The sequence below is a fragment of the Zingiber officinale genome, chromosome 8A (assembly GCF_018446385.1).
Source record: "Zingiber officinale cultivar Zhangliang chromosome 8A, Zo_v1.1, whole genome shotgun sequence".
Lineage (NCBI taxonomy): Eukaryota > Viridiplantae > Streptophyta > Magnoliopsida > Zingiberales > Zingiberaceae > Zingiber > Zingiber officinale.
Window position 1 is genome coordinate 39,332,602 of NC_056000.1, and position 72,089 is coordinate 39,404,690.

General features: G+C 39.1%; 2 pseudogenes; both read right to left on the minus strand.

Annotated features, from left to right (window-relative positions):
• Positions 1–21,440: 21,440 nt before the first annotated feature.
• On the minus strand, positions 21,441–36,026 carry LOC122010706 (annotated as a pseudogene).
• A 20,154-nt stretch (positions 36,027–56,180) lies between these two features.
• Positions 56,181–59,114, minus strand: LOC122010708 (annotated as a pseudogene).
• Positions 59,115–72,089: the final 12,975 nt, after the last annotated feature.

Consider the following 72,089-nt stretch of genomic DNA (forward strand, 5'->3'; position numbering starts at 1 on the left):
ACATGAAAAAGATTAGAATTGATGTAATGGTATCAATTTTGAGGGATAAGTATTTTAAAACATTGGATTAAATATCCAGTCTTGTAAGGCAAAAACTTGTATAGAATGTAAATGCACTTATTACGTAGTGTAGGACTTTTAATATCTTTGTATGTAGTCTTTGTTGTATAATACGGTGGTATGTAGTATATGAGAATATTATAAAATGTCACTCGAATATTAATAATATTGCATAGTGATTAGTCAAATATAAGTCACAATATACAAAATGTGATGCTGATGCTTATCAGTGGAAAGACACAATGTATATAAGTTATAATGCACATCATTTCTATCTTCTCAAAACTGAAAACATGGTAACGGTTGGGATTGTTTAAAAAATCAAATAGGCTTGGACCAACAGTCGGTTTCAAGAGCACAACGTCACTAGGTTCCGTGCCAACTGCCACGGAGCTAGACCTTATTAGAAATGGGATATAAATACGTTTTGACACCAGATATACCATCTTCCCAATTAGAATTTCACGGGGAACATGATTTCAGGTAGATCCAAGTAGGGGAGGGCCATCAGTGGGTTTTGGTCAAAACCCACTGATGGACCTTGACCCCTCTAATTGGACTCATTTCAGTTCTAATGGTATTCTGGAGTTGCAAGGACTCCAAATCTGCTGGCAAATCATTATTTAAATATCTATAGGTGCTGGGAGAAAATTAAAATACAATCAGCCTCCGTTGGACCTGATATGCTTGGATATCAGGCCCAACGTGGGCCTGATATGAGTCGATATCAGGCCCAACGTGGGCCTGATATCCAAGCATATCAGGCCCAACATGGGCCTGATAAGAGACCATATCAGGCCTAAAGTGGCCTTGGTATGGTATCATTTCTTATAAATTTATAAGATCTCCCCCTTTCTATAAACTCAAAATGTGTTACCATGCTCCTTATGAAAAAATAAATGGCAACTGGCTCCCAGGGAGCCATACCTCCTAATCCATGGTGTATAAATTATGTTTGACACCATATATATCATCTCCCCACCAAGACCTTCACAGGGGACTTGATTTCATGTAAATCCAAGTAAGGGAGGGCCATCAGTGGGTTTTGGTCAAAACCCACTAATGGACCTAGACACCTCTAATTTGACCCATTTCAGTTCTAGTGGTATTCTGGAGTTGTAAGGACTCCAAATCTACTGGAAAATCATTATTTAAATATCTATAGGTGCTGGGAGAAAATTAAAATACAATTAGCCACCGTTGGGCCTGATATGCTTGGATATCAGGCCCAACGTGGGTCTGATATGAGTCGATATTAGGCCCAACGTGGGCCTGATATCCAAGCATATCAGGCCCAACGTGGGCCTGATATGAGACCATATCAGGCCCAAAGTGGCCTTGGTATGGTATCATTTCTTATAAATTTATAAGATCTCCCCCTTTCTATAAACTCAAAATGTGTTACCATGCTCCTTCTGAAAAAATAAATGGCAACTGGCACGGAGCCATACCTCCTAATCCATGGTGTATAAATTATGTTTGACACCATATATACCATCTCCCCACCAAGACCTTCACAGGGGACTTGATTTCATATAAATCCAAGTAGGGGAGGGTCATCAGTGGGTTTTGGTCAAAAACCACTGATAAACCTAGACACCTCTGATTGGACTCATTTCAGTTCTAATGGTATTCTGGAGTTGCAAGGACTCCAAATCTGCTGGCAAATCATTATTTAAATATCTATAGGTGCTGAGAGAAAATTAAAATACAATCAGCCTCCGTTGGGCCTTATATGCTTGGATATCAGGCCCAACGTGGGCCTGATATGAGTATTATTTAATAAAGCATTATTCTATCTCCCCCTAATATAAACTTCAAGCATTCTAACAGGGGCCTGATCAAAATAATAAAATAAGATCAATTTTAAAAGTCACCTTCCATAGGGTAGAAAAGAAAAGTTGTGCACTGTTCCGTGCCAACTGGCACGGAGCCATACCTCCTAATCCATGGTGTATAAATTATGTTTGACACCATATATACCATATCCCCACCAAGACCTTCACAGGGGACTTGATTTCATGTAAATCCAAGTAGGGGAGGGCCATCAGTGGGTTTTGGTCAAAACCCACTGATGGACCTATACACCTCTGATTAGACTCATTTCAGTTCTAGTGGTATTCTGGAGTTGCAAGGACTCCAAATCTGGTGGCAAATCATTATTTAAATATCTATAGGTGCTGGGAGAAAATTAAAATATAATCAGCCTCCGTTGGACCTGATATGCTTGGATATCAGGCCCAATGTGGGCCTGATATGAGTGCATATCAGGCCCAACGTGGGCCTGATATGAGTATCATTTAATAAAGCATTATTCTATCTCCCCATAATAAAAACTCCAAGCATTCTAACTGTTGGTTGCTACTCGGAAAGCCTAGAGGTTCCACTGTACAAAAATTTTGTACAAAAGGTCTGAACCTTTTCCTAGCTACCATGTGTTCTTTTAAATTAAATTTTGGATCGCCTACGGAACTTAACACGTTTGATCCAAAATTTAATCTATTTGTTCTTTTTAGGTATTGACTTGGATCTCTTGCGGAATTTAACACGTTCGACCCAAGTCACCTTAAGTTATTAATTCCATTAAATATTAATTTCCATAATTGGTTCCCAGTACTGACGTGGCAAGGCACATGGCCTTCTTGGATATGGGAGCAACCACCACCGACTAGACAAAACCTTTTATAGAAATCTAATATTTAATTTCCTAAAATAACTTTAGGTTAACCGAAAAGAACAATCAAATCACAAGAAAAAAATAAAACAAAAGAACACAACTTTGAAAAACATATTCGAAATACTAGAATCGTAAACCTCTTGTATTTGGTATTATTTCCATAAATAACTAGTATGATGCGGAAAAGGAAAAACTACTAGTTATACCTTCTAGAAAGACTTCTTGATCTTCTACCGTATTCCTCTTCTAACCTCGGACGTTGTGTGGGCAACGATCTTCTGAGATGAGAAACCACCAACCACCTTCTTCTCCTCCTAGCTAGGTTCGGCCACAAAGAAGCTTTACCAAGGATGAAGAACAAAACACCAACCAAGCTCCAAGAGATGCAAGCTTTCTCTCCTTCTTCTTCTTTTTCTCCAAGTAGTATCCGTCCACCGCAAGAGCTCCAAGGGGAGAGAGAGGTTCGGCCACCACAAGAGGAAGAGAGGGAGAGGATGATGATGGCCGGCCACACCAAGGAACAAAAGAGGGAGAGAAATAATAGAGGTTGTCTCTCATGAAGGCACCCTCACCCCTTCTTTTATATTCCTTAGCCTAGGTAAATTAGGAAATTTAATTACAATAAAATTTTCTTAATTTTCTTGACAAGATTTAATTGAGAAAAATAAAATAAAATTTTCCCAATTAAATTCTAATGGCCGGTCACATCATTAAATCAAATTAGACAAGTTTCGATCAACAATTAAAACTTCCTAATTTGTTTCCGGAAATTTTAAAATTAAAATTTCTCTTCAAAATCTCTTCATGGTTGATAAAAAGAAATTTCCATAATTTTAATTTTACAATATGTGAATAATTTTTAAAGAGAAAATAAAATATCTCACCAATCTACAAATAAGGAAAGAGATCTAATCTCTTTCTTTAATCTTTTGTAGATATTTTACAAGAGAGATAATTTAATTTTAATTCTCTTTAATAAATTATATCTTCCACATAATAAAAATTAAAATTAAAATTCTTTTTTAATTTAATTTGGCCGGCCCCTTTAGCTTGGGTTCAAGCTAGGGCCGGCCACCCATAATTTAAACTTAGGCCTTAGCTTGCTTCCAAGCTAGCTTGGCCGGCCCCTTTAGGTGGGTATGAAGGTGGGTATAGGTGGATATAGTACTCTATAAATAAGATGCTACGATAGGGATATCCTATAAAATAAACCACCTTTCTTTTATCAATAATAAGTCATTCCACTAGAGAACTATTATTGAACTACCGCACCAATCCCAAATTACATTTTTGGGCTCCTTCTTATTATGAGTGTGTTAGTCTCCCTGTGTTTAAGATATCGAATGTCCACTAATTAAGTGAGTTACTGACAACTCATTTAATTAATATCTTAGTCCAAGAGTAGTACCACTCAACCTTATTATCATGTCGGACTAAGTCCACCTGCAGGGTTTAACATGACAATCCTTATGAGCTCCTCTTGAGGACATTATCAACCTAATATCTCTAGGACACAGTTTCCTTCTATAATCAACAACACACACTATAAGTGATACCATTTCCCAACTTATCGGGCTTATTGATTCATCGAACTAAATCTCACTCATTGATAAATTAAAGAAATAAATATCAAATATATGTGCTTGTTATCATATTAGGATTAAGAGCACATACTTCTATAATAACCGAGGTCTTTGTTTCTTTATAAAGTCAGGATAAAAGAAACGACCTCAAATGGTCCTACTCAATACACTCTAAGTGTACTAGTATAATTATACAGTCAAGATAAACTGATATCTAATTACACTACGACCTTCTAATGGTTTGTTCCTTTCCATTTTGGTCGTGAGCTACTGTTTATAATTTATAAGGTACTGATAACATCATCTTCTGCATGTGACACCACATACTATGTTATCTACAGTATAAATTAATTGAACAACTACAACTAAATGTAGATAATTTGACCAAATGTGATTCTTTATTCATAATGAATGTTTGCAAAGCTTAGGCTTTCAAGATACACCCAACAATCTCCCACTTATACTAATGACTAAGTCGTCATATCTTCTACCATACATCCGATTCTCATTCCTCCACATGCCGATCGAAAGCTTCGCTTGTAAGGGCCTTAGTGAAAGGATCGCTAGGTTATCCACTGATGTAATCTTAGCGATGACAACTTCTCCTCGCCTCACAATATCTCGTATCAGGTGGTACGCTCTATATGTTTACTTGCCTTATGAGCTCGTGGTTCCTTCGAGTTTGCAGATCGCATCGCTATTATCACAATAAATTGTGATGATTTTGGGCAAACCAGAATCACATCTAAGTCCATTAGAAAGTTCCCGAGCCATACTTCTTTAGCCGCCTGTCACATACTCGCCCATGGTTGAGTCCAAACGCATTTCGCTTAACACCTCCATGAAATGGCTCCACCTCCTAAAGTAAACACATAGTCTGATGTAGACTTACTATCCTTATCGATTGGAAATCAAAATCCATGTAGAGTAAATCGTCTGCCTGTAAACTAGCATATAATCTCTAGTCCTTCTCGTACTTTAATATATGCTTTACCGCATCCAATGTCCTTGTCCGTGATTACTCGATATTCACGACCATGCCCACTAAAACAAATATCGTGTCTCGATATAGATTGCATACATAAGGCTTCCTACAGCCGAAGCATAAGGAACTACTTTCATGTCTTCTATCTCCTTTGATGTCTTTGGAGACATCTCTTTAGATAGAGATATTCCATGCCTAAAAGGTAAGAAACTTTTCTTGGAATCCTGCATGCTAAAACGAGCAAGGATTGTATCTATATATAAAGCTTGGGACAGACACAACATTCTTTTCTTGTGATCCCTTATAACTTTGATCCCAAGAATGTGTGCACACTCTCCTAAGTCCTTCATATCAAATTGTTTGGGCAACCATACTCTTACGTCTGATAATACCTTGACATTGTTGCCAATTAACAAAATATCATCTACGTATAGTACAAGAAATACTACCACGTTTCCGTTACACTTCTTATATACACAAGACTCATCCAGACTTTGAATAAATCCATATGACTGGATTACTTCATTAAACCGGATGTTCCAAGATCTTGAAGCTTGCTTCAGTACATAAATGGACCGATTGAGCTTGCACACTAGATGCTCTTTGCCTTTTTCAATGAACCCTTCTGGTTGCTTCATATGGATGTTTTCTTCAAGACTTCCATTAAGGAAAGCTGTCTTGACATCCATTTGCCAAATTTCATAATCCATATGAGCAGCAATGGATAAGAGTATCCGGATAGACTTAAGCATGACTACTGGTGAAAAGGTTTCCTCATAATCGATTCCCTCTTTCTAAGTATACCCTTTCGCAACAAGCCTAGTTTTGAAGGTTTCTACCTTCCCGTCTGTCCCTCTTTTCCTTTTGTAAATCCACTTACATCCAACGGCTTTTACACCATCAGGTGGTTCTACAAGCTCCTAGACCTTATTAGAGTACATAGACTCTATTTCTGAATTCATCGCCTTTTGCCAAGATACTGCATCTTTATCTTGGAGTGCTTCGTCATATGTCCGGGGATCAGGTTCATGTTTACTCGGGATCAAGTCGGAAGATTCTCCCAAAAACATGAATCTTTCAGGCTGCCTTACAACCCTCCCACTACAACGAGACACTGTTTGTGGTTGTGTATCATGTGTGACACGTGTTGCAGTCTCTTGTGGTACTTCATCTTGTACTGTTGGTACTAAAGTAGACGTGTCCTCTCTTAGTTCTTCTAAAACAACTTTACTACTGGGCTTGTGATACATTATATAGTCTTCTTCTAAAAACTAGGCATTGGTGCTAACAATGACCTTCTGGTCTTTAGGATTATAAAATAAACCACCTTTCGTTCCTTTGGGATATCCTACAAACACGCGAACTTCTGTACGGGATTCTAACTTATCAGCATCTAGTTTCAGCATATGTGCTGGACTACCCCAAATCCGAATATGTCTTAGACTGGGTTTTCGCCCATTCCACAATTCTATGGGAGTAGAAGAAACTGATTTAGAAGGTACTAAGTTCAGAACATACACTGCTTGAGCATATCCCCAAAACGATTTGTAATTCAATAACTCATCATCGATCTAACCATCTCTATAAGAGTCATATTCCTTCGCTCTGCCACACCATTCTTTGGGGTGTTCCAGTGCGCATAATTGGGATTGAATCCCGACTCGATAAGTAATTCCTAAACTCTCCTAAGAGGTATTCGCCACCACGATCGATCGTAGTGTCTTGATACTTTACCTAATCGCTTTCTCCACATCACCTTGTATTCTTTGAACTTATCAAAGCACTCGGACTTGCAGCATTAGGTAAATATATCCATATCATGAATAATCATCTATAAAAGAGACAAAATATTCAAACCACCTCTTGCCAGGATGGACATAGGACCACACAAATCGAATGAACTAATTCCAACACTTCTTGGCTCTATACCCCTTGGCCTCGAACGCCTCTTGGTCATTTTACCTTCCAAGCAAGAATCACAAGTTGGAAAATTTTCCAACTCTATTGAACTCAAAAGTCCATCACCTATAAGCCTCATCCTACTTAGGTTAATACGACCAAGCCTTAGATGCCAAAGATATGCTTGGTTCATTTCCAAAGTTCTTTTCTCTTATTAGAATTAGAAGATGAGTTATAAATTTTCATGTTTTGCTTTGTGGAAGAAATTGATTTAAAATATACAAATTGCCAACCAATGCACCGGAACAGATAATCACTTTATTTCTTTTAATAACTACATCACATCGAAGAAACTGAATATCTATCTAAAACAGCTTTAGAAACCAAATTAAATTTTCTAAACCGGGTACATAAAGACAATTTCTTAAAACCAAATTTCGTTTCTACTAAAAGATAAGTAGACGCCTCCCACTGCAATCGCCGCCACCTTAGTAGCATTGCCCATGTAGACTGTAATTTCTCCTTCAGATAGTCGTCGGCTGGAACCCCGCAAGGAATTACAGACATGATCAGCCGTATCTACACACCAGTGTTGGTAGATAACACCGCTAAACATGTTTCAACAACTAGAGCATGAGATATACCTTTGTTTTGGTTCCTACGAGGACGATCCGCCTTCCAATGTCCTGCCTGCTTGCAGATGAAGCTCTTCACTTCAGCTTTAAATCCCGTACTCTGAGATTTATTCACTTTCTTTGCTGAACCAACTTGTTTCTTCTTTTTCTTTCCTCTCGGTTTAGAAGTAGAACCATTTTCAGCATAGTGAATTTGAGAATTGTGACGAAATAATCCTTCTGCTGCTTGAAGTTCTGTCAGTAGTTCCGCTAATGAATAAATCCTCTTATTCATATTATAGTTCAGGCGGAACTGCTCAAAACTTCTAGATAGCGTTTGGAGGATCATATCGATCTGGGTTTCCCCATCAATTTCTCCTCCAAGGATCTGTATCTCGTTCAGATAAGCCATCATCCTTAGGATATGATCCCTTACAGGAGTACCCTCTTGCATGGTGGCTGTCATTATCTTTCTCATGGCTTCTTGCCTAGAAGCTCTATCCTGATGACCAAAGAGTTCCTTGAGATTGTTCATAATATCATAAAAAAAGGTAGATCCGCTACCTTAGCGGCCCCCTAGTGCCGGCCCCACGGATATGGAGGGAGGTTCATGCAGGTACACAGGCCATAGGCGCATGGCGGGGTAAACCCTAGCTCGTCAGTTCCTCAGAATCGACCCCTGACCATTACGCCAAAGATACCATGCGCCCACCGTCTGTGCTATGCCCTGGGGGCTTTGTTCATAATATCATAAGCTGTTGGTAAATCTTGATGCTGATGTTGCAATACATTTGACATTGAAGCCAAAATGTAACACCGCGCCATCTCATCAGCTTTTACCCATTTCCTATGATATTCAATCTCCTCTTGAGTAGATTCACCAGTAAGTGCTTCAGGGCAAGCCTCAGTCAGTACAAATTTATAGCCTTTAGTAGTAAGAACAATGTCCAGGTTTCTTTTCCAATCTATGTAATTTGGTCCAGTAAGTCTATTCTGTTGAAGTATGATGGACAGTGGGTTGAAAGTCATCCTAAGAATCACAAATAACTTTTGGTCAGAACTCTAAATTTAGAATAATATTGATTCCTCAAACAATATTATTTTAAATTAACCAACACCTCAAAACACCGTGAATTTTGTATGTCACGTTAGTGTGGACGTATACAAATTCAACATTTGTAAAAGGAGGGTTTTAACCCATTAATTATATTATCTTGTCAATCTAACTTTTTGACAAATAAAATTAATAGTTGGTGTCTTTTGGTCACACAAATAATAGCAGTGACTCCGATGGGGAGCATACTATTAGATGTGTCTAAGTGTATACCATTACTTGACACTAAGTCCATTAATAAGATTATGCCCCTTCCGTTGGGGAAGATCACACACTCTTAATTAACTTCCTATAGTCATTCAAAAATGGAAGTCTGTTCTAGTGATCCACAAACAAGCTCATCCGTTATGGAGGAAGGTACTCAGAGCTAACGCGCAAGCTTGTTTGCATCACTTACAAACCAATAATGGAGACCATGAGATTTATTTAAAAATTCCTCTCCCACTTAGTTATTTATAAACGAGGAATTTTAACTATGTTAGCCTACTAGTCATATATACTAACATGCACACACAGCACAATATAAAAGCAATAAATAGAAAATCTAATTTTCAACTATTATGGCTTTTATCTATAGTTGTCCTCCGTGTGTTGTCATCCCAAGCTGCTGCCATATTTGGCCACCGCCACCGGGTCTAGCTGTCGCATCCATCTTGCTCCTAGTTCCGCTGTGCCTCTGGTCCTCAGAAGGTTCCACCCTTTGCAAGATTTGATCCGCGACAGAAATAGAATTTTACATTTTTGACCCTATATTCCATAAAAGGAATGTACATGTATCTAGATCAAAAATAAAATCCTAATAAAACTAAATACACCTCCTGCTGTATTTTTAATACAATCATGCACACACATATAAATGCCCTTGACATGTCCAAGGGTCCAATCACACACATTATAACTAAAAGTCATAATAGTTGGATCCTGCATCCACAAAGTTAGCACATCCTACTATCAACCTACCTAAATTATGTATGACATGTGCATAATTAAACAAATACCAAATACACAGAGGCTAAACCCTAGCTCTGATACCAATTGTTGGTTGCTACTCGGAAAGCCTAGAGGTTCCACTATACAAAAATTTTGTACAAAATGTCTGAACCTTTTCCTAGCTACCATGTGTTCTTTTAAATTAAATTGTGGAACTTAACACGTTTGATCCAAAACTTAATCTATTTGTTCTTTTAGGTATTGACTTAGATCTCCTGAGGAACTTAACACGTTCGACCCAAATCACCTTAAGTTATTAATTCCATTAAATATTAATTTCCATAATTGGTTCCCAGTACTGACGTGGCGAGGCACATGACCTTATTGGATATGGGAGCAACCACCACCGACTAGACAAAACCTTTTATAGAAATCTAATATTTAATTTTCTAAAATAACTTTAGGTTAACCGAAAAGAACAATCAAATCACAAGGAAAAAATAAAACAAAAGAACACAACTTTGAAAAACATATTCGAAATACTAGAATCGTAAGCCTCATGTATTTGGTATTATTTCCATAAATAACTAGTATGATGCGGAAAAGGAAAAACTACTAGTTATACCTTCTAGAAAGACCTCTTGATCTTCTACCGTATTCCTCTTCTAACCTCGGACGTTGTGTGAGCAACGATCTTCCGAGATGAGAAACCACCAACCACCTTCTTCTCCTCCTAGCTAGGTTCGGCCACAAAGAAGCTTTATCAAGGATGAAGAACAAAACACCAACCAAGCTCCAAGAGATGCAAGGTTTCTCTCCTTCTTCTTCTTCTCCAAGTAGTATCCGGCCACCGCAAGAGCTCCAAGGGGAGAGAGAGGTTCGGCCACCACAAGAGGAAGAGAGGGAGAGGATGATGATGGCTGGCCACACCAAGGAACAAAAGAGGGAGAGAAATAATAGAGGTTGTCTCTCATGAAGGCACCCTCATCTTTTATATTCCTTAGTCTAGGAAAATTAGGAAATTTAATTACAATAAATTTTCCTTAATTTTCTTGACATGATTTAATTGAGAAAATAAAATAAAATTTCCCCAATTAAATTCTAATGGTCGGCCACATCATTAAATCAAATTAGACAAGTTTCAATCAACAATTAAAACTTCTTAATTTGTTTCCGAAAATTTTAAAATTAAAATTTCTCTTCAAAATCTCTTCATGGTTGATAAAAAGAAATTTCCATAATTTTAATTTTACAATATGTGACTAATTTTTAAAGAGAAAATAAAATATCTCACCAATCTACAAATAAGGAAAGAGATCTAATCTCTTTCTTTAATCTTTTGTAGATCTTTTACAAGAGAGATAATTTAATTTTAATTCTCTTTAATAAATTATATCTTCTACATAATAAAAATTAAAATTAAAATTCTTTTTTAATTTAATTTGGCTGGCCCCTCTAGCTTGCGTTAGCTTTGTTCCAAGCTAGCTTGGCCGGCCCCCCTTTAGGTGGGTATAGAAGGTGGGTATAGGTGGATATTGTACTCTATAAATAAGAGGCTACGATAGGAACCGAGAGGAGGAATTGATTTTGGTCTCCCGATAAAATTAAGCATCCCGTGTTCGCCCCGAACACACAACTTAATTTTATCAATAATAAGTCATTCCACTAGAGAACTATTATTGAACTACCGCACCAATCCCAAATTACATTTTTGGGCTCCTTCTTATTATGAGTGTGTTAGTCTCCCTGTGTTTAAGATATCGAATGTCCACTAATTAAGTGAGTTACTGACAACTCATTTAATTAATATCTTAGTCCAAGAGTAGTACCACTCAACCTTATTATCATGTCGGACTAAGTGTCCACAGGTTTAACATGACAATCCTTATGAGCTCCTCTTGAGGACATTATCAACCTAGTATCTCTAGGACACAGTTTCCTTCTATAATTAACAACACACACTATAAGTGATACCATTTCCTAACTTATCGGGCTTATTGATTCATCGAACTAAATCTCACCCATTGATAAATTAAAGAAATAAATATCAAATATATGTGCTTGTTATCATATTAGGATTAAGAGCACACACTTCCATAATAACCGAGGTCTTTGTTTCTTTATAAAGTCAGTATAAAAGAAACGACCTCAAATGGTCCTACTCAATACACTCTAAGTGTACTAGTATAATTATACAGTCAAGATTAACTGATACCTAATTACACTACGACCTTCTAATGGTTTGTTCCTTTCCATTTTAGTCGTGAGCTACTGTTTATAATTTATAAGGTACTGATAACATCATCTTCTGCATATGACACCACATACTATATTTTTTACAGTATAAATTAATTGAACAACTACAACTAAATGTAGACAATTTGACCAAATGTGATTCTTTATTCATAATGAATGTTTACAAAGCTTAGACTTTCAGTATACACTCTAACACTAATAGGGGCCTGATCAAAATAATAAAATAAGATAAATTTTAAAAGTCACCTTCCATAGGGTAGAAAAGAAAAGCTGTGCAATATTCCGTGCCAACTGGCACGGAGCCATACCTCCTAATCCATGGTGTATAAATTATGTTTGACACCATATATACCATCTCCCCACCAAGACCTTCACAGGGGACTTGATTTCATGTAAATCCAAGTAGGGGAGGGCCATCAGTGGGTTTTGATCAAAACCCACTGATGGACCTAGACACCTCTGATTGGACCTATTTCAGTTCTAGTGGTATTCTGGAGTTGCAAGGACTCCAAATCTGCTGGCAAATCATTATTTAAATATCTATAGGTGCTGGGAGAAATTTAAAATACAATCAGCCTCTGTTGGGCCTGATATGCTTGGGTATCAGGCCTAACGTGGGCCTGATATCCAAGCATATCAGGCCCAAAGTGGCCTTGGTATGGTATCCTTTCTTATATATTTATAAGATCTAACCCCTTTCTATAAACTCAAAATGTGCTACCATGCTCCTTATGAAAAAATAAATGGCAACTGGCATGGAGCCATACTTCCTAATCCATGGTGTATAAATTATGTTTGACACCATATATACTATCTCCCCACCAAGACCTTCACAGGAGACTTGATTTCATGTAAATCCAAGTAGGGGAGGGCCATCAGTGGATTTTGATCAAAATCCACTGATGGACCTATACACCTCTGATTGGACTCATTTCAGTTATAGTGGTATTCTGGTGTTCCAAGGACTCCAAATCTGGTGGCAAATCATTATTTAAATATCTATAGGTGCTGGGAGAAAATTAAAATACAATCATCATAGTTCGATATGCTGATATCAGTTCAACGGGCCCCTGATATGAGTGCATATCAGCCCAACGTGGGTCTGATATCAAATCCCCAAAGTGGCCTTGGTATGGTATCCTTTCTTATAAATTTATAAGATCTCCCCCTTTCTATAAACTCAAAATGTGTTACCATGCTCCTTATGAAAAAATAAATGGCAACTGGCAGGGAGCCATACCTCCTAATTCATGGTGTATAAATTATGTTTGACACCATATATACCATCTCCCCACCAAGACCTTCACAGGGGACTTGATTTCATGTAAATCCAAGTAGGGGAGGGCCATCAGTGGGTTTTGGTCAAAATCCACTGATGGACCTATACACCTCTGATTAGACCCATTTCAGTTCTAGTGGTATTCTGGAGTTCCAAGGACTCCAAATATGGTGGCAAATCATTATTTAAAAATCTATAGGTGTTGGGAGAAAATTAAAATACAATCAGCCTCCGTTGGGCCTGATATGCTTGGATATCAGGCCCAACGTGGGCCTGATATCCAAGCATATCAGGCCCAAAGTGGCCTTAGTATCGTATCCTTTCTTATAAATTTATAAGATCTCCCCTTTCTATAAACTCAAATGTGCTACCATGCTCCTTATGGAAAAATAAATGACAACTAGCACGGAGTCATACTTCCTAATCCATGGTGCATAAATTATGTTTGACACCATATATACTATCTCCCCATCAATACCTTCACAGGGGACTTGATTTCATGTAAATCCAAGTAGGGGAGGGCCATCAGTGGGTTTTGGTCAAAACCCACTGATGGACCTATACACCTCCGATTTGACCCATTTCAGCTCTAGTGGTATTATGGAGTTGCAAGGACTTCAAATCTGGTGGCAAATCATTATTTAAATATCTATAGGTGCTGGGAGAAAATTAAAATACAATCAGCCACCGTTGGGCCTGATATGCTTGGATATCAGGCCCAACGTGGGCCTGATATGGTCGATATGAGACCATATCAGGCCTAAAGTGCCCTTGGTATAGTATCCTTCTTATAAATTTATACTATCTCCCCCTTTCTATAAACTCAAAATGTGTTACCATGCTCCTTATGAAAAAATAAAAAAATAAAATAAAATTAGAAGGTGTTACCATAAGGTTTAAGTCTATAGCATAGCCACAAGTGGAATAAGTGGCCACTGACACGGAGCCATACGGAATAATACTATAGGTGCTGGGAAAAAGTTAAAATACAATTAGCCTCCGTTGGAACTACTATGCTTGGATATCAGGCCCAACGTGGGCCTGATATGAGTGCATATCAGGCCCAACGTGGGTCTGATATGAGTATCATGTAATAAAACATTATTCTATCTCCCCCTAATATAAACTCCAAACATTATAACGGGGGCCTGATAAAAAAAATTAAAATAAGATGATTTTTAAAATTCACCTTTCATAGGGTTGAAAAGAAAAGCAGTGCACTGTTCCGTGCCAACTGCCACGGAGCAATACCTTATTAGAAAAGGGATTTAAAGAAGGTATTTATTAACTATAAATTTAATTTACAATAAATTGATTCACCATAAATTTAATTTACACAAACAGTAAATCATTACTAGAATACAATATTACAATTGTTCACTATTTCTATAGTTTAAAGTTTTTGTCAGACATGATTTTATGTCCAACTCTAAATCTATAAGCTCTCATATCAGCTTGTACAAAGTCTGTAGATCTCCGGAACATCAAACTCTCTGCATAGCGCATTATAAAAAAAGCACAATTCAACCTACAAAACAAAAGCACAATCCATCATAAAAAAAGTCAAATCGAATTATTATGGAACATACACAAATACTTACGATTTGCTTTGTGTGGGGCCAATAACTTGCATCGTTTTATACTCTCTCCCGGAGAATGGTGCTAAACCTTTATGTCATCTGTGATAGTATGACCAGTTTAGCTCCTTAAAAAACAACACCTACAAATATCAAACCATAGTAATTAATACATAAACAATGATTATTGGATATAAGAAATTTGATACTTACAGTTTGATTAAAAACAGAAGTGTAATTTTCTGTGGTGCCAAGAGAGTTATAATGAATTATTTGACGTTCCTCCAGGTCCATGACCATTAGATGCCAATGATCATTTTGGTTATGTAGAGGACAAAAAATATATCTAATGTCCTTGTCGTCATCAGTTTTTGCAGTTTGTTTCAATGCATCCACGTGCATCATTCCGAACAAGTCCTATGCAAATAATAGAGCTATTATGGTGACTGCATCCAATATATATTGTAAACAATTTACAATGAGATAAGGGGCATACTGAGAATCCAACCCCACAAAATATGGATGGGTGGTATGGTGAGTTAGAGTGTTTGACTTCATTAGCAAGAATATTCCAATAAACATTTATGCAATCCCCATTGGTATATTACGTCCAATCAAATATTGTCATAAAAGATTGCATATCTAAAGAGAAATTATCATTTGCCCATATTGGTTGCACCGTCACCCTACACACAAGGATACAGTCAATGGTATTTAATAAATTAAAAATAAAAAAAATATCATTAAACTCCAATAATAATCCTTCGTTGACATGTGGGTAAAGTATTTAGGTTGGCAACTACGTTACCTTAACTGACTAAGCTTCAACAATGCATCGGCTATCACATCATCTTTACTCTTTTTAAAAAATGTCTTCGCTTGCTGAGATAATTAAAATAATACTATGACATTAAGGATTATAAAATAACAACTTACCTACTCTCGACCGTACCTTCAATATTTTAGTTTTGACCTTGTTAATTTCATGACATTGTGTTTCTAGCTGTGATGAACTTGTATTTTCTATCTTTGATGGTGCAGGAGAATCTAGTTCGACAGTAAGAACAAGCTGTTTGTCTTTTTTTTTTGGTGCATTGGGATATCAAACTTCTCTGGGTTCTCTTTCTTTTGGGACCTACCCGAAAATTAGTTGGAATTATAGGCAGATTAGGGTCTATGCCTTCTGATGCTCTTGGCTCCCCTGATATGCTTTGTATGACTTATTGGAGCTCTTTAATCTTATTTTCGGCATCGGCTATGATTTTATCTTTTACAATTAAAATTCTGTTATCCACGTCAGAATTTATAGTGTCAGCCTTGTTGGCACTCGTATCCCGTTCTTTACGCAGTTCACTTATTTGTTGATCCTTTTCTTTAAGCATAGCTTCCATATCAGCAATCACAATATCCTTTGCTACTACTAGACTATCCTTTTCTTCTATCACCGTTGCCAGGTTTTTATTAGCTTCCTCCAAATTTTGAGAAGTTTTATGTAATTGTTGCTTTAAACTCTCAATTTTGTTATCCTTTTCCTTGCACAAAATACAATCTACCGTATCGTCACACTGCAGTAGACCTTCTTCGGCTTGATGTAAAGATCCTTGGCCAATCAACTCAAGATATTCAGATGGCTTAGGCCGATTTGGTAGTAAATCCAACTCTGATTCTGACGGAATTAAATCTACTAAAATTTTATCTACAGTTACACGGTCTATCATTTTTTTTTACTATGTCAACATGATAGTTTGGCCACCTCCATCGTAGTATTCTTGGCAATTTTTCTGGATGGTCTGGATCAATAATGCTGATGTGCTCACACACTCATACCTACAAAATGATTATAAAAATAATTCATAATCTTTACAAATATCTTGATATATATGTAATCGGACTTACAGCTAAAATATTTGGAAATCCCTTTAGCAAGGGGGCCTTAGGCGTTGCATCAGCAACCTGTGGTTTTGGTCTTAATGTAAGCTCCAATCCAATGGAGTCTAATTGTTGAGCCATGAAACTGTATACTGCATTGCACCAGTTAAACCTAGCTAAGTTGTCAAAATCATCTACACAATCAATTAGGGAGAGCACAGGTATTCTGAGAACACTGCTACTCCCACAAAACAGAACAGTTGTAAAAAAATACAGGATATAAAGCTGACAGTACAGCTTGTCATTTGATCTCGACTTCCTAATCAGTTTCTCTAAATGTCTGGCAGAACAATCCGATTCTCGGAAAAACTCCATGTACAGTGCGCTTGAAGCCTCATTTAAATCGAGACGAACTATATCTCCATTGTCGGGTAGGCCAAGAATCAGTCTCACATCTACCTTTGTAAAATTGAGCTTCTTCCCATGGAAGATAAAGTTTTTTTCCTCATGATCCCAGTTATCAAACATATTTTGTACCTGAGCTCTTACAAAAGAACTATCAGGGAGGTCGAGGATCCACGAAAAAGGTGTGCCTCGAATCTTCTGTTCTTGTTCTGCAGTCGGGTTAACAGAAGAGATAAACTTTCTGAAGTGGCAAATGATACTTTTCTAGTTTATTCTTTTAGTTCTTCCTCTGTTGACATAACTTTGATAATTTGGTCGATCAGCACTCACACTTGTGGAGACTTCTTTTGTTGTCATTGCGAACCTAGCTACTGTATAACCACACCCAGAAAAACAACTCTTAGTTCCCGTAATAACGACTACGCTCTTATTCTAACACACCCACACAAACCCTAGGTTAACCGGTTATAGAAAGCATAACTAAATGAGCAACCGACCTACGTACGGAAATGATTCTAGAACGCCGGTGAAGGTAGAGTCAAGCCTCGACCGGAGCTGCGTAGAATGGCTTCGAGAAGAAGATGAAGACCGAAGCAGGAGAGTGTGCGCTTTTGCAGATTAAAACATGGGCCTGATATCTCATTATTTTATTTTATTTAATCGACTCGATTTATGTGTAAGATTATTTATTAATATTTTGAAATAATACTCTTTAATATCAGGCCCCACGTTGGGCCTGATATGCCTGAATATCAGGCCCCACGTGGGCCTGATATGAGGGCATATCAGGCCCAACGGAGGCTGATTGTATTTTAATTTTTTCCCAGCACCTATAGACATTTAAATAATGATTTGCCAGCAGATTTGGAGTCCTTGCAACTCCAGAATACCACTAGAGCTGAAATGGGTCCAATCAGAGGTGTCTAGGTCCATCAGTGGGTTTTGACTAAAACTCACTGATGGCCCTCCCCTACTTGGATTTACATGAAATCAAGTCCCCTGTGAAGGTCTTGGTGGGGAGATGGTATATATGGTGTCAAACATAATTTATACACCATGGATTAGGAAGTATGGCTCCGTGACAGTTGCCATTTATTTTTTCATAAGGAGCATGGTAGCACATTTTGAGTTTATAAAAAGGGGGAGATAGTATATGTTTATAAGAAAGGATACCATACCAAGGTCACTTTGGGCCTGATATTGTCTCATATCGGGCCCACGTTGGGCTTGATATACACTCATGTCAGGTCCAACGGAGGCTGATTGTATTTTAATTTTCTCTCAGCACCTATAAATATTTAAATAATTATATGCCACCAGATTTGCAGTCCTTGAAACTCCAGAATACCACTAGAACTGAAATGGGTCCAATCGGAGGTGTCTAGGTCCATCAGTGGGTTTTGACCAAAACCCACCGATGGCCCTCCCCTACTTGGATTTACATGAAATCAAATCCCCTGTGAAGGTCTTGGTGGAGAGATGTATGTATGGTGTAAAACATAATTTGTACACCATGGATTGGAAGGTATGACTTCGTGCCAGTTGGCACGGAACAGTGCACGGCTTATCTTTTCTACCCTATGGAAGGTGACTTTTAAAATTGATCTTATTTTATTATTTTGATCAGACCCCTGTTAGAATGCTTGGAGTTTATATTAGGGGGAGATAGAATAATGCTTTATTAAATGATACTCATATCAGGACCACGTTAGGCCTGATATGCCCTCATATCAGGCCCACGTTGGGCCTGATATCCAAGCATATCAAACTCAACGGAGGCTGATTGTATTTTAATTTTCTCCCAGCACCTATAGATATTTAAATAATGGTTTGCCAACAGATTTAGAGTACTTGCAACTCCAGAATACCAATAGAACTGAAATGGGTCCAATCAGAGGTGTATAGGTCCATTAGTGGGTTTTGACCAAAACCCACTTATGGCCCTCCCCTACTTGGATTTACATGAAATCAAGTCTCCTGTGAAGGTCTTGGTGGGGAGATGGTATATATGGTGTAAAACATAATTTATACACCATGGATTAGGAGGTATGGCTCCGTGCCAGTTGGCACGGAACAGTGCACAGCTTATCTTTTCTACCCTATGGAAGGTGACTTTTAAAATTGATCTTATTTTATTATTTTGATCAGGCCCCTGTTAGAATGCTTGGAGTTTATATTAGGGGGAGATAGAATAATGCTTTATTAAATGATACTCATATCAGCCCCACGTTGAGCCTGATATGCCCTCATAGCAGGCCCACGTTGGGCCTGATATCCAAGCATATCATGTCCAACGGAGGCTGATTGTATTTTAATTTTCTCCCAGCACCTATAGATATTTAAATAATGATTTGCCACCAGATTTGGAGTCCTTGCAAATCCAGAATATCACTAGAACTGAAATGGGTCCAATCAGAGGTGTCTAGGTCCTTCAGTGAGTTTTGACCAAAAGCCATTGATGGCCCTCCCCTACTTGGATTTACATGAAATCAAGTCCCCTGTGAAGGTCTTGGTGGAGAGATGGTATATATGGTGTCAAACATAATTTATACATCATTGTTTAGGAAGTATGGCTCCGTACCAGTTGCCACTTATTCCACTTATGGTCATGCTATAGACTTAAACCCTATGGTAGCACCTTCTAATTTTATTTTATTTTTTTATGTTTTCATAAGGAGCATGGTAGCACATTTTGAGTTTATAGAAAGGAGGAGATAGTATAAAATATATAAGATGGATACCATACCAAGGCCACTTTGGGCCTGATATGCTTGGATATCAGGCCCACGTTGGGCCTGATATCCAAGCATATCAGGTCCAACGGAGGCTGATTGTATTTTAATTTTCTCCCAGCACCTATAGATATTTGAATAATGATTTGCCACCAGATTTGGAGTCCTTGCAACTCCAAAATACCACTAGAACTGAAATGGGTCTAATCAATGGTGTCTAGGTCCATTAGTGGGTTTTGACCAAAACACACTAATGGCCCTCCCCTACTTGGATTTACATGAAATCAAGTCCTCTGTGAAGGTCTTGGTGGGGAGATAGTGTATATGGTGTCAAACATAATTTATACACCATGTGTAACGACCCGGCCCTTTTGGCCTCTTGGGCGGCCCTTATGTCGTCATCCCATTTGACGACCTCTCATGTAGTCGACCGACGACCCTTTGGTCGTGCCGTTACTCACTAGGACTTTCCACCCCTGGCAGTGGAATTTTGCCTTCCCCAGGATTGATCTCACTTGGTTACCAGGATTCATAAACTCTACTACTTAGCCTGGAGGTCTAGAGTTCGAATCCTGGGGAAGGCAAAATTCCACTGTCAGGGGTGGAAAGTCCAAGTGAGTAACGGCACGACCAAAGGGTCGTCGGTCGACGACATGAGAGGTCGTCAAATGGGCCGACGACATAAGGGCCGCCACAAGGGCCGCCCAAGAGGCCAAAAGGGCCGGGTCGTTACAATAAAAAGGCGCAACGACCCGCCTTCTACTAACTAAGCTGTAAGGCCGATCGTTACGTAATGCTATGCTAAATTACTATTGCGGAAATCTGGATTAATTAAAATTTCGCTAAACAGATTACTGTAAAATCTGAAATTAATATTCTAGGTGTACCCAGGAGTTGTACACATGTTAGGGAAGATTATCTATGCCTCCCAGATGTTCTGCTAGCTGTAATCAGGCGTTTCAATCGATCCGTGGATCGATTGGGCTGTCGAATCGGTCCAGTGACCAATCCAGCTTGATCCTGGCACGAAGGAAAACTCTGGATCGGTCGGCTGACCGATCCATAAGCTACGTTGCGTCTGTACGCGGCTGGATCGGTCTACCGACCGATCCAGGAGCACCCTGATTGGTCGGCTTGACCGATCCAGTGGCTCACTGATCGGTCGGCTTGACCGATCCAGTGGCTCACTGATCGGTCGGCTGACCGATCAGTGAGCTTCTGTACCCACTGTTCGTCGGTCGGCGACATGAGAGGTCGCCAAATGGGCCGACAACATAAGGGCGCCACAAGGGCCGCCCAAGAGGCCAAAGGGCCGAGTCGTTACAATAACCCAATTCTGATCGGTCTGTAGACCGATCTGGGTTTCTGATTTCGAAACAGAAGCCTGATTTTTAACATTGATTCGTGCCAAAATCGCATACATGAGTTCTAAACTGACTAGGAAACACTCTAACACCATAAAAGAAGGGTTCTAAGCATAATCTAAAGTATGGTTAACTAATTCATGATGATTAACACTAGAGTGCAAATAATAAAATACTGTAATGTTCTGATGCTTAAACAAAAAGCTTGCTAAAATTCCTTAGGATCTTTTATTCCAAGTTCCTGCCACACACACCATCTCTGCATTGCCCTCCAGCTTCCTCTGCTAGTCCATCTTTCCTTTACCTTTATCTGCAGTATAAGGAAAGTAGAATCTGTAAGCTTAAAGCTTAGTGAGAAACCATCTACCTCACAAAAACATGCATACGGTGCTAATAATGTTTTTAAAACATGCTATTTAAAACATATGCTGAACATGTCAAACATGGCATGACATACATACATAGAAGCAAAGCTGGTCATGACATACTAACATCTACAGCATGTATAACCAAAAACTGAAACATAGGGCTACCATATAACATCATAGGAAGAAACTGAGCTAAAAACATGAACTAAGCTGAACTGAGCTAATTTCTGATTTTAAACCATATTCACATAACTGATTGTGAGGTTTTGAAAACTATATACATAATAGTTCAAAACAATAATTATGCTGCTGTTTGGGCCCGACAACTGTACTTGCTGTGCGCGCATCCCTAACTAGACCCGGGTTTGCAAGTCCCGAATTTAGAAAGGTTACTAGGTTATCTGAACCTAGGGACCGACTGTGGGAGTCCAGCCCAATGGATATCTAATCCTGTACAGTGCCACTGAAAAGTAAAATACTGATATAGCTGTATTTTTGGCTGTTCTTGCTATTTCTACGTTATCTGAACCTAGAGCTAGGTTGTCTGAACCTAGAGCTAGGTTGTCTGAACCTAGAGACGGCTGTGGGAGCCCACCCATTGGGCATCTAGTCCCATGAAAACTGTAGTAAAGCTAATTAAGCTATTTTAAACGCTCCTATTGCATTTTCTGAGCTATTAAAATGCCTAAGTTGCATTTTTCTAAGCTAATCATTTAATCGAACACCTAGCGTGCTTTAACTCTCCCCTCTATTAGGGAGACTACCTCTAGGCACCCGACAACATTCTAAAACCTCCAACTGAAGGGGAAAAAAACGTGTCCGGCCCATCTAAAGGTACTCACTAAATCCCTAAACCTGTGAGGAGGGTTAAATACACCCCTTTGTGTCGAAAAATCTGCATATGACTAAACTAATGCATAGAAAATCAAACGGGAGCTACTTATACTACAGGTGAGGGGTTTCTTACCTCGTACGCTAATTTCCTTACAATTCTATTCGCTAGAATTCCGGTGGAGACGACTTCTCGACGATCTTCTCGCGTCTAAGCGTTCCCCTCGCGAAGGAGAGCGTCCTCGTGCCGGAGTCGTCGCCGGAATGTGCTCCTAGGGCCCTAGGGAGGAAACCCTAGGCTTCCTTGTGGTTGGCGCCGAGAGAAAGAGGGAGAAGAGAAGGGGCGGCGTGAGGGCTAGGGTGAGGAGAAATCACGATCCAAATCCCCTCCTCACTTATTAATTTTTTCCTATTTATATTAAAGAATTAATTCGCCCAACTCCAATATAAATTTTATTGGTTCCCTTTCCTTTCAGCACGGCCCTGCTGGGTTCAACTGGTTACTAGCATTATCCCTAAGCCATAGGTCTCGGGTTCAATCCCCGCTTAGGTCGTTTTCGTTTTCTATTTATTTTTGCTACTTCTGCTACTCTAAAAATTCCGGGAAAATATCTAAAAATTCCAGAAAAATCATAGAATATTTCTAAAATAGTTTTGAAAATTTTCGGGCGTTACAATCCCCCATACCTTATAAAAAGTTCGTCCTCGAACTTAGAATAACTCTAGGTACTTCTGTCTCATGCTGGCTTCTGTCTCCCATGTTGCCTCTTCTGATATAACTGAGCTGACTGGCCTCCATACTGTATCGGCTGTGGTGCAGGAAAGCTAGTCTTGTTCGTGAAGAAGAAGGACGGGAGCATGCGCCTGTGTATAGATTACAGAGCGTTGAACCAAGTTACCATCAAGAACAGGTATCCTCTTCCCAGAATTGATGACCTGTTCGATCAGCTAAAGGGAGCAGCAGTGTTCTCTAAGATAGACCTTAGATCAGGTTATCATCAGGTGAAGGTTAAAGAAGGGGATATACCCAAGACAACATTCAGGACCAGATACGGACACTACGAGTTCGTAGTCATGCCCTTCGGCGTGACAAATGCTCCAGCTACTTTCATGGACCTCATGAACAGGGTATTCAGGGAATATTTAGATAAGTTTGTTATCGTGTTCATCGATGACATCCTTATCTATTCCAGAACTCAGGAAGAACACGCAGAGCACCTGAGGACAGTATTGCAGACCCTTCAGCAGGCCAAGTTCACAAATGTGAATTTTGGTTAGATCAGTGTGTCCTTCCTGGGTCATATCATCTCAAGGGATGGTATCATGGTAGACCCCAGTAAGATAGAAGCTGTGAGCAACTGGAAAAGACCCAAGAACGCCAGCGAGGTCAGAAGCTTTCTGGGATTAGCAGGTTACTACAGGAAATTCATAGAGGACTTCTCTAGGATAGCCTCCCCACTGACAGCTCTTACCAGAAAGAACAGGAAGTTTCAGTGGACAGAGGACTGTGAGAACAGCTTCAGCGAGCTTAAAAGGAGATTGACCAGTGCTCCTATTCTAGCTTTACCAGAAAATACAGACAGCTTCGACATTTACAGTGATGCCTCCAAATTGGGACTAGGAGCAGTATTGATGCAAAATGGCAAGGTGATAGCCTATGCCTCCAGACAACTCAAGGACTATGAGAAGAATTACCCTACTCATGACCTTGAGCTTGCAGCAGTGGTGTTCGCTCTAAAACTTTGGAGACATTACTTGTATGGAGCTCAGTGTAGAGTGTATACAGATCATCAGAGTCTGAAGTACTTCTTCACTCAGAAGGATCTGAATATGCGACAGCGCAGATGGCTAGAACTGGTCAAAGACTACGACATAGATATCCTCTACCACCCAGGAAAAGCGAATAGGGTAGCAGACGCCCTCAGCAGAAAGTCCAGCGCTACCCTATTATCTCTAGCAGCCATGTCACCGCCCCTACAGAAGGAGATCTCAGATTTCGGTCTCGAACTCATAGTTGGACAGCTCTCTACTATGACACTAGCATCCACCCTACTTGATGATATTCAGACAGCTCAGGAGCAAGATCCTGAAATTCAGAGAATCAAGCAAGGGATAGCAGAATCAGGAGGTGGAGAGTTCAGAGTGTCCAATAGTGGGGTAGTGTACTTTGGCGACAGACTCTGTGTTCCAGATCAGGAGGAGCTACAGAGGAAGATTCTAGATGAGGCTCACAGGACTCCCCACGCGATGCATCCTGGCTCCACCAAAATGTATCAAGACTTGAAGAAACGCTTTTGGTGGCCTGGGATGAAAAGAGACATCGCCCGATATGTCAAGACCGCCCGACCGCCGAGGGTCAAGGCGTAACATCGTAGACCGGAGGAGTTCGCAACCTATCCGATCCCGAATGGAAGTGGGAGGATATTTCTATGGATTTCATAGTGGACTACCCAAAACCACGAATGGTTTTGATACCATCCGGTAATAGTCGATGATCGACTAAATCAGTCACTTAGCTATCGAATATCCTACTCCACGTGCAACTAGCATGCTTATATCTCAAGGAGATCGAAGACTACATGGAGTCTCACGAACCATTATTTCAGACAGAGACACATCACACTCCGGGAGTGTGTACAGTCAACTTTGGGCACGAATTTAAAATTCAAGATGCCTTTCCATCCTCGCATGTACGGATGTTGAGCGAGTAAACGGTGCATCAAGATATGCCCGGCACGTGCCCTAGATTTCAAGGAAGTTGGTGCAAATATCCGAGTCTAGCAGAATTTCAACAACAACTATCGCACCACTATCGGTATGACACCTTATGAGACTCTCTATGGGCGGAGGTGTAGATCTCCAATCTGCTGGTATGAGAGTGGTGAACAGAAGAACTAGAGCTTCAGACAGGATCTAGTAGCAGATACCACAGCCGCTATAAAGCAGATCCGCCAGAGGATAGAGACTGAGCCGTAAGAGCTATGATGATACACTACAGACTTAGAGTTTTCAATGGGGATTCTGTTCCTCGAGTAGCTCCACTGAAGGAGTAATGCTTGGGAAGAAGGCAAGCTAAGTCCCATATACGTGGGACCATACCTTATCATCGAAGAGTGGGCAAGGTAGCGTATGAGCTAGAGCTACCCCAGAAATGTCAATCGTCCACAACGATTTCATGTCTCTATGTCAAGAAGCATACCCCGATACCACCTGTGATTGAGCCCACAGATGCAGATCCGCGAAGACCTCAATGATGATAATACTTATTCGGATAATAGACCGAGCGGTTAAGAATTGCAGAACAAGGAAGTACCATTAGTCAAAGTCATTCGGCATCACACAGCAGAAGAGGCAACATGGGAGACCGAAGGATAGAAATACCCAGAGTTATTATAAGTTCGAGGACGAACTTTTTATAAGGTATGGGGGATTGTAACGCCCGAAAATTCTCAAAACTATTTTAGAAATATTCTATGATTTTTCTGAAATTTTTAGATATTTTTCTGAAATTTTTAGAGTAGCAGAAGTAGCAAAAATAAATAGAAACGCAAAATAGCTTAGGCGAACCCGAGACCTATGGCTTAGGGATAATGCTAGTAACCAGCCATGCTGAAAGGAAAGGGAACCAATAAAATTTATATTGGAGTTGGGCGAATTAATTCTTTAATATAAATAGGAAAAAATTAATAAGTGAGGAGGGGATTTGGATCGTGATTTCTCCTCACCCTAGCCCTCACGCCGCCCCTTCTCTTCTCCCTCTTTCTCTCGGCGCCAACCACAAGGAAGCCTAGGGTTTCCTCCCTAGGGCCCTAGGAGCACATTCCGGCGACGACTCCGGCATGAGGACGCTCTCCTTCGCGAGGGGAACGCTTAGACGCGAGAAGATCGTCGAGAAGTCGTCTCCACCGGAATTCTAGCGAATAGAATTGTAAGGAAATTAGCGTACGAGGTAAGAAACCCCTCACCTGCAGTATAAGTAGCTCCCGTTTGGTTTTCTATGCATTAGTTTAGTCATATGCAGATTTTTCGACACAAAGGGGTGTATTTAACCATCCTCACAGGTTTAGGGATTTAGTGAGTACCTTTAGATGGGCCGGACACGTCTTTTTCCCCTTCAGTTGGAGGTTTTAGAATGTTGTCGGGTGCCTAGAGGTAGTCTCCCTAATAGAGGGGAGAGTTAAAGCACGCTAGGTGTTCGATTAAATGATTAGCTTGGAAAAATGCAACTTAGGCATTTTAATAGCTCAGAAAATGCAATAGGAGCGTTTAAAATAGCTTAATTAGCTTTACTACAGTTTTCATGGGACTAGATGCCCAATGGGTGGGCTCCCACAACCGCCTCTAGGTTCAGACAACCTAGCTCTAGGTTCAGATAACCTAGAAATAGCAAGAACAGCAAAAAATACAGCTATATCAGTATTTTACTTTTCAGTGGCACTGTACAGGATTAGATATCCATTGGGCTGGACTCCCACAGTCGGTCCCTAGGTTCAGATAACCTAGTAACCTTTCTAAATTTGGGACTTGCAAACCCGGGTCTAGTTAGGGATGCGCGCACAGCAAGTACAGTTGCCGGGCCCAAGCAGCAGCATGATTATTATTTTGAACTATTATGTATATAGTTTTCAAAACCTCACAATCAGTTATGTGAATATGGTTTAAAATCAGAAATTAGCTCAGTTCAGCTTAGTTCATGTTTTTAGCTCAGTTTCTTCCTATGATGTTATATGGTAGCCCTATGTTTCAATTTTTGATTATACATGCTGTAGATGTTAGTATGCCATGACTAGCTTTGCTTCTTTGTATGTATGCCATGTCATGTTTGACATGTTCAGCATATGTTTTAAATAGCATGTTTTAAAAACATTATTAGCACCGTATGCATGTTTTTGTGAGGTAGATGGTTTCTTACTAAGCTTTAAGCTTACAGATTCTACTTTCCTTATACTGCAGATAAAGGTAAAGAAAAGATGGACTAGCAGAGGAAGCTGGAGGGCAATGCAGAGATGGTGTGTATGGCAGGAACTTGGAATAAAAGATCCTAAGGAATTTTAGCAAGCTTTGTTTAAGCATCAGAACATTACAGTATTTTATTATTTGCACTCTAGTGTTAATCACCATGAATTAGTTAACCATGCTTTAGATTATGCTTAGAACCCTTCTTTTATGGTGTTAGAGTGTTTCCTAGTCAGTTTAGAACTCATGTATGCGATTTTGGCACGAATCAGTGTTAAAAATCAGACTTCTGTTTCGAAATCAGAAACCCAGATCGGTCTACAGACCTATCAGAATTGGGTTGTGCCACTGGATCGGTCAGCTGACCGATCCAGTCGCGAACAGAAAGTTGGAGTCTGCTATGGATCGGTCAGCCGACCGATCTAGATGCGAACAGAAAGTTCGCGTCTGTTACCAGGATTCATAAACTCTACTACTTAGCCTGGAGGTCTAGAGTTCGAATCCTGGGGAAGGTAAAATTCCACTGCCAGGGGTGGAAAGTCCAAGTGAGTAACGGCACGACCAAAGGGTTGTCGGTCGACGACATGAGAGGTCGCCAAATGGGCCGACGACATAAGAGCCGCCACAAGGGCCGCCCAAGAGGCCAAAGGGCCGGGTCGTTACACCATGGATTAGGAAGTTTGGCTCCGTGCCAGTTGCCATTTATTTTTTCATAAGGAGCATGATAGCACATTTTGAGTTTATAGAAAGGGGGAAATCTTATAAATTTATAAGAAATGATACGATACCAAGGCCACTTTGGGCCTGATATGGTCTCAAATCAGGCCCACGTTGGGCCTGATATCGACTCATATCAGGCCCACGTTGGGCATAATATCCAAGCATATCAGACCCAACGGAGGCTGATTGTATTTTAATTTTCTCCCAGCACCTATAGATATTTAAATAATGATTTGCCACCAGATTTGGAGTCCTTGCAACTCTAGAATATCATTAGAACTGAAATGGCTCCAATCAGAGGTGTCTAGGTCCATCAGTGGGTTTTGACCAAAATCCACTGATGACCCTCCCCTACTTGGATTTACATGAAATCAAGTCCCCTGTGAAGGTCTTGGTGAGGAGATGATATATATGGTGTCAAACATAATTTATACAACATTGATTAGGAAATATGGCTCCGTGCCAGTTGCCACTTATTCCACTTATGACCATGCTATAGACTTAAAACCTATGGTAGCACCTTCTAAATTTATTTTATTTTTTTATTTTTTCATAAGAAGCATGGTAGCACATTTTGAGTTTATAGAAAGGAGGAGATAGTATAAAATATATAAGATGGATACCATACCAAGGCCACTTTGGGCCTGATATGCTTGGATATCAGGCCCACGTTGGGCATGATATCCAAGCATATCAGGCCCAACGGAGGCTGATTGTATTTTAATTTTCTCCCAGCACCAATAGATATTTGAATAATGATTTGCCACCAGATTTGGAGTCCTTGCAACTCCAGAATACCACTAGAACTGAAATGGGTCAAATCAGAGGTGTCTAAGTCCATCAGTGTGTTTTGACCAAAACCCACTGATGGCCCTCCCCTACTTGGATTTACATGAAATCAAGTCCTCTGTGAAGGTCTTGGTGGGGAGATAGTATATATGGTGTCAAACATAATTTATACACCATGGATTAGGAAGTATGGCTCCGTGCCAGTTGCCATTTATTTTTTCATAAGGAGCATGATAACACATTTTAAGTTTATAGAAAGGGGGAGATCTTATAAATTTATAAGAAAGGATGTCATACCAAGGCCACTTTGGGCCTGATATGGTCTCATATTAGACCCACGTTGGGCCTGATATGCTTGGATATCAGGCTCACGTTAGGCCTGATATCGACTCATATCAGGCTCACGTTGGGCCTGATATCCAAACATATCCGGCCCAACGGAGGCTGATTGTATTTTAATTTTCTCCCAGTACCTATAGATATTTAAATAATGATTTGCCACCAGATTTGGAGTCCTTGCAACTCCAGAATACCACTAGAACTGAAATGGGTCCAATCAGAGGTGTCTAGGTCCATCAGTGGGTTTTGACCAAAACCCACTGATGGCCCTCCCCTACTTGGATTTACATGAAATCAAGTCCCCTGTGAAGGTCTTGGTGGGGAGATGGTATATATGGTGTCAAACATAATTTATACACCATGGATTAGGAGGAATGGCTCCGTGCCAGTTGGCACGGAACAGTGCACAGCTTTTCTTTTCTACCCTATGGAAGGTGACTTTTAAAATTGATCTTATTTTATTTTTTTGATCAGGACCCTGTTAGAATGTTTGGAGTTTATATTAGGGGGAGATAGAATAATGCTTTATTAAATGATAGTCATATCAGGCCCACGTTAGGCCTGATATGCCCTCATATCGGGCCCACGTTGGGCCTGATATCCAAGCATATCAGGCCCAACGAAGGTTGATTTTATATTATTTTTTCCCAGCACCTATAGATATATAAATAATGATTTGCCAGCAGATTTGGAGTCCTTGCAACTCCAAAATACCACTATAGCTGAAATGGATCCAATCAGAGGTGTCAAGGTCCATCAGTGAGTTTTGACCAAAACCCACTGATGGCCTTCCCCTACTTGGATCTACATGAAATCAAGTCCCCTGTGAAGGTCTATCTGGGAAGATGGTATATCTGGTGTCAAAACATATTTATACCCCATTTCAATGACCGAGAACTGCTGTCCTATCTTATTTTGCAAGGATTACTACAATCCCTTTGTGCGAGTTTTAACACATCTATATTTCACTACATATTTACGTGACTTTGAAATTACGAACCCCTTCCTGTTGAATTGAAATGTATCGCATTTTTATTTGACACAATGGAGATATGGTGTGAAGTATTATTTCTGCCTTGCAGGTGATAGTTTACACTTCTCATACCTACCATAAAACTGTAACACAAACTAAATACTCCATAAAAGTATATAACAGAAACATCACTTTTAACAACTGTTTGTCTTACAAACCTATTTATGTACTTCATACAAAACATATGTCTCAACTCCTCCAATTTACAATTCAGTCAAGATCCAGGGGCTGGCGGCATTCTACAGGTCCTCCGATTATGGCCCAGTTGTTTGCACCTGCTGCATTTGATTTTTACCTTCTGATTATGTTTCGACTCGATCATTGCCTTCTTTCGCCTACCAGGCTGCACAAGGCTACGGGGACATAGCACTATAATGTTTTTGACTCCCCTAGGCCAAAATTCCTTGCTTCGACAGGGGTAAATACGATCCATGTATGTCGTTTTCCAATTATGTGAATGAAAATAATGCTCACAATATGGGAGTGTATCCATGTTCCGGTGAACTATGACGACATTTGCATGTGAGTAAGGCAATCTTGAAATTTGAAACTCCCCACAGTTACAATATTTCCTCTCCAAATCAACAATCTATGAAGCACCCCATGTCTCTACTTCCATTTCGGATTGAGAGTAGGGGTGGACTTTATATCGTCTAGCTTTCTCCCTCCTTGATTACATTTCTTTGGTAGCATGAGGTGTTAACGCTACATACCATTTCGACGCTTCCTCCCTCTGGTATTATCAATTAACATGTTTATGGAAAGTTCACGTGTATACTTGAACAAAGCATTTAAACTCTATACATAGTTAGTGGTTAGTATTGTATATCTTCTCCCACTAAAGTGTGCATTAGCTCATCTTTTAAGGTCAATGTTCTGAAGCCACTTATGAGCATCTGAATGTTTTTCAAGTATGAACTGAATCATATTGGAGTGTTGTGTTTGCTCGTGCTACTATCCAAAACAAGCCTAAAGATGACCTATTGCCAGTATCTGTTACCATGTTGCAAGACATGTGGTAGCAACAAAAAGCATTATGGGAGGTCGGGTAGCCTTTCCTAACTGTTGATATAATGCCATAATATCTATTTGATACTATGCTCATTGACTGTGCATGGGCAGCTAAGAATATCTTTGTATGATCCAAAAACCACTCTCATGCAGACGCACATTCAACTTCAGCAATTCCAAAGGTAACTAGGAGGACATTCCCATTACCATCGATCGCTGTAGCCATCAACAACACACCCGGATAAGATGTGTGGCATCAATTCTAATTAATTTACGCAGATAAGACCTGAATACTCTCCTACAAGCTCCAAAACCCCAAAAACATCATTGGAATTGATTATCCCCATTCCTGTGTAGTGCAACATAGGTTTCAAGATCTCAGACTCTTAACTCACGCAGATATAGTGGAAGATATCTATATGCTTGATCATAATCTCCAACAACTTTCTTCATCGCTTTCTCTCGAGCTATGTAAGCTTTTCTGTAGGATATGGTCACTCCGAACCTGGCTTTTATATCTGCTATAATCATACTTGGCTTGTATTGTTCATTAGCAAGAAATTGCTCTTCAACAAAAGAAGCTACAAAGGATGAAGAGCATGCTTGATGATCAGTACTTTCCCTAATGGTCCCACATTGGTGTTCCTTTATATATTTCGTAACAATGAACTCGACATCCCCCCTGGCAACTACTCTCCACTTACACGGTTGATTGAAGCAGACAGCTTTTACTTTATTTTTCCGAGTGTCAACTGGGTTATATCTCATATGTTTAACCATGGCCTTTCACAAGTTCATTCTTGAACTCTTGTCGAGACCGAAATATTCATCCTACAAAAAATTCATGCTAATCTGTTGCCTCTTCAATTGGCCTTTGGAGCAATCGAGAATTTAGAATATATGGATCATCAGCTATTGGGAACTCCTCCTCTAAGTCACTGTACTGCTCTTGAGATATTTCATATTGGTCAATCTGCATATCATCAGCAAAGAATTCTTGTGCATCTGTATTGCATTGCATTTCCTCTCCATTTCGGTTATAATACCCTTCCTCCTCACTCCAACTAGGCTCATAGTAATCAACAAGTGTTGCACACGGGTTCAGAACCTCATCTTCTTGAATACTAGCTTCTTCATTTAGATCAAATGTGAAATTACTGCTTGTATTTCTATTTGTGTTATGCACACAACTATACTGTGAAGATGATGGAATATTTGTTCTGGATACTTCTCCTACATTATCTGCATGCCCAATGCTAGAATTTGCATCAAGAGTATTCCATATCTCAGATAGAATTTCCTCAGTTATATGATCATCCCTGATAAATAAATTACAAACTATTTTAGTAAATTTGCAACTACATAATCTTTTTCTGTAGTTAAATTGTAATTTTGCTCAAACTAGGAAGGGTCTGATGTAAAAGCAAAGTTTTAACCACATAACACGTTATCGATATCAGACCCCTTTTGAAGCAGATACTTTTTCTAATAAACTAGGACCACCACTGACTAAACCCTAAACCATGAATAAACAATTTTTAGCCAAACTTAACTATCAACGTCAAAAACTAACATGACTTAAATCGATTAAGTCTTCTATTACATCATAATTCAGGTGTTGTTGAATATTATTCCCCACACAACCAAAATTAACTATAAAAACACTTTTTCCTGCCACCCTTCACACCAATAGTGTAATTTTTATTTACCTTCACTACCCTAATTTACAGAAAAAAAATCCATACATACATGTCTAAATCTTTAAATGTGTGCTTCTACTAATTTCCCTTTTAAAGGAAGTTTGTCCTTCTCGGCTGACCTTCTTAACTTAATTTGTCCTTGGTCTCCTCTAGCAACTCTTACGCAATTATGTCATAAACCTAACTGGTCTATTGCAATCCCGCCAACCACCACGAGCAGTAATGGCAAGCGCAGGATTCATATTTCTTTTTTCTTTCAAGTTTATAACACCAAGAGGGATGGAGGGAGAGAGACGGTGAGAAGACGTGCATCCAAACCACAAATTATTTTTCTATTCTAATTTCGGCTTGGATGCTTGGAAAAATGTGTTTGAAAAAGGCAGTTGTCAGATTAGCCAGAGGGGTAATCTAGGAATTGATTTTGGTAAACTCCGCCTTTTGGTAAATACAAAACCGTGATGCGCTTTTTGATAAATACATTAAACCTAGTACGCCTTTTAGTAAATTGTCGTTTCTTTTTTAGTTGTCACTGAATATATGTTGGAGGATCTGACGCACCATTGTCCCGAGGGCTAGGGCAACAAACTATTGATTCTTATGCATCTAGTGATATCTCGAATCACCAGTAACAATCTTCTTGTACCCAAACAACTCTGCCAATTCCCTAGGGTAAGGGTGAAAAGAGGTGCTAAAAAACTACCATGATACATGCAATCTAAATATTTCAAGCATGTCTGCAACAAAAATAAGACAAGCAATTATACAGCCAAAGACACTCTGAATTCATCAACAATATATGATTTTGAATTTCTGTTCCAATGAGTTTGTTGGCCAATACTAATGTGTATTTTTCCTTGTGTCTATTTCCTCAATGGTATTTGGAACAATCGGCTGATGTATGTTAGATCATGTTTCAATATCTCAGATAGATTAGGTTTTACTAAACTTTGTTCAGATATTGTGTTGGACATTCATACTCAATCTTTGAAGAGGTTACAAATAGATATAAATTTATTAGAGATGTAAACAACTACAAGAACTTTGAATACGGTGTTCAAAACTACATAGTTTCGAGGTAGCAATAACTAAGGTATAGGGTAATTCGTTCAAAATCAAGACAAACTTACAAACTTGGGGAGCCATTTTATGGCAAGACAAGGCCAAATTTTTACGTACCACAAGGAGAAGTTCAATGCATCTGATCTGTCTTAAACTATCCCACCTAAGAAAAGGCTTCTATGCTGCTATCTAGATCTTGTTCTGTTCCTCGAAACAGAACATTGTATGTATTGTATGACAACCATTTTCATCTACATAAAATACTCTACTCATTATCCTCAAAGACATTATTCATGGAGTTTAAAGAGAAACTCACTTTGTCAGTGCAGACGGGACCATGAGTTCTCGCACCAAATGCCCTGAGAAATGAGAATGCCCATCGTTGATCCTGTAGAACAAAACCTAAAATCAAGCGGACATTAGAAATTGCTCACCAACATCCCCCAATCCATGAATCCTTCACTGCTCGGATGGAACCCATTCATCCCCTTGAATGAAATTTTCTAGGGAGTAAAAGGCCACATGCTCCTCCGGTATCTGGAAGCGCCATTTCACCCTGGTTGCCGGATTCGCTCCTGGCCCCCGGCTTCCATACTCCCTATAGAACAGAGTGCTCAACGCAAAGTCTCCCTTCCATGGCAGCCACCCCTCGGGCATCACCATCTCCCCCATGTAGCAATTCACATACACCGTCCTCAAGTACTCCTTCCATGGTCGCCCAAGGTACTCCCGATGAGCCCCTGGCTTCCTCCTGTACGCGGCCAGGTAGTCCGCGCTCCCATTGATCGGACACCCATTGAACACGAATCCGGTGGCCTGCGCCGGATCGATTCGTCCATGGGCCGCCACTGGGTTGCTTCCGGCCTTCGCCGGGCCTTCCGCGCGCGGCACCACCTCGATGCTACAACGATCGAACACCGCGGCGGAATTCCCAAAGATGAAGTCCAACGTGCCTGAAATGCGGCATCTGCAGTAGAGCTGGAGGAGGGAGTGCGCGTACAGGGTGTTCTGATGTCCCCTGAACTCGACCAATTCGAGCACGGAGCGGTCACTATCGCAACGGAAGGCAACCGCCTGGTGGGAACTGGGGCCAGCCTTGTTCTCAAAGGTGAGGTCGCGGGCAGCAAAGCCGTCGCCTAGGACAGCAACGGAGGCGGAGTCGTAGGTGGCGACAGCGCCCTGGTTTGGCCGACGTTTCGCGAGCTGGAAATGACGGTTGCGCCCATCCCGTCGCCTACGAATACCAGGTTGGTCTTCTCGAAGGGAACTCGTACCGTCTCCTCGTAGACGCCGGCCTTGATGTGGAACACAAACCGATCCGATCCCAGATCAGGTGCGGCGTCGACCGCTTCCTGGACTGCTAGGTAGTCGCAGGATCCGGTCTTGCAAACGGTGGCATTGGGCGGGCGGGCGGGCGGTGGGGAAGATGGAAGCGGGGCGGAACTTCCGGATTGGGGGGCGGAGGCGGCGGGGGGATCGCTCCAGTAACCGTTGCTCTCCGTTTGCGGCGGCCCCCAGAGGGAGAGATCGGGGCCGCATCGCTGGAGGGCGGCGATCTTGGAAAGGGCATTGCTGGTGAGGGTGGTGAGGTCGAGTAGCGCGGCCATGGCATCGGCGACGCGGCGGGAGGAGTTGACGTACTTGAGGGCGGACCAGCAGTCTACTGGTAAAGTAGAGCAGCGCCTGTCCAGGCGTGCGCGTCGGTGGCGCGGCTGGCGGAGAGGGCATCGGAGGAGTCGGAGAGGCGGCGATGAGAGGGAGCGAGATGGCCAATGCAGTTTCTACCGGCAGAGGCACGAGCAGGAGTAGAGGAGGCGGCCTGGGAGCGGACGGAGGGGAGGGCATTGATGGGGCAAGCAAGGCTGCGCGAAGGAGGTCAAGGGAGGAGAGAGGAGAGCTGGAGGTCGGAGGTGTAGAAATTAAGGATAAGAAAAATCGATCGTATTATTGAATCCAAAGTACATAATATAAAGTCTTTATATAAGTTAATTAAGAAATTCTAAATTCTAAATATAAAAATTCTAAATTCTAAATATAAAAAGAAAAAAAAAAAATTATCGTGAAGTTATAAATAAATAAATATATATATATTCTAATATCTCTTTCAAACTCACGACAGTTAGAAGCATTGAGAGTTTGTCATATAAGAAATGAAAGCATGAAGTAGAATGTGATTTGGTAAACATATCAATAATTTTTAACTTTAAAGAAACAAAAGACAATGTGATGGTGTCAATCTGAAGATGGTAACGAGTAATGTGGCAATCAATTTCAATATGTTTCGTTCGATTATGAAAAATTGAATTTGCATGTAATTTGAATAGCACTCTGATTATTACAATATAACGAAGTACGTTGATGGAGACGGATACTCATCTCTGCAATCAACCAAAGCAACCAAACTATCTCACAAATAGTTGAGGTCATGACACGATACTCAGTTTCTATGGAAGATCTAGAAATAACATCTTGTTTCTTACTCTTTCAAGAAATGAGGGAATCAGCAAGAAAAACTCAGAAGCCAATGGTAGATTTACGATCCATAGGATCACCAGCCCAATCTGCATCAGAGTATACACGTAGTTTAAGAGATGAAGTAGAAGGAAATAAAAGACTTTGAAATTAAGTGCTCCGAAGATACTTAAGAATACGAAAAATAGCAGCCCAATGAATTGTAGTTAGTGCAGCGATCAATTGACTAACCATATGAACATCATATGCAATATCTAGACGAGTCACAGTGAGATAAACTAAGTTTCTAACAATAGTTCTATACAAACTAGGATCCGACAAATATGAGACATCAGATGGAGAATATCGAGCATTAGTCTCAATAGGAGTATCAACAACTCTATTATCAGTAAGACGAGCACACTCAATCAGATCAGATATATACTTTGACTGAGATAAAAGATAACCTTTTGGAGGAATAAGCAACCTCAATGCCTAGAAAGTAGCGCAGTATACCCGAGTCTCTCATAGCAAAACAACGAACCAACTCAAACTTTAGTGAAGCAATTCCATCAGAATCATCACTAGTAATAATCATGTCATCAACATATAATGATAAAAGAATACGATCTGCACTCGTATATCTAACAAACAATGTTGAATCATGGTTACTAGGATGAAAACCAAGCGAAGTAATCACTGTAGAGAATTTCTCAAACCAAGCATGAGGTGCTTATTTGAGACCATAAAGCACTTTACGAAGCCTGCAAACTTCACCAGGTTGATGTGAAATACCAGGAGGAAGTGTCATATAAACTTCTTCATAAAGATTACCATTTAGAAATGCATTCTTAACATTCATTTGAGATATTCTCTATCGACAAACAGAAGCAACAACAATCAGAGTACGAACAGTTGTCATTTTTGCAACATGAGCAAATGTTTCCTCACAATCCATGTCATACTCTTGAGAATAACTTTTAGCAACAAGACAAGCTTTGTATCGCTCGATAGATCCATCAGATTTAGTTTTGATCATATATACTCAACTAGAACCAATAGTGTGTTTTCCTGGTGGCAACGGAACCAAATCCCATGTATAACTCTGATGCAAAGCAGTTAGTTCCTCAGTCATAGTACTCTGCCAAAGTGTATTACAAACAGCTTCTCTATAGAATACATGCTCAGAAAGATAATGAATAGATGTAGCAAATAAAGCAAAAGAGTGAGAATAACAAGAGTAAACAAAATCTAATAGTTTAGTAGACTTACAAACACGAGTAGATTAACGACGGTGGAGAGAAGGATCATCCGTAACTTGAGGAGATGATTGGGTAGTGGCAGAAGGAGGAGCATGTGGAGCGGATATCTCAGAAACCAAAGTACCAGATTTAGTTGAGCTACCACTTCCTCAATGTCGGTATTGGAAGGATCAATACAAACTAGATCTGACTTTATCATATTATACGAATTAGCTGGAATAGAAAATAATGGAATATGCTCAAGAAATACAACATGACGAGGACATACAATTTTTGACTAACGGGATCAAAGCAACGATATCCTTTTTGAGTAACACCATAACCTAAAAAGATACAAAGAGCAGACAGAGAGACTAATTTATTATACTCAACATGTGGACGAAGGACAAAGTAAGTACAACAAAAAATACGCAAAGAGGAATAGAGAGGAGCATGCCCATACAATTTTTCAAAAGGTGACAAGTCACAATTGTGTGATGTTGGAATTCTATTAATCACGTGAAAAGCGGTAAGGATTGCTTCCCCAAAAAGGTATTAGGAACACTAGCAGACAATAAAAATAAACGAGTTATTTCAACAAGATGCTTATGTTTTCGTTCAGTCACACCATTCTGTTCAAGAGTATTTGTACAAGAGGTTTGATGAATAGTACTATCAGAAGCAAGTAATTGTGAAAAATGATTCAAAGTGTATTCACCACCCAAATCACAACAAAAACACTTTTTGACACTAAAATGTTGAGTTTTCATAAGAGCTCTGAAGTTGTTGAAAATGATAAGATAATCAAACCTGTGTTTCATAAGATAGACCCAAGTATAATGTAATGACCCAATTTTCCTTATTTTAAGTTCTAAAAGTCCTTAAAAATATTTGGAAATGCTTTTAAAATATTCTAGAGATTTTTAGAAATTTTTAGAGTATTTTTATGTAATTTTTGGAGGTCGTTTGGTATTTTTACTAAACGAAAGAAATTTCGACAAAAAAATATCCAAGCTGAGGTTTGAACCAAAAACCTCGGGTTAAGCAGAGATTCGTTTAACCAACAGACCAGTCACGGGTTTCTTAGTAAAAATAGTATTTAAGTTGTAATTGGAACCGAATTAAACCTAGTTATAAAGGGGTTAGGTTTTCCCTTTCTCGCCGAAAACTCGATCCTTCCTTCCCCTTCCTCGCGACGGCACTGTTCCCCCTTCTTCGAGCGATCCTTCTTGGGCGAAAAGGGGCGATGGCGCTAGGTCTTCACTCCGGCGGTCGGCGAGAGACTCTTTCCGAAGGAGCTTCACGAAATCGGGATCATCTCAGCATAGAGCGTCGTGAGCACGAAGGAGAAATCGAGATCTTCATCTCTCCAAAACCCTAGGATCTCTTCTCGGTTGTAAGTGCAAGAACAAGGTGTAAGTACTACTCACCTGTGGTAGGAGTTGCTCCGAATTTAGGGTTTCCGTTTCCCTTGCTTGCGGATTTTGCTTTGCCGAGTAGAAATTTTATGCTAGGGCTTTTCTTTCCTTGCTCTGGTTGTCAAGCCGAACAGTCATACCTGTTCGCACGAGAATTTTGAGTTTTGTGATTGATATGCTTCAATTATGATGATTCGAACAACCCTCTAATTCCAGCATGTAGTTCATGTATTTCAGCATGTAGTTCATGTATTTCCTTTAGCACTTCAGTGTTGTATCTTTGTACATCTATCTACTGCCCATAAATTCCAGCAAGCTTGTTTTCCCTTTTTGGGCCATGTAGATGGGCATAAACAACCCTTGATCTTTAGCATTTCAAGTTTAGGTAATCCTGGTTAATTAGTAGGCATGATCAACAGGTTATCTAAGTGGCAATATTAGTTTTTGGTGCTATCCTTGAATACGAACAACCCTATTTCTTTCCAGCATTACCATTCTGAATTCTCTGCTTATTTTTGGTGAGCATGAACAGCTTGTAGCTTATTTCGGGAATTTGAAAGGATAGTAAGGTTGCTTGAATTTTTGATTGTAGGTGTTGAGTCCTTCTCCTGTTGGACATGGCATGGGTAGTTAGGTTTATGGATTAAAGTAAGATTTCTTGTGAATTCATTTGGGTTTCCGAACAGTGCATGTTTCCATAAGGAATTAGTGTAGAGTTCTGATATAGCATGTTTAAAGATTTCAGTTTTACGTATTATCCAGATTGCAAACCAAAGTGAGTAAACAACTTCATTAATTAGTATGCAGTTTTTTTTGGATTTGCTTTGCTACCTCCATGAACATGAACCGCCATTAACTAGAGCATACACGGTTTAGCTTTCCTTACTACTTAATGAGCATGTACAATTTGGTGCACTAGTATGTTTGGATAGATCTTTTGTTGCTGTTTTAAGGGCAAGAACAACCTTTATCTAGTTGGAATGGGATTAGCATTTTCCTTGCAACTCAAAGGGCAAGAACAACCCTTTCTTTAATTAGAATGGATTTATCATTTTCCTTGCTACTCAAAAAGGCAAGAACAACCTTTATCTAAAGTATGTAATGTTAGTTTCTTGGTTTTCTTGATCATGAACAGTTTCCTTTGTTTTGATGTTTACAAGCATGAGAAATTCACAAGCAATATTAGTTCTTAATTCAGTTTCTAGTTTCTTGTTTTGATACATATGCATATATGTGTTAGTTAGCTTTTAATAGCTCTTTAATCTAAAGCATATAGTTAGTTGTTTTTGCTATTTTAATAAGATGAATAGCCATGTATTTTAGTGGAATGATTATGTGCCCTATTAAACCTTTTGAGGATTATGGGTAACTACAAGTAAGAAAAAGACCAAGGTCTAATTAGAAAAGATAACAAGTAAATTAAAGTAAGAGGCTAGTACACGACTTCCGAGGTTGTCGTTAAACAAATCCAGGTGACCAATTCCGAGGTCTTTGTAGGACCGTTGGATTCGATAGAGGGGGGGGGGGGTGAATATCGATTCGCAAAACAAGAGTTTAAGCGCAGCGGAAAAAGATAAAGTAGACACAAATATTTTTACTTCGTTCGGAGCCTGTGACGACTCCTACTCGAAGGCCCGTGGTCCTTGACCACTTTCGTTGGGCAATCACTAGCAGATCGAAATATGATTACAGAAAAAGTACAGGAGATGCTAGTAATAATAAAGCAATACCGACAAAGAAAAAAATTAAACAAAAACTGGAAGAGCACTTTTGTCGGAGCGTCGTTGACGTCGCACTTGAACGTCGAGCAGCAAGATCAGCAGAAGAGTTTCTTAAGAAGCTCCACCCGTGGGGCTTCTTTTATATGTTCCTCCGGGCGCCTAGATTCCGCCTGGAGTGTGACGTATGCTCAAATCAAGATGCTCCACGAGCGACGAGGTGTCTGGATAAAATTCGCCTTCCGGGCGCCCCTCTTTTTTTCCTGCAAAACAAGGTTAGTCCGAGGCAAATATATATCCTGTAAAACAAATGGTTAGCACAGTTAAAGTTCAACAGATAGATAAAGAGAGTATGACTTAGATTCTGTCTTTCCGAGACCGGAATCTAGTCACGATCTCGACTTAGACATCCGAAATGGATCTAAGCCGGATCGACGCCTAATGTCCCCTTCCCGGGAACGCGTCCTCACAGTCACTCCCCTCCAGTGACTTGCCTCACTTACCTGCCAGACGTCAGGTCAGCCCGTCGACCCGTCTGGACTTCTCGCCAAGCGTCCGGTCAGCCCGTCGACCCGCTTGGACTTCTCGCCAGCTATCCGGTCAGCCCGTCGACCTAGCTGGACTTCTCGCCAAGCGTCCGGTCAGCCCGTCGACCCGCTTGGACTTCTCGCCAGCTATCCGGTCAGCCCGTCGACCTAGCTGGACTTTTCCTGCACACTTGATCAAAGTGTCAGACAATAACACAACTAACTTAACCTATTTGTCATTCATCAAAACCTGGGTTAGACCGTTAGTGCTACCTGCACCAACAATCTCCCCCTTTTTGATGGAATGACAACCTGGTTAAGTTAGTGAAAGCATATGTACGAAACAACATGCATTTGTGTGGTTTTAAAGTCAGTTTGTGTTTTCAAATTGGTTTAGCTAACTTAACCACCTAACCCTCCTCCCCCTTTGGCATTCATCATCAAAAAAAACAAGGGTAAACAATCATAGTGTAGAGTTACTTAAACAATCATAGTTCATAATTTAAGGACAAAAGTACAATTTTTCAATCCAAGAAAAGATCAAGTTGACTTGGGAGAGTAAAAAGATTTTGAAAACAAGTTTTGAAAACATCAGCAGAAGATCAAGTAAACATCAAGTTTACTTGTATAAAGCAGTAGTTTTTAGCTTTTAGAAAAATTTCAAGATTTACATTTACAAACATAAGTGTATAAGGTCTAAATTTTAAGATTTAAATATTCAAAACAAGTTTCAACTTTGAAACGCTTTTTCAAACATAAGTTTTCAAAAAAATTCCAAAACTAAGTTTGAAAAACCTATTTTTCCAAAACTGATTTATTTTTCACCACTAAATTTGTAAACGATTTAATTTAAAACTTAAGTTTTGACAATGATTTAAGTTTGAAAAATCTAACTTTCATAATTTTCAGCACTGAGTTTTGCAAATCAAATTTCAGTTTGCAAATATTGATTTTGAACTTTATTTTTAGTTTTCAAAGGAGTTTGGGAGAACTAACTTTGATAAAGTAAAATAAAGAATCAAACTTTTAAAGTTCAAAAGTACTAGTTTCAAAACCATGGTTTAAAATACTTGAAAAGTTGAGTTTTCAAAGACTAAGTAACAAGGATAAAAAGTTTGTGATTTAAAACAAACAATTTTGAGTTGATTTTAAAATTTTCACAATTTTAAGCAAGTTGATTTTGAAGATTGATTATTGAACTTTGATTTTCAAAATTAAGGAAAAAGATTTTGAGAAGCTTAGTTTGTAAACTTAAGTTTTGGAAAATCTAATTTCCACAATTTTCAAAACTAAGTTAAATCTAATTTTCGAAATCAATTGTCAATAAGATGTAAAACCTAATTTTTAAAAACAGCTTAGTTTTATAAGAGTTAGTTTTCAAAAGTAGGTTTAAGAAATTTTTAAGAAAACATTTTTCAAACAAAATTTAAAATATTTTATATAAAGGAAAAATTTTTAATTAATTCCTCCCCCTGAACCTGACATAACTTTAACCAGCTATCTAACCAATTAGGTACTAACTAACTATCAGAAGATAGTAGCTTTCACTTGGTTAGTCAGATTAAGTTAATTACAACCAGTCAGTGTTTGACTTGACTGATGAACTTTAATCTGATTAATATCTGAATTGTATTTAACGTCCAGACTTATGTTGATGCACTGAAATTAGCATCTTAAGTCCAGACAGTTGGCCTATGCATCTCACCCCTTTCTATGTTTATCAAACACAAGCAAGGTAAACCTAAGGTGTTGGTGAGATGCTCAAAACTAATCCTATGGGTACATGCTTTCTAAGGATTCAAAACTAGTCTAAGGCCAAAACTGTTTTTGAAAATCTAAAAATGGAAAGTTTTAAAAGCAAACAAGTTTAACCTATAATTTGATGAAACCATTTTTGAGAGTATTTTTGAAATTTCCTAGTCTATTGAGCACATCCCTAATTGTCGTCGTAAGTTGCTAAATTCACTTTCAAGGAGTGGTTTTATAAAAATGTCAGCTAAATTTGATTTAGACTCAATGTACTTGAGTTCAATATCACCTTTAGTAACATGATCCCTGATGAAGTGGTGCCTAATTTCAATATGTTTGGTTCTTGAATGATGCACAGGATTCTTGGTTAAGTTAATTGAGCTTATATTGTCAATTAATACTTTTACATTTGTGATAATTAAGTTGAAATCTTTTAGAGTATGCATCATCCATAATAATTGTGCAACACATTCGCCTATAGCTATGTATTCTGACTCAGTTGTCGATAGTGCAACACAGTGTTGCTTTCTACTAAACCAGCTGACAAGGGATGGACCAAGTAATTGGCATCCACCACTTGTGCTTTTGCGGTCCAATTTGCATCCGGCATAATCTGAGTCAGAATATCCTATTAATTCAAAGTTGTTGGTCCTAGGATACCAAATTCCTACATTTGTGGTTCCCTTGAGGTATCTAAAGATTCTTTTGACTTGAGTCAAATGAGATTCTTTAGCACAGGTTTGGTATCGAGCACACATACTAACTGCAAATAAAATGTCAGGTCGGCTTGCGATTAAGTAAAGTAGACTACCTATTGCGCTCCGATAATGTTTTAAGTCTACTGATTTCCCATTAGGATCATCATCTAGGAATGTGTTTACGGCCATAGGTGTTTTTATTTCTTTAGTATTTTCCATTCCAAATTTTCTAAGTAACTCCTTAGTATATTTTTGTTGATAAATATAATTTCCTTCATTTGTTTGTTTGACCTGTAACCCTAGGAAATAAGTTAATTTTCCTACCAGACTCATTTCGAATTCGTGTTCCATTAGGTTTGTAAATTCGTTTAAAAACTCTGAGTTTGTTGAACCAAAGATGATATCATCTATGAAAATATCTTCTTTTATTGATTTCACAAATAGTGTTGGGTCAACTTGACCTTGGTTGAACCCTTTAGAGATTAAGTAAGAGGTTAGTCTTTCATACCATGCCCTAGGTGCCTGTTTAAGTCCATATAATGCCTTTTTTAATTTGTAGACATAATCAGGGTGTTCTAGGCTTTCAAAACCAGGTGGCTGACCTACATAAACTTCTTCTTTTATTAATCCATTAAGAAAGGCAGACTTGACATCCATTTGGTATAGTTTGAATCCTTTATGGGCTGCATAGCTTAGTAACATCCTAATGGACTCTAGTCTAGCTACCGGGGCATAAGTTTCATCATAGTCAAGTCCTTAACTTGACTGAACCCTTTGGCAACTAACCTGGCCTTGTTTCTAGTAATTTCTCCAGTTTCACTTAACTTGTTTCTAAATACCCATTTGGTTTCTATTATTTTCTTATCGTTAGGTGGAGGTACTAGGTCCCAAACTTCATTGCGCTCAAATTGAGCTAATTCTTCTTGCATAGCTATGACCCAGTCTGGGTCAAGTAGGGATTCAGCTATTGTTTTGGGTTCAATATTTGAGATTAACGAGATTTGACTTAGGTTTCTGAAAGATGACCTAGTTTGGACCCTCAGGTCTGGGTCACCAATTATTTGATCAGTAGGATGGTTTGGGTTGACTCTTATGGTTCTAGGAGGTTGACTTTCTTGTAGTTGTTCTTCTTCTTCATGATTTTGGGTTTGGTTTGTTCCTTCAGAATTGATATGTTCGTGAACAGGGTCAACTGGTTGAGGTTGGGCTTGTTCTAGGTTTTGATTGGATTCTTTGAATTTTACATTGGTGGTTTCCTCAATTCTTAAGGTAACTTTATTATAAATTCTGTAGCCTCTGCTATTCAGAGAGTAACCTAGAAAAATTCCATTTTCTATTTTGGAAGTGAATTTGCCTAAGTGTTCTCTTGTATTTAGGATAAATGCTGGGCAACCAAATACCTTAAAGTGTTTTATATTAGGTTGTTTGTTGTAAAATATTTCAAAAAATGTTTTATTGTGTTTTTTGTTTAGTGTTGTTCGGTTTTGTACATAGCAGGTTGTACTAACCGCTTCTGCCCAGAAATATTTAGGTAAGTTGTATTCGATTAGCATAATTCTAGATGCTTCAAGTAAAGTTCTATTTTTCCTTTCTACAATTCCATTTTGTTGGGGAGTTTTAGGGCAAGAAAATTCATGATGGTAGCCATTTTCAAGGCAAAATTTATCAAAATTATGATTTTTAAATTCTCCTCCATTATCACTTCTGATTCTTTTAATTTTTATGCCTTTTTCATTTTCAATTTGTTTGCAGAAATTTGTAAAAATTTCAAAGGTTTCATCTTTATTTTTTAAGAATTTGACCCAAGTGAACCTAGAATAGTCATCTATTATAACTAAACAGTATAGACTTCCATTTATTGATTTGACACCATGGGAGTCAAATAGGTCTAAGTGTAAAAGTTCTAGGACTGAGTTGGTTTGGGATTCATTAATTGGTTTGTGGGTAGATTTTGTTTGTTTGCCTTGTTGACAAGCATTACATATTGTTAAATCTAAGTTAGGTAATTTTGGTAAGCCTCTAACTAGACCATTTAATTTACTTATGTTTCTGAAATGTGTGTGTGACATTCTTCTATGCCATCGCCAGGTTTCTTCTTTTTGTGTTAAATAACAATTGACTGAAGAAGTGGTTAAGTTAATGGCATAGATATTGTCTTTTCTAAAGCCTTTTAGGCTTATAGTTGGATTATCTAGATGTTTGATCAAACATTCTGTGGATAGAAATTTTACCTTATACCTAGTGTCACATAATTGACTTATGCTCAGAAGATTGTATTTAAAATTTTCAACCAGTAAAACATTTGTAATTATGAAATTTATTTTTAATTCAATATTACCTATACCAATTACCTTGAGTTTACCGTTGTTTCCAAAGGCAACTGTTCCTAGGCTTTTGTAGGTTAATTGAGTGAACTTGGTGTGATCTCCAGTCATATGTTTGGAGCAACCACTGTCCAAAATCCACTTGGTTTCCTACAACAAGTAGGATTTTTATGTTAGTCGTAGTTTATCAATTTTTAATCAATCAAAAAAAAATTTTAATTTTAAAATTTGAACTTAATTTAAGTTTTAAAATTTTGAAGTTAATTTTTGAATTTTGAGAATAATTTGAGTTTGAAATTAATTTAAGTTTAAAACTTTGAAGTTAATTTTAAGTTTAAAAATAAAATTTTAACCCTTATTCATCTCACCCGATCTATATTATCAATCAGGGAAACTTATGATTTTGTGAGATGAAATTAGTTTGATTACAGAGTTTTGTTTTAACTTGTGTTAGATTCAAACTTAGCTTTGGTTTCCACAAATAGGCATTCTTCGGATAAACTTCTAAGCTTGGTGAGTCACAAGGACATCATTAGAAGTAACCAACCTTTCGAGGTTTTCCGAATAGTCCTATCCACGGAACTTAGTACTAAATCTTGGTCTAACTGGTTAGGATTCGTTTAAGGGTAGCTTCGGTCAGTTCCACTTGGCCAAATGCACCAGATCGAAACCATATCTTTCTAGACATGCGATGCCCAAGTTTCCCTAACGTACTATCATCCAAAAATTTCACCAATACCATGATTCAAGTTTAAACTTGGTCTCTAATTCTAATTGCCTTGCCGGGTTTGTTAGTTTTGAGTTACCCTGTCGGGTAAGTTAGTTTTGGAGGTGCCAGCTATTCTGGAGCCTCCCCCTGAATTATTGGCCATTAATTTAAGTTTTGATTTTAGGCTTGTGTCGATTCTTTTTATAATTATAGTTAACTTGGTGATAATTTTGTTATTTTTTAAACTGTTTAGATTTTGAATTTGATTTAGGTTTATATTTTGGATTTTGATCTGATTTATTCAAGTTTATATAATGTATTTTATCTTAAGGTATATAGAATTGATTAAGTCCTACTTGCGTGGTTAAGCACGCTTTCGGGACCCAAGCTTGTTTAGTTGCTTTGTGTTGGGTTAATAGTGATTTAAAGGTTTTGTTTGAGTTTGACTTATATCCAAGTCCAGTTTTATTATAGCATGTCTTTTGGTTATTTAGAATTAAGTCTAAATTTTTGGATCTTGTTGTGAATTTTTCCAACATTTCCTTTAACTTATTAATTTCAATTTTTAATGATAAATTCTCCTCCTCAAGTGTTCGATCTTGAGTTGGATTTGAATTTTTTAATTGTTCCTTGAGGTTTTGATTTTCCTCAAGAAGCGATTTATTTTTATTTTCCAATTTAACTAATTTTTTATTCAAACATGAGATAATTCTAAAGAATTTACGGTTTAAGTTTAGGTATACCTCTTTGGAACCTTCGGAAACGAGTACGGACTCGTGGCTCGATTCGGGTTCGGATCCGTCTTCCGATTCCTCTGATTCGTCTTCCGTTTCAGCTTCGCGAGCCATCAACGCGAGGTGACTTTGGTGCTTTTGCCTTTCTCCTTTCGATTCGTCTGAGGAGGAATCATCCCATGTTGCTTTGAGGGCTTTCTTCTTTGTTGACTTTGGTTTGTCAAGTTTCAATCTTGGGCATTCGTTCTTGTAGTGCCCCTTTTTGTTACATCCGAAGCATGTGACACTTCTTGAGTCGGCTGGCGAACTGATCTTCTGAAGATCCTGTTTGCTGAAGCTTCTCTTTTTCCTTGTGAACATTTTCCTTACTAGGTTCACCAGGTGTTCTTCGTCTTCAGAGTCTTGATCGGAATCTTCTTCGGATTCGGGCTTGTTCTTCTTTTCTTTAGAGGAACCTGCAAATAAAGCTACACCTTTCTCGACCCCGGCGTTAGTTTGCTCATGAAGTTCTAATTCACAAAAGAGTTCGTCCAATTTTAATTTAGATAAATTTTTTGAAATTTTGTAGGCATCTACGATTGATGCCCAAAAATTGTTTCGCGGAAAAGCATTTAACGCGTACCTGATTAAGTCTCGGTTCTCCATTTGGTGGCCTATCGCGTGGAGACCGTTGAGGATATCTTTGACCCTCGCGTGAAGCTGACTTGCCGTTTCTCCTTCCTGCATTTTTATATTCTATTTAACAGCAAATCTCTCTTTATTACCTTCGCGTCGCTTGTTCCTTCGTGCAGCTCGATCAGTTTATCCCAAAGCTCCTTAGCGTTTTGATGCGGTCCGACCCGGTTCAGTTCTTCTCGTGTTAGTCCGCAGTATAGAGTATTGATAGCTTTGTTTTCAATTGATGCCTTTTTCTTCACATCATTTGTCCAGTCTTCAGGATCTAGTATGTTCCCGGAGTTGTCCACTGGAATTTTGTAAGCCCTTGTGACGCTCATCCATTGGTCGTAGTCTGTCTTCATGTAGACCTCCATTCTCCTCTTCCAGTACGAAAAGTCATCCCCGTTGAATAGAGGAGGACGTACTGTGCTGAAGCCTTCTTGTTGAGACATCATAACCTACACACAAGAAATTAACTGGAAAAATATCCCAAGACTTCGTCTTGGATTAGCAGTGCGGGAAGAAAAAGATAAAAAAAAACTAGATTCGTGTTGCACTAATTTAAATTGATTAGTTAAATATTAAGTTATCGAAACACCAGTTTTAAAATTAATTAAAAAAAATTCACCCCTGTCTGATTGGTGGTTGCACCAAATCAGAGCGGTACCTGCTCTGATACCACTTGTAGGACCGTTGGATTCGATAGAGGGGGGGGGGGTGAATATCGATTCGCAAAACAAGAGTTTAAGCGTAGCGGAAAAAGATAAAGTAGACACAAATATTTTTACTTCGTTCGGAGCCTGTGACGACTCCTACTCGAAGGCCCGTGGTCCTTGACCACTTTCGTTGGGCAATCACTAGCAGATCGAAATATGATTACAGAAAAAGTACAGGAGATGCTAGTAATAATAAAGCAATACCGACAAAGAAAAAAATTAAACAAAAACCGGAAGAGCACTTTTGTCGGAGCGTCGTTGACGTCGCACTTGAACGTCGAGCAGCAAGATCAGCAGAAGAGTTCTCAGTCAAAGTTGATTCTGAAGCTCCTGTCTGGGGCTTCTTTTATATGCTGTTCCGGGCGCCTGGATCCCTTCCGGGCGCCTGGAGTGTGACGTGACTGCTCAAATCAAGATGCTCCACGTAGCGACGAGGTGTCTGGATAAAATTCGCCTTCCGGGCGCCCGGACCACCTTGTTCCAGAAAGACTCCTTTTTCCTGCAAAACAAGGTTAGTTCGAGGCAAATATATATCCTGTAAAACAAATGGTTAGCACAGTTAAAGTTCGACAGATAGATAAAGAGAGTATGACTTAGATTCCGTCTTTCCGAGACCTGAATCTAGTCACGATCTCGACTTAGACATCCGAAATGGATCTAAGCCGGATCGACGCCTAATGTCCCCTTCCCGGGAACGCGTCCTCACAGTCACTCCCCTCCAGTGACTTACCTCACTTACCTGCCAGACGTTCGGTCAGCCCGTCGACCCGTCTGGACTTCTCGCCAAGCGTCCGGTCAGCCCGTCGACCCGCTTGGACTTCTCGCCAGCTATCCGGTCAGCCCCTCGACCTAGCTGGACTTCTCGCCAAGCGTCCGGTCAGCCCGTCGACCCGCTTGGACTTCTCGCCAGCTATCCGGTCAGCCCGTCGACCTAGCTGGACTTTTCCTGCACACTTGATCAAAGTGTCAGACAACAACACAACTAACTTAACCTATTTGTCATTCATCAAAACCTGGGTTAGACCGTTAGTGCTACCCGCACCAACAGTCTTGACCTTGGTAAGACCAAGGTCTTTACCCTGGTAAGACCAAGGTCTTTATCCTCATAGGACTGGAGGCTCGCTACCTTAGTCTCTATTAGAGAGCGCGCATAAGATGGTACTAAACCTGGGCCCAAGAAAGAAAGAAAAGAAGAAAGTTAAATACTAATTTCAAGTATAAGGCTATAAGTAAATGAAACAAGTATCACCTATGTTTAGAACTAGCAAAGTTTAGCTCTTATAATTCTAAGCATACCGTATTAGTTTTCATTTGCTTTCCTTATGAGTTTATTGAGCATGATTAGCTTTACTTCCAGCATGCAGATTTATTCTTGTATATCATGAGTATGCAGTTTATTTTAGTGCTTTGCTATTAGATGAGCATGAATAGCTTTTCTTTGTAGCATTTCAGTTTTAGCATCCTTTGTATCTTATGCACTTTCGAGTTTTTGTGAGATAGTTTAGTACTTACTAAGTGTTTCGCTTATAGATTTATTTTTCCTCCTACGGCAGATAAAGGAAAAGCTAAAGTATAAAGAGGAAGGCGACAAGGAGGATGCGTGATGGATGGTGTGTGATGTTGGACTATGGAAGCCTTGGGACTAGAAATGAGTTTGTTTTAGTTTTCTTTTCCTTTTGCTATGTTAGAAGTATTCGGGATGGTATATGATTATCTTGATGTTAGTAGGACATAGTAGATGAATTGTGATCTTGTGTGATGATTTATGGTATAGTTCTCTTTTATTTTGGATTATTTACTGCGTGAGTTGTTTGATATATGTTCCAGCCGCCTGTGGCTGATGTATATAGTGTTTGTATTTAAGATATTGTCACCTATACAGGGGAGATGCTGCCGAAATTTTTCGGTAAAGACTCCTCACGGGGCAGTTAAGTAGAGTTGGTAGTTAAGTAACGGTCACCTTAGAGAGTAGTAGAGTTGTAAGAAGGGTGGTCGTTAAATATAACGAGTGCAATCATCAATAAACCAAACATAATACCTTGACCCCCCCTTTGTAAGAATAGGAGAGGGTCCTTACATATCAGAATGAATAACATCAAATAGAGCAGAAGAAAAAGAAAGATTTTTAGAAAATGATAAGACAGAAAATTTGGCCAGTTTACAATCACTACAATCATAAATATCTGAACTTTTTAAAGGTCCTAATACTCCTGTATAAGTTAAAAACTACAAACAAGATGTTGAAATATGACCTAAACGAGAATGCCACAAATAAAAATCAGAAGATGAATGATTCAGATTAAAAGATGATAAATCCACACTCAAAGCTATAACTTCTGGTATTTTGAGTTGATATAAAATATAGAGTCCTCCTTGCCTACGACCTACCCAATTAGCCTTTGAGATTATGGGTCTTGCACATAACAATTGAATGAAGAAAAAGACACTAAATATCCAGACTCACATAATTGACTAACAAAAATAAGATTTAAAATAAGACTCAAAATATAATAAACATCAGTAAGAGATAAACAAGATGTAACAATTAAACTGACACCTACACCATCAGCAGTCACAATAGATATAGATGAATAGGGAGAAAAAGAAACAAAAGATGATAAATTAGATGGCATATGATGGGAGGCACCATAATCCAAAATCTATAAGGATGAAGATATACCTAAAATACCAGACGATGATAAACCTATATAAGATAATGCTGACATGGTAGAGGGTTGTGAAGGAAGGAATTGTTGAAATTGCTCCAACATATACGGATCGGATTTTCATGAGGCATCTACATGCAGGCATAATGACATAACGAATAATATTCAGAATAACCAAATTGTAAGGATATACATCTGTATGACCCGTAAAAACTGGTGTCAGGATGACCTGTGGTCACACAGAGAATTAGAGGCAGAAAAGAATATCAAATGTAGAAATTGGCAGCATGGGGTATTAGTGTCAAAATCAATAGAAAAGGATGTCAATACCAAATCAATAACATAGGGTGTCAACACTGAAATCGACAGAAAAAGTGCATAAACGTCAAAATCAGTAGCATAGGACGTCAATGCCGAAATCAGCAGAAAAGAGTGTCGACGCTGAAATTGGCAGAAAAGAGCATCAACACCGAAATTAGATTTCCATGAAGCATCTGCACGACCAGGTATAATGACAGAATGAATAATGTTCAGAATAACCAAACTGTAAGGATACACATCTGTACGACCCATAAAAAGTGGTGTCAGGACTACCTGTGGTCACACAGAGAATTCGAGGCAGAAAAGGATGTCAAATATAGAAATTGGCAGCACAGGGCGTCAGTGTCAAAATCACTAGAAAAGGACATCAATACCAAAATCGATAACACAAGGCATCGGCACTGAAATTGATAGAAAAAAACATCAGCGTCAAAATTAGCAGCATAGGATGTCGGTGACAAAATCAACAGAAAAGAGTGTCTGTGCCAAAATCGCAGAAAAGAGCGTCAACACCGAAATCGGCAGGGCAGGTCATCGGCATCGAAATCGGCAAGATAGAGCGTCACGCAGAAATCGACAGAAGTAGTAGGAGATGACAGTGGCAACAGGAAGCAATAACAAGAGGCGACAAGAAAAAAATTAGGTTAGAGAAAGAGAACCTTGCTCTAATACCAAGTAGAAATTAAGGAAAAGAAAAAACTTGCCATATTATTGAATCTAAAATTGATAATAGGAAATACAGAGTATATGTCTTTATATAATTTAGTTAAGAAACCCTAAACTCTAAATATAAAAAGAAAAAGGACTAAATTACCCTGAAAGCTATAAATAAATAAATAAATATAATCTAACAGGAGGAAAGGGAGAAGGTGTTGAGGCAGGAGGAGGTGAAACAAATGGTGCGACTGACGAGGGAGATGACAGAGGGTTGGACGGCGCTAGAGAAGGGGACCGAGGTGGGGAGGAGGAGGAAGAAGGGAAGGGAGAAGAGGGTGGCCATGGTGAGGGCGAGAAGGAAAGAGGACCGAGGAGTCCGATGGAGCTTCTTCATCGTTGAAGTTTTGGAACTTAGGTTTTTATAGAGACAGTAGCGAGGCAGGGCAAGGCAATGGAGCAAGGAATGACACTGTGTATGTGAGAGGCCAAAAGAAGAGAACGCTCGGAGTGCCTTTTACCTCTTGCTTTTGTGCTAGATAGTGGATTTATTTAGATGGAGCAATCATCAAGGAGTCTACTTGGGATCTAGGATGGCAATGGGATGTGGTGAGAACAAATTTTTTCTTTTCATATTTGCCCTTGAAATATATCTCTACCCTTAAATCTGTCCCAATCTCCATCCCGACCTAATCAAAGAATTATAGATGAGGATTTAATCCCTGTGCGGTTAAGGTTGGTTTCCCTGATTAAAAATTATAAGTTTTTCCTATATCAGTGTAGGTTTAGGGATAGGGATAGCATCCTCATTCCCACCCTCGAACCCAAACTCATACTCAAAATGAAACATCCCTAGTTTTTTTTGTTTACATTTTCTTCCATAATAATTCATATAGCTGCGGATGTCACTTGCACATACTTCCATAGTGGGTTCTCAATTTAACGTGGTTACATAAATGGTTCTTAAAACATAAAATAATACGAAAACTAAACTGGAGGATTTTCAAGTTGTACTGTTATTGTCCCGAGTTGACTCACTGGTCAATGTCTCTTGTCTCATTCGTCTCATTATCTGTGAAAAGTTAAAATCTGTGAGTCAAGAGACTCAGCATATTCAAAACTGTATTATGTCATAGTTAACGCCTATAATCTAGTGTACTGAGAGAAACCACATTCTAGGTAACTGGGGGCCTTCCTGCTAACATACCATCAATGTAAGTATAGGCATCGACATAAGCATGAGAGCATAAATATAAGCATGTAAATGAACTTTGCATAATAATAGACTTGATCATGAGTATGTACATAAGCATAAATATAAGCATAACCATGTGGGGTAGGCGAGCTCCCGGGTAAGGACATCGGTTACACTCAATCACGTAGATTTTGGTGAGTTCCAGGACTATAGACACCAGTCACACTCAATCGCGTAGATTTTCATGAGTTCCTGAGCTATAGACACTAGTTACACTCAACCACGCAGGTTTGGTGAGCTCCCCGGGCTTAGGTCCCAGGTTCATAACTCAACCCATAATAAAATTCATAACATGCACAACCATGCATTATTTAGCTTAAGATCCATAATATGTATAATCATTAATTATCGTAAAATTCATATCATGCATAATCATGAATTATCATTAAATCCATAACATGCAAAAATCATTAATTATCGTAAAATCCATATCATGCAAAAATCATTAAAACCTAGTTATCCATACTCATACAATAACCATGTTAGGTTTTTGTTATGTACACCCCATATCTTCATGCATGCAATGATATCATACAAATTCCCTATCATAATTACAATAACATGGACATAAGCATAATCATATACTTACCCTCAACTTGCTCCCTATTTAAACATGGGCATAATTGTAAATCTTAATATAAGCATGCAAATTCATAACATAAGCTTAAACATAGACTTGTGCATCAACATAAAATGAGCATTCATGGCAACTTAAACATGGTATAATCGTAAATCTAAACATAAGTATCCTAATTCATATCATGAGCTTAAAACATAGCATGAGCCACTACAAGAAAAAAACTAATAGACAACGCTTTTAAAGCGTTGTCTATGTGGCTGAAAAAACGTTGTTAAAAGCACTGTTGTTAAAAGTCTGCTCAAAGACAACGCTTTAAAAGCGTTGTCGTTTGTAGCAAAGACAACGCTTTTGCAACGCTTTAAAAGCGTTGTCATTTTTTACAAAGACAACGCATAAAAAAACATTGTCTTTGTTAAATACAATACATAAAAAGCGTTGTCTTTGCTAAAGACAATGCATAAAAGCGTTGTCTTTTTTAACAAAGACAATAATTTCACAATGCATAAAAAAGCGTTGTTTTTTTAGTAAAAGATAAGAAATTTTAAACTATTATCTTTTAATATCAAAGACAAATAAAAGATAAATGAAAATAAATCTATATTAATCAACAACATATTATTAAATAAACAACTAAGATCAATATAGAAATTATCATCCTTACACTTCTATAACAAACATAATTACCTGCATACAAAGAAATTTTAATTAGGAAACACTCAAAACTACTCCTATCGACTACATCTTATTGCATGAACTTAAAGAATCTTGATAGATGTTACTTATCCTCTTGACTTGAATGTTCTTTACTCATTGGCTTTAACCATCTTCTCGTTTACATCCCAAAGTCTTCTTAATAGTTCTTCGTCGAAGTACTTTCCAGTCATACCCTACCATTGAGGTTTGGATGCAGTGCGACATAGCATGTAGTTGCTGCTCCTATAATCATCCATATCCGAGCTGTTTTGCTGGAGTTTCTGAATACCTCCATTCACCATTCAAAATATCTAAAAAGACATTACATGTAAAATTTCCAAAATCTTAATATTTAATGAAAGTTAACAGGAATAAACAAATGACATGTGAAATATGAGTAACAAGTCTGTTGCAGGCTGATAAATTAAAAAAAAAAATATGAGTAACAAGTATTTCCTCTCCTTCTACAACTGTGTTAAACAGAATGAAATTCTACCATATTTGGTTGTAGTGCGGCTGGTGATCGCGAGCTGCACTTGAAAGGGTTGATTGACCAACGAAACAGGTGGCTGTGTTTGATTGTTTTGTTGAGCTCTGCTACTAACATCTTGTGAATGTCCTGTGCTATTAGTAGGAGCTGTCTAATTCTTTCAATAAAAAGTGCTAGCATTTAATTATTTATCTAGTCAAAAGGTGAATATACCACATTACAATTAACAAATGCAAATAGAAGAAAATAAATATATAATCACCTGATAGGTAACTAAGAACACTTAAATCTCGAACCCCTGTTGTGGGAAGTACTAGAAGAGTGGTAAAAATGGCAAAGAGAAGAGGAGAGTCCATATGTAGCCCACCTAATTCCAACTATGCATTTGGAAACAAAGAAGAAAATTTATCCCTCTCTAAAATGATATACTCAACACAGCAAACCTGCATAATATACAAAAATTAGTAAAACAGAAATATTAAATATTTAGTTAAAAAAATAGAACTAGCTACCAACAAAGCTTAAATATGAATTTGTTTACCCCTACTATTTCATACCCCTAAAAACATCTTCTTATTATAAAGGAGACAAGTGGGGTGTTGTTAGCACCAGCAGGAGATAAAATTCCAACTCCTAGAGATAGCAGAACTACACCAACCTTTAAAAAGGATAAAGCATATTGTAGATAAACCTGCAAGAGACCAAAACATAGAAATGCATAACTTCAAGTAAAGGTGAAGTCATACAACTTCTGAAGAAAAGACCCGACGAATATTAGGTAACAAATCCATTACTTCTCTTTGATCAGAAATATTAACAATTCCTAGAACAACACTATGTGAAACTTGTCCAATCCTATTGGGAGGTGAATGGGTTGAAGAATCAGTTCCTGCAAATTTATGAGAATTATAAATATATATAACTACGTAGACAACAGAGTTGTGTAATATTGTGCATTTAGCATACAGACATGACTTTAGTGACTTTTCTTGTACAAGGTGATAATATTAGAATCCTCAAAGGGCAAGTAACCTGCAAGCAACACAAATAGGATGACTCCACAAGACAATAAATCTGCAATTGCTCCGTCATAGCCTCTATCATTGAGAACCTAATACGAAGAGCAAAATTATTTTAGACAAGTATCAGATTTGATCTTCAAACTAGTTCAAAACATATCGTCACGAGATAGTTATCTCGACCTCTGGAGCAACATAATTTGGAGTGCCACAAGTGGTATGAAGTAAGCCATCATCCTGGAACAAACATTAAAAAAATTTGAAGCTTAATTGGATGATTATAAATCGAAAAATATTAAGAAATTATCCACTGATCAAAATGAAGTTTACCCTGACTTGTTGTGATAATGCACTTCATTCGAAGTCTGAAACTTTCAGGTTACCGTAGGCATCGAGTAGTAAATTTTCTGGCTGCAGAAATACATTTAACATAATTAATATTGCTCAAAGACTTGAACAATTCATCGTCATAAGGATGTGTGTGGTTAGTCTACTTTCAGATCGCGATGGTAAACTCCCTGTTATGGCAGTAATCAACCGCATTGATAAGTTGTTGGAAATATCTTCGTGCTTCATCTTCCCTCATACGACTATGGTTTACCTACATGATATATCAGACTAGAGTGAGAAGTATATGAATGGTGATAATTTGAGTTTCTAAGAAAAATCAAAGTTTTGAGATAAGCTTTAAGCTAATAAGTTTTAACATGATCTCAAAAAGGTCCTATGTTTGAATTCATTGGTGTCGGTAGTATATACTCTTTATCAATTCGCGTTCAAGACAACAGTATATTCCCTATGGCTTGAGCATGTATGTTCTTTCTAGAGAAGAAAATTGTCATAAGGAAATTGATGCATCAAAATTTGCACTTACTATTTTGTCGAAAAGCTCTCCCCCTATAGCAAATTCTAGTATAATGAAAATCTTAGATTTGCTTCCCATCACTTGGAATAGGGAAAAACATTAATCAGCTAAGTGAATGAACATTTCTCGAAGAAGAAATTGATATTCCTGCATCTGTGTGTGTGTTTATTGCCTAGTTCTTGTAAGTGTGAATCAATTGAGAGATTAATGCATGGACCGCAAGACTCTAGTTGATGATTACCGACCAAACTACAGTACCATGTCACTAGATGATAACTAAAATGAATTGTGAAATAGACATCACGAGGGACAAGGAAAGCATCACAATGCCACTCTTTCAACTAGGATAGTGTTACCAAAATTATCACATAGTGAGACTAGAAATAAGGTTGAAAGCAAAATTAGACCTCATAGATGCGAACAACATTAGGATGCTTTATTAACTTCATAGTAGCTACTTCTCGCTTGATCTGCATAAAGAATTTACTGTTAGTAAACTTGAAATATGTCAAGAGACGATCGAGGAAGACTTAACAAAGCTACTTCTGTGGTGGCAGGAAACAAAAATATTCAGGAAAAAAAGATAATAGTAGTGCATTTTAAGTTTTCAAATGCATCTGCCTATACATGTAGGATTCAATTGTCTGAAATCAGCACAAAGGCTCCAATGTCATCATGCATTCACACACATTGGGATTAGGTTACTACAAAAATAGTTTTGCAGATGTTATAAAGAAAAAAAACAAACTTAGCTTATAAGGAAGTAAAAAATTTCAGGAAAATTTAGCCACCTGTTCAACTAATTTGTGTTTGAGAACTTTCTCCTTGTCAAGAATCTTGATGGCAATGGGTTCTCCAGTTTCGATATTCCTTGCAAACTTGACCTTGGCAAATGTTCCTTCCCCGATCGTGCATCCCAGCTCATATTTACTGATTCTCCGTTTGATCTTAGTTGTATTCATTCCTTGTCTCTCCTTAAGAGTTATGCTTTCTGCTATGTTTGTCGATGCTTGATCTTAATTCAAAAAAGTCCTAATTCCACAACTCAATTTATTCTGCAAAAAATTCTTGGATCAAAGCATGCACAGCATAAAAAAGGCAAAGCTGAAGACATAGCACTAGCATCTAAAAAGAAGACAAGAAGATTTTGCAAGATACCAAGTATAGCAACAAAAAATAGCACAAATGATAGTAAATGAAGGATATATTGTTGTGAAACAACAGGAACCTGATAAAATGGCACAGAGCTGAAGCAAATCTTACAAAAGACCAAAAACCAGTAAGATCTTGTCAAATAGAAGAAGAAAGCTTGATCTTTGTGGTTGGTACCACCTGATTCAACAAGGGAAAAAGCAATAATGTTGGAGCGAATGATCGAGCAAAGCCAAAAAAAAAAGTAGAGAATCCAGAAACAAAGAAACTAAAGTAATATAGTACGTACAACTTCGTTTGTCACAATTTCAACAATTTCTTCATCATCCTCCAAGAAAGATGGACCGGTAAAGAACAAGAACAGTTATCTACTGATCTTCTTCTATATATATAAAAATAATTGAATTTTTGGCACCAGCAAATGCTGGGCAGAAGGGAACGCGCAGTAGAGCATGCTCCTGGCCATTACAGTATATCCTTATCCTTTCATCTGGGGCTCCAACTTGGAAAGAAACCCCAGGGCGATTGGGGGAAGAAGAGTCCGGGAGACGGCAATTCCTGAATGTTGGTGCAATATCCCTCAGGTCAAGGCTGATCTGGTTGACCAAGCTTGAGTCTTGGTTTGAGTTTCGATATTTGATAATACAAGACTTCGATGAAATGGACAAGTGCAGGTGCAGTTGTTCATTTGGGGGAGATTGTTTGGTACAATTCCCCTCTGATCAGGATCTGATCATTTTGGTTGGAGAAGAGTCAAGTAGGTCAAGGTTGACCAGATACTTGACTGGAAAGTCCTAACTGGGATGTTAGGCAGAAGGGAAATCCTAGTGAGTGAAGCCAGGTGAAAGACCTTGTCACGCCCCAGGTAACCCCTGTCCAAAGAAATTTCGACAAAATCTCCCCTGTACGGGTGACAATCTGAAACATTAATACATACAAAATATACCTCAGCCACACTCGGCTGGAATATATATACAAAAAAGAAATAATATAACCACACAGTTAATATACACAGCCTACTCGGCTGGACATAAATGAATAAAACATATAACCACGCAGTTTAATAAGCCTACATGACTGAACGTAAACACATAGCAGCGGAAGACATAAAGCGATACGAACGTAAAAATAACGATACTAACAAAAATACATGTCATCACAGACTTGACCCAAAATTCACATTGACTTGTTGAAAAACAAAATACACCAAATCAATATACCACCCCAAACGATAACAAAACCAAAATGAAAACTATCCTCGAGTGTGACGTAGGACCCAGGACTGGCAGCCGGCATCTCTCCAAGCATCCATGACTCATCTATCTGTTACCTGGCGAAAGAAAACCATTTTGTGGGGTGGTGAGTATTGGAACTCAGCGGGTAAGGAAAGAGATAGTGCATGAACATAACATGTAAGTAGAGAGTGTCAACAGTATACAGTCTCATAAGAGAAATAGAAGATACTACAATAGAACCAAAATAAATGCTCATACCTGAAACCATATGCTAGGCTAGGTATAGTAGGTCAGAACTGGTACTAATATGCTACAGTACTGTTCATAACTATAGAGGTAATAAGCAAGGTATATACAAATTTCCAATGACTAAACATTTACAATGAGAATATATCTCAACACAAGTAAGCATATCAGTATATGTGAACAACAACAGTAAGCAATAACAACATATATAGACAACAGCAGCCAAAGCAAATATAATAACAGCGTATGCACGGATGGTCATTCCCGCCCACCTCTCCGCACCATGACCCCTGTATGGTTGAGAGGTCGGGTCAGTGACAGACTGTACACCACTCCAGCTACCACTCACACGAGTGGCCGAGGGGACAGTTGCATAGTAGCTAACTAGCTACATCTGCGACGGGGTCCCTGCTGCTCGTAACTCCAGCTACCACTCTCCATGAGTGGCCGAGCGCGGCACGACAGGACAAGCGGCATCAACTCCAGCTACCACTCTCTCGAGTGGCCGAGGATGCGGCCCCTTTTTAACGACTCTCTCGACCGCAAGGGAGAATGGGTCGTTGACATGTATGCCATGACAGGATACGAACAATGCAACAGTCATCATATATATATATATATATATATATATAAGCAGAAACAGGTATTCTACATGAAGCCAGCATGCTCAATATCGTACATAAATAAGCAACAGTCAAAGCATACAAACATGGTATCTAGTATCTGCTACTGATAATGGACAACAACAAGAGACTGTATAGATATGGAACGAATTTCTCAAAGTTTGCGTAGAAGTATCAAACGCGGGAAAGTAAGAGTGGAGTCAAGGTAAACAGCCCTTATCCAAAATAATTCATGCACTAAGGTCAAAGTACTAAAAGAAAACAAAGCAAGAAGTGCCCGCCTTATGTGTAGATCGTGCTAATTAACCCCACATCGAGATGCTCATCTCGAATCAAAATCCTGTAAATCACATGATGTACAGTTTAGTTAACCATGCTATATATCAACTAACTAAACCTAGTTCCCAAAACCGATAAGGTAACCCTCCATCGTAATGATTATTAGTCGACACTAATCGTCAATTTACCTCGATTAATCCAATCAATAAATCCTTAATTAGAAAATCCACACCATTCCAGAACTTCAACGGCACACAACGATCCAGAAAATCACCATGTAACACATCGAAAACCCTTGAATGAACCTCGAAAATCTACAGCTATATTGAAAGTCAGAGCAACATTGAATAGGACCTAGAATTTCCACAAATTCAAACATAACCGATCACTTCACAGGGCAGGGAGGAACAACAACTAGGTTTGCACAATTTTACTCTGAATCGAACTAACCTTCTGAATCGAACCAGTAATTTCCATATGACTTAGGAAGCAAAACAACTAATAACAAGGCATAAACAACCATCCAATTTGTCCACAAACCCAGCTGTCATCTTGAAGCAGAAGAGTGACATCACTGAAAACAACTTACTAATATAAATCTTGTCAACAGATCAGAAAATCACCTAGACGCAGAAACATCTCCTTAAAACCAAATGGACAGAACTCCGGGCACAACAAGGAGATCATCAATTGAAGCCTAATATATCAGAAAACCATTTTGAGATTTCGAAAACAAAAAGGAGGATCAATATTTTCATCATTTGTAGCTTACCAGAATCTGTCCGAGAATAACAGAAACAATAGGGAAAGGCAAAAGCAACTCTAATCAAGACTTAATCCACCAACAAATCCAGCAAAATCCGTAATAAGGAAACAAAACCGCAACCAATCCCAAAATCTGATGTTGGAAACCAAATCACGCCGTAAGAACCAACAAGAGCAACATGAAGACCTCGAATCGCATCTCAACCAACCCAAACAATCATCCCAATCGGCATATCCCACTTCTCCTAAGCATCTAGCCCTTACCTCATGGAAATCATACTAACCTAAAGGTGTACTTGCTGGCAAGCTCTCGTCGTGGCCGCAGGTGGCAGTAGATCGGGCAGCTGGCGCTAGGGCAATGAGAAGAGGTCGTCGCATGTGCTGCTCGCGTGCAAGGAAGGGAGGAGACCGGTGGCTGGGGCTCGTCTCGGGTGCTGGCGTGAGGAGGAGAGGGCATCAGCGTCTGGATGCTCACGGGAGTGGAGAGCCGACGGCGTCTTGGCGTTTCCGTGAGGAGGGCCGACGGCTGGGTTGCGGGAGGTCGCGAGAGGGGAAGGGAAGCTAGGGCACGGGCAAGGGGTTTGGCGCAGAGAGCTTAGGGGAGAAGATATTTATATTTAGAACTTAGTATTCGGTAAATTAAAAACTAAGTTTATTCCTCAATAACTTTCATATTTGGATATTCCAAACAGACTTTTCTCAAACCCACAAGTGCATCCCCTCTAAATATGTCGTACAAGCTCCAATTAAATCTCAAAAAATTCCTAAAAATTCTGATAAGATTATTTGTCAAATAATCTTATTTTTAATTATTATTTTGTTGCCGTATTTTACATTCTCCCCCACTAATTAAAAATTTAATCCCCAAATTTACTGCTCAACTCAGGAAATCCTCATCCGAGGGTAACAACCAAATAACACACCCATATACTAGTCCAACATAATATCATGATCAAATCCTTAACCGAAACGGACGCTTTTGTGGATTATGAGTCCACCCTGCTTCTGCTACTCCTTCACTACTATCTAGCCAACCGTGAGTAATTTAATTACATCTGAAATTTATAATGCACACTACCAACAAATCCTCTAACATCCGTATAATGCGCTTAGATTGTCCATCTGTATGGGGTTGGAAACTCCTACTACAACTAAACTCTATACTAATGATCTACCCTATTCAAGCCTATGTTGGATACCAACAATTAATTCAACACCAACACTCCCAATGGATACTTTACACCTTGATTAATCACTTGTTAAAATTTCTAAAAACAGTTTGCAGTAAGATCAAAATCCGTCTTGAATATTCATACACAGTCCAAACATTTTTCTTGCGATATGTTTTCTGACCACTTTCTTTCTCTGGTTGTTTCCTACCTTTGCAAAAAGAAAGCCTCAAAATTCAATTGTAGCAAAAGCATACACTCAAATATAATAATGCTAACTATACGAACGCTTCCTGACAACCAAGATTGCTTTGAGGTAGTCTTTTTACACCTTCATGCATAAATTATCAAATGCAAAGGTGTAACTTAAAGTGCTAACTATACGAATGCTTCCTGACAATCAAGATTGCTTTGAGGTAGTCTTTTTACACCTTCATGCATAAATTATCAAATGCAAAGGTGTAACTTAAAGTGTTTGATGGATCTAACTAATAATTGACATAACACAAGTTATACATAGTATAACCAACTAACCAAGTATTAAATATGTATGATAAAACATACCTCCTATAGTTTGGAGAAATCCTGCCGCTGCCTGGTCCCAAAACTCGAGAGTCACATCGAGGGATCAACTTACAAAAGGAAAACAAAACAATCGGAACACCGAAAATCATAAATCGAAACAAGATCGAACCTCGCTCTGATACCACTAAATTGATATCAGATTAACTCAAAAATCGTAATTCGAAAAACAAACAGGCATCGTATAACTGCTCTGATACCACTAGACTGTCACGCCCCAGGTAGCCCCTGTCCAAAGAAATTTCGACAAAATCTCCCCTGTACGGGTGACAATCTGAAACATTAATACATACAAAATATACCTCAGCCACACTCGGCTGGAATATATATACAAAATAGAAATAATATAACCACACAGTTAATATACACAGCCTACTCGGCTGGACATAAATGAATAAAACATATAACCACGCAGTTTAATAAGCCTACATGGCTGAACGTAAACACATAGCAGCGGAAGACATAAAGTGATACGAACATAAAACTAACGACACTAACAAAAATACCTGTCATCACAGACTTGACCCAAAATTCACATCGACTTGTTGAAAAACAAAATACACCAAATCAATATACCACCCCAAACGATAACAAAACCAAAACGAAAACTATCCTCGAGTGTGCGTAGGACCTAGGACTGGCAGCCATCATCTCTCCAAGCATCCATGACTCATCTATCTGTTACCTGGCGAAAGAAAACCATTTTGTGGGGTGGTGAGTATTAGAACTCAGCGGGTAAGGAAAGAGATAGTGCATGAACATAACATGTAAGTAGAGAGTGTCAACAGTATACAGTCTCATAAGAGAAATAGCAGATACTATAATAGAACCAAAATAAATGCTCATACCTGAAACCATATCCTAGGCTAGATATAGTAGGTCAGAACTGGTACTAATCTGCTACAGTACTGTTCATAACTATAGAGGTAATAAGCAAGGTATATACAAATTTCCAATGACTAAACATTTACAATGAGAATATATCTCAACACAAGTAAGCATATCAGTATATGTGAACAACAACAGTAAGCAATAACAGCATATATAGACAGCAGCAGCCAAAGCAAATATAATAACAGCGTATGCACGGATGGTCACTCCCGCCCACCTCTCCGCACCATGACCCCTGTATGGTCGAGAGGCCGGGTCAGTGACAGACTGTACCCACTCCAGCTACCACTCACACGAGTGGCCGAGGGGACAGTTGCATAGTAGCTAACTAGCTACATCTGCAACGGGATCCCTGCTGCTCGTAACTCCAGCTACCACTCTCCATGAGTGGCCGAGCGCGGCATGATAGGACAAGCGGCATCAACTCCAGCTGCCACCCTCTCGAGTGGCCGAGGATGCGACCCCTTTTTAACGACTCTCTCGACAGTAAGGGAGAATGAGTCGTTGACATGTATGCCATGACAGGATGCAAACAATGCAACAGTCATCATATATATATATATATAAGCAGAAACAGGTATGCTACATGAAGCCAGCATGCTCAATATCGTACATAAATAAGCAACAGTCAAAGCATACAAACATGGTATCTAGTATCTGCTACTGATAATGGACAACAACAAGAGACTGTATAGATATGGAACGAATTTCTCAAAGATTGTGTGGAAGTATCAAGCGCAGGAAAGTAAGAGTGGAGTCAAGGTAAACATCCCTTATCCAAAATAATTCATACACTAAGGTCAAAGTACTAAAAGAAAATAAAGCAAGAAGTACCCGCCTTATGTGTAGATCGTGCTAATTAATCCCACATCGAGATGCTCGTCTCGAATCAAAATCCTGCAAATCACATGATGTACAGTTTAGTTAATCATGCTATATATCAACTAACTAAACCTAGTTCCTAAAACCGATAAGGTAACCCTCCATCATAATGATTATTAGTCAACACTAATCGTCGATTTACCTCGATTAATCCAATCAATAAATCCTTAATTAGAAAATCCACACCATTCCAGAACTTCAACGGCACACAACGATCCAGAAAATCACCATGTAACACATCGAAAACCCTTGAATGAACCTCGAAAATCTACAGCTATATTGAAAGTCAGAGCAACATTGAATAGGACCTAGAATTTCCTCAAATTCAAACATAACCGATCACTTCACAGGGCATGGAGGAATAACAACTAGGTTTGCACAATATTACTCCGAATCGAACTAACCTCCTGAATCGAACTAGTAATTTCCATATGACTTAGGAAGCAAAACAACTAATTATAACAAGGCATAAACAACCATCCAATTTGTCCTAGTGAGTGAAGCCAAGCAGAAGAGAAGTCCTAGTGAGTGAAGCTAGGCAGAATGGAAGTCCTGGTGAGTGAAGCCAGGCATGGGGGGAAATCCAGATGGGTCAAGGTTGACCAGACATCTGGTGAAAGTCCAAGTAGGTCAAAGGATTGACCGGATACTTGGCATGATGAAGAAAAGTCCAAGTGGGTCAAAGGGATTGACCGGACACTTGGTGAGGGAGTCCTAGCAGGTCAAGGGTGACCGGATGCTAGGCATGATGAACCAACAGGTCATGGATTGACCGGATGTTGGTTTGGGGGCTTTGGGACTTGGTTTTGGGCAAAAACCAGCAGCTGGATCGATCAGTGGATTGATTGGCTGGAGTCCAATCGATCAGCCGATCGATTGGGGTGTCCCCGCAAGAAGCCTTCGTCCCAATCGATCAGTGGATCGATTGGGAGGAAGTCACGAGCGCATAGAACGCCTCTGGATCGATCAGTGATCGATTGGGAGGAAGTCACGAGCGCACAGAACGCCTCTGGATCGATCAGCTGATCGATCCAGATGTCCCAATCTATCAGTGGATCGATTGGGAATGTGCGTTTTATCGCGATAAGCCCTAGATCGATCAGCCGATCGATCTAGGCAAATTCCTATAGCACAGAGGTGCTCTGGATCAATCCGTTGATCGATCCAAAGTCTCCCCGATCGATTGGGAGCAATCCAATCAATCGGGATTCGACCGTTAGCGTCAATAAAAGCCGCAGGCATTCGATTCCTTCGGTAGAGCTCACGACATTCATCTCAGATCCTCACAGCAACTCCACAGCTTCTCCACAAAGTGCAGATCGCCAGTTCTTAAAGGTTCTTGGAGGTTTTCCAAGTCAAGAGGCGTATCTACAGCTGAAGAAGAAAGCTAGGGTTAGGGTGTTTCTATATTTATTGTAAGCTTCTGCTTGTATTTGTTTATCCTTTCCCTTTCTTCTTGTAGTGTGAACTTATAGGGCTTCTCCTCCTTCGGTAGTTACCGAAAATGGAGCCAAGAGCAAATCCAAAGATGTGAGGCCAATGATAAAGTGATCAAGCTTTTGGTCAATTTATTGCCTAGCCACATTCTTGGAAAAATTGGAGAGTTCAAGGATGCCAAGGAGCTTTGGAGCAAATTGGCATCAATTCATGGGATCCCCTCCACTATACCGAATCAAGAGGAATCCAAAGAGGGCAACTCATTGGAGTAAGACCAAGAGGAGGACTCCGAAGTTGAGAGATGCTCAACTTCCGAAGAAGAAGTCCAAGAAGAAGCTTCATCTTCAAAGGGATGCAACGAAGAGGGTAAGGAGAGAGCATACTCCTTGTTCCATGCATAAGATGAAGATGAAGAAGTCTCCACCTCTAGGATTGAGTGGGAGCAACTTTTGGTGACACCGAATCAAGAAGAAGGAGAAGTCTCCACATCCGGGTCAAGAAGGGATGAAGAAGCTTCCACCTCTACAAATCAAGTCATATCTATTGGAGGAGAATCATCATCGGATCAAGAGGAAGCCTCCACATCCGGATTCAAAGAAGAAAGTGTCATCCCTACACATGAAGGTATAAGTGTGTCAATTAATAATAAAAATCATATCATATGCTTTGAATGTAGGGAACATGGGCATTACAAGAGTAAATGCCCTAAATTGGCCAAGAAGAAGGGCCAAGTGGCACAAAAGGGCAAGGAGAAGCCAAAGGAGACCGCTCCCGGAACAAAGAAGAGCAAGGAGCACATTGTGTGCTTCTCCTACAATCAAAAGGGGCATTACCGAAGTCATTGCCCTAAGGGGAAGAAGGCGGTCAAGGCTCAAGGAGGAAGCTCAACTCAAGGGGAAGCCTCCAAGGTAAAGAGAAAGGTATCATTTATTGAGCCTATCCCCTTGAGTAATGGTAAAAAACATGATAGTTTTAATTTATAACATTTTAATGCTATTTACCATGAAAATAGGAGGCATGATAAAGTTAAGGAAAATCATGTAGCTTATCATGCTAGAACCTCTCAACCTAGGTTCAGAAAGGTAGATAGGAATTTAGGCAAGAACCCTAAGGATTCTAGGTACTTGCCTAAGAAGAAGAAAAATCAAGGTTTTAGTGAAAAACCTAAGGTTGAAGAATTATGGAAGGAAAATCAAGTCTTGAGGTCAAGACTTGACAAATTAGAAAGGACTCTTAGAAAAATCACAAATATGACACAAGGATCCAAGAGTCAAAACCTAGGTCTAGAAGTATCAAAGTCATCAAATGGTCATAAGGGTTTGGGATACAAACCTGAAACCAAAAAGGATGTACCTACTTATCATAGAGTTGCATATAGTTATGGAACAAACCCTAGGTCTAGTGGTCAAGTCAAGAATACTAGGGATGTCATCCCTAAGAGTATTTTTGCAACAAATGTGACTAAGACTTCTAAGAAGTCCAAGAAAGTCACAAAGAAGGTCACAAGGAAAACAATCCCTAGGTATGACCTAGAAAATGTGGCCAAGGCTTCTAAGAAGTCAAATAAGGTCACTAGGAAGGTATCTAGGGAAGTTATCCCTAGTGAGTACCTAGAGCATCCAAGGAACACCAATAGGTTTTGGGTTCCTAGGAGCATCTTCTCTACCCCATAGATGGGTTACAGAGTATCAACTCTAAGTGAAAGGGTAGTTAACCTACTCATGAAGAAGTTGACACTCAAGGAGCATTTTCAAGGTTATTATTAACCTTTGAAAATGAAATAGATATATGATTTACTCTTTGGAAGAGTAAAATGTGCCTAATTCCTGAGATATTGATTTTAATCTTAATTGGCACAATTTGGGAAAACCTAAGAAATATCAAGTTGGGACTTTGGTATTTTCTTAGTAATTTAAGGCTAATCTAAGCCTTAATTTAAAGTGTTACTCTTGTGGAAAAATGAAATATGCCAACACTTGAGGAATATACTTAATTTCAATTGGCATAAGTTAATCAAGAGAACTAAAAATGTCAATTTAGGTTTTGGCATTTTCTTGGAGCGTTTAGAGGGCAATCTAGGTTTAAGTTTCAACTTAGTTAATGTTTAAGGACACTTAGATAGGTAATCTAGGTATTTTATTTATGCTAAACCTTGCCATGATTGTTTGCTCACTATATGCCATGTCATCATATTTATTTTTGTATTTTGCATTCATACCTTATGATGAAAAACACAAAAATATCATGTCATGACATACATACATCATGTAGTTATAGGTCCTAATTTCTTTTGAAAATTATTTCTTTTTGATGTATGCCATAACATATCATGCATGATGTTATTTCCTTAAAATTAAGGACAAATGACATTTATCAACAAGTATCAACAAGTGACATCCTAGGTGGATGTTCAATATCCACAAAATGCCTAGATAGATATGCATGATCCCTAGACTAGGGCAAAACCAAATTTTACATCTCACAAAGACCTATAAGATGACTTGTATGTGTTTTGTGCACAGTAGATACAAGTGAGATGTTAGGATAATGAACAAAACTCAACATGCTGATTTAGTGCATTTCCTTGAGTTTTAAGTTCATCAAAACACATAGTTATGTGTTTTCCCATCATTGGGAAAACTAATATACAAGTCATGTGCATTAAGCCCAAGGAACATGGTGGAATATTGGTTTTGAAAATCATTTTTAAATGCTTTTGGAAAACCTTGGTGAAGGCTATCTTTTGATAGTACTCATCATTGAATAGTTAGGCACAAGCTAGAAGAAAACACTAAAGTTTTTACAAGTTTTTCTAGTTTGTGTCAATCTTTGAAAATATGATGTATTTTCATAGAAAACTATTTTTTCATGATAAAGTATACCCTAAATAATGTCTACACGAATTTTTATGATTTTTAGAATTTTGTAGAATTTTCTAGGGGTTTCTGAAGTTGACTGAAATGAAATTTCAGCAACTATCAGACCTCAATCGATCACCCGATCGATTGAAGGGTCTCAATCGATCGGGCGATCGATCGAGAGCAAGCTTCTCGTGAACAGAAGCTTCCTGGATCGATCCATCGATCGATCCAGCCCTCCTGAATCGATCAGTGGATCGATTCAAGTTGGTTCAATCGATTGGAACCCAACTCCAATCGATCGAAGATGCTGATTTTGGCTAGGAAAGCTTATTTTCAGCATTTTGAACCTATTTTAGTCTAGGTAACCATTCCTAACCCTTAAAAATATATTTATATACATAAAAAGGGTGTTTTCATGTTGAAAACAAGGATGGATTGGTTAAGGGATACTAAGTAGAAGTTTAGGTTGAGGTTTGCTTCAAATATTGAATATTTGAACCTCAAAACTTCTAAATTTGGGTTTCCTAAAGGTTTAGGGATTTCAAGTCATTGTTGGTGCAATGACAGAAGTTACCACCATGTTTTTAGGGGGAGGGACTCTTTAAAGACATGAAAACTATTTTTTCATGAACCTTGGAAGGTGGTTAACCTTCTTTTCAGAACATGCTCAAGGTTGAGTGTTTGAACTTTAATGGGGAGTGGATATCCTCATTGTTCAAGTGGTTTAAGTTAAAAATGCTCAAGGATGGGCATTTGACTACATTAATGGGAGAATGTAGGGTTAAGGATAATGAAGGGTATGGGACTTTGATTATCGTGTTGATCACAACGAGTGAAGTTGTGAACAACGATGAGCAACTCTTCAGGGGGAGAGTCTCAAAGGGGAGAGTTTTCAACAAGTGAATTTGTTGATGTGTGCCCAAAGATGGGGCATTTGTTGATGTGTGTCAATAGGGGGAGAATGAAGGGTTTAAGTTAGGACTTCATTACCTAGAGGGAGTTTGCCCTCTTAGGAGGAGAATGAAGGGTTTAACTTATGCCTTCATTACCTAGTGGCATGAAGGAGGTTGAGGCTATGGGATTAGCCTAACTTAAATGTGGTATTGTCAAACATCAAAAAGGGGAAAATTATTAGTGCAATATCCCTCAGCTCAAGGCTGACCTGGTTGACCAAGCTTGAGTCTTGGTTTGAGTTTCGATTTTTGACAATACAATACTTCGATGATATGGACAAGTGTATGTGCAGTTGTTCATTTGGGGGAGATTGTTTGGTGCAATTCCCCTCTGATCAGGGTCTGATCATTTTGGTTGGAGAAGAGTCAAGTAGGTCAAGGTTGACCAGATACTTGACTGGGAAGTCCTAACTGGGATGTTAGGTAGAAGGGAAATCCTGGTGAGTGAAGTCAGGTGAAAGACCTAGTGAGTGAAGCTAGGCAGTTTGAAAGTCCTGGTGAGTGAAGACAGGCAGAAGGAAAATCCTGGTGAGTGAAGTCAGGTGAAAGACCTAGTGAGTGAAGTTAGGCAGTGAGAAAATCCTGGTGAGTGAAGCCAGGTGAAAATCCTAGTGAGTGAAACTAGGTGAAAGTCCTAGTGAGTGAAGCCAGGCAGAAGAGAAGTCCTAGTGAGTGAAGCTAGGCAGAATGGAAGTCCTGGTGAGTGAAGCCAGGCACGGGGGGAAATCCAGATGGGTCAAGGTTGACCAGACATCTGGTGAAAGTCCAAGTAGGTCAAAGGATTGACCGGATACTTGGCATGATGAAGAAAAGTCCAAGTGTATCAAAGGGATTGACCGGACACTTGGTGAGGGAGTCCTAGCAGGTCAAGGGTGACCGGATGCTAGGCATGATGAACCAACATGTCATGGATTGACTGGATGTTGGTTTGGAGGCTTTGGGACTTGGTTTTGGGCAAAAACAAGCAGCTGGATTGATTAGTGGATCGATTGGCTGGAGCCCAATCGATCAGCTGATCGATTGGGGTGTCCCCGTGAGAAGCCTTCATCCTAATCGATCAGTGGATCGATTGGGAGGAAGTCGCGAGCGCACAGAACGCCTCTAGATCGATCAGCTGATCGATCCAGAGGTCCCAATCGATCAGTGGATCGATTAGGAAGGTGCGTTTTGTCACGATAAGCCCTGGATCGATCAGCCGATCGATCTAGGCAAATTCCTATAGCACAGAGGTGCTTTGGATCGATCTGTTGATCGATCCAAAGCCTCCCCGATCGATTGGGAGCAATCCAATCGATCAGGATCTGACCGTTGGCGTCAATAAAAGCCGCAGGCGTTCGATTCCTTTGGTAGAGCTCACGACATTCATCTCAGATCCTCAC